At 42.8% G+C, this 72,089-nt stretch overlaps 1 long non-coding RNA gene across 3 annotated transcripts; it reads left to right on the top strand.

Annotated features, from left to right (window-relative positions):
• Positions 1-65,122: 65,122 nt before the first annotated feature.
• Positions 65,123-67,957, top strand: LOC117847410 (uncharacterized). Of its 3 annotated transcripts, none has more exons than XR_004638626.2 (6): positions 65,123-65,473; positions 65,560-65,706; positions 65,791-65,908; positions 66,786-66,851; positions 67,387-67,617; positions 67,738-67,957. It is a non-coding gene; the product is annotated as an uncharacterized lncRNA (long non-coding RNA). The 3 variants fall into 3 exon arrangements; XR_004638625.2 differs by having other exon boundaries at positions 65,123-65,500; positions 65,570-65,706; XR_004638624.2 differs by having other exon boundaries at positions 65,125-65,473; positions 65,570-65,706.
• The last annotated feature ends 4,132 nt before the right edge of the window (positions 67,958-72,089 follow it).

Genomic DNA, 72,089 nt, shown 5'->3' with positions numbered 1-72,089 from the left:
AACTTGTACGCAATGAGGGATTGTTGAAAATCAACCAATGCCAATGCCGGATTGATCGAGGTATTGAGGTTACCAAAAGCAGAATGCAAGTGACAGAGAAGAGGCAAGGGAGGTGAAGGTGGTTGTGGAGAGGAGCACTGCTGAGTTTCTTGGCTAGGAACAGGGTAGATAGACGCTGGGAAAGGCGATGGTGGTGCCATAGCAAACCAGGAAGGTGAAGGGGTGGCACCTGAGACTACGCTCGGGGGGAATTGATTCTGGGGACATTGCCAAAGAATCATTATTTCCGGGGAAGTTGGAGAGATACCCAAAAGGGAGCGACCTAGTTTTTGTAAAGTGCCAACCGTCGGCTCTTTTGCCTCTTTGGACCCACATGTCATAGACAGAGAGTTTCGAAACCAAGTGTTTGTGCCTGTTCAAGTAGCTGATTGAATAGTTGGGAATGACAAACACTCATTGGTAAGCCCCAGAAAACGGGGAGGAAATTGGCAGGAGTAAGCGTAATGGCCCAGCCGAAAACACAGCCCACATTGAATGGGCTGGATGCAATTGTCCCGAGTGTGAGTAGACGATAGGCATCGTGAACAGTAATTTCGGACCAACTTGACTCCATAATCAACTATCGACCTCAGTTTAGACACCAAAGGAGGAAATCTCTTGAGTAAATGCTCTTCTGTAAAAGATTGCTTTGATTTCCCCTAATTAAGCTCCAAATCAATGCCATTAACAGCCAAATATGAATTTGAAATACCATCTTTGTCAGAGCTCCTGTTCATCACCATAGAGGAAGATTTCCTAATCCATTTCTTGCCAATACAAGAGAACACAAAATATCGCTGATTATGAAGTACTGAAGTATGAGCTGAATTGGCCACAGGGATTGAATTAGCCCCTGTCAAAGGCGAACGAATTATCCCCTGTCTGGGCTTTTTAGGTGCCACTGAAACCCATGGAAAAAATTATCCTTGAGAAGAAGCAAGAACTGATCTTGCAAAATTCAGACCTCGATCATTCCATAAGTTGAAGGCCACTTTGAATATATCACATTGAAAAGATCCCAGCTGATAAACTAGTAATCCGACATCTTTAGAAGAGACACAAAACTTAAAGGTCCAATCATCAATCTTAGCACCTTAAAAATGAGGAGCAGAACCCACATTGTCCACTGATAACTTAACTCGAGATCTAGCAAAGGTGGCCAACAACCATAATTTCGAAGCAGAATTGAAGGTGGCAGGCGAAACTCGAGAACACAAGACAGATCTTACCTTGGCCGAGAAGTTGAGACCAGGGCGTAAATCTAAGTTTGAGATATCCATGAAATCCAGAAGGAAGGAGTCTCCAAAATCAAGGAAGAAACTGAACCAGAGGATCAGATGATCGCCGGCGAGGAAGAAGGTGGATTCCGGGATCGGGTGGTCACTGGTGGTGGGTGGTCATCTCACCAGGAGATTGTGCTGCGGTGCTGCCGAGACTTGTGAGCACCTCGATGATGAGTCATTTAGTGATAGTAGTCAGAGTAATTTTCCTAATGACCGTTGTTGCCAAAAACTTTGCGAAATTAATTACAAAAGTCTAACCAAGATAGGTGGCATAAGTCTCCTCACGTATAGCCTTTACCATTACATAATTCCAACTTGAGTACTAAAACTTTATTGGACTTGATAACTAACTTAAAACCATCTCGATACAAGAGAGAACTGCTGACAAGATTCTTATGATGGAGGGGACATGCTATATGTTCCTCAAACACATGATTTAGCATGGTGGCCCTTTGGACTTCGTTTACACCACAATACTGCCAACGACAACAAAGATAGACTTGTTTTTCTGGATGTTATTGCTTGTCCATTCGGCATATGGGTTTGCCAAAATAAGGGTTAGATGATATTTTGTGGCCAAGACAAAGCTGAAGCCACAATAAAATGAAAACTGAGCGGTAGTCCTGGTTGAATAGCCCCATATATCTTGAAAATCCAACCGGAACTAATCATTCAGGACTTGTTGACACTAATTTTTGACCAGAATCAACCGATGAAGATAAGGTTCTGATAGCCGATAAACTTGCAGAAGAAAAACCTGTTGACGCCCAATGTTGACCAAGGCATACCACGGACGACCGGGTTCTTGAAGCCGATAGAAGGCAGGAGGAATCCGATCCGAAGCGAAATTGACTCCACTAAGTAAGGGAAAGTGTGGAGATTTATCTTTTGTAGTTTTTAGATTCATTGTAAATGTTCATGTCGTAACTGACTAGAATTTTAGCTTGCTCCAGGGTATAAATATAAATGCATGAGCTTGGTATCGAATAATCATCTATCAATCAATACAACCTTTACTTTTTTGGCACCACACCGCCAAATCCTAGGAGTAGGAGTAGAGTAGAAACCAATGAGTTTCTTCTTGCGCACAGGGCTGCATCGGCTTCTTTCTCAGGTGAGCTTGCAAGTATCGTCACCCAGTCATTAAGTTATCTGTATTAGAACTTTCTAGGTTTTGTCCAATATTCAAATATTTTAGCATAAGGCTAGTTATCAAGTTGCTTAGAATCAAATATAACTTTGTAGGCTTTGTCCAATATTCTATCCTTAAAGTGCTCACAATTATCGAACGACTTAGATCTAATTAGGTTATTCTTAACAGCTCCCTTGTCATTCACTAGGTATCTGATTGTATCGGCTAGTTCGATCTTGCATGCTTTAATTGATGTACCTTTACTAGGTCCAATAGATCTTTACCCCTGCCCCTCGTATCACTAGCCTTTGGATCTTTAACATCAGACTACTACTATTGAGCCAATGCTATCTTGGTTGGGACCAATGCATCCCTCTCAGTAGTAGAATGACATCATCGAGCTGATGGCTATGCGTGCGAGGCCTTGTTGCCGCGTTCTAGTCTTTTAGGTTAATAGATCGAAGTTAATGTCCTCTCAGCCATACTGTCTTTGTTAAGTCCAATCTATCAGCTCATGACATCAATTAGATCAGTTAGTTTAATTGACGTGGGCGTGGTGAACAAGGAATCTTTTAATGACTGTTGTTTTATCTTCTATCTATCTTAACGCATCAGCTCATATAGCCGATGGCACATGCTATTAATGCTTTTGTTTTATTACACCATATGATTACATTGATAATACTGATTTTGATGGTGTTTATTCAAAGTAGCATGTGCTTATGAGCTCGAAGGCTTCACCGCCTATCGGGCTCTGGAATTTAACGTTTCCCTTGTCAATTGAAGGTCAAATTGACTAGCACGCCGCACACCTACGGGAGCTAATTTGGAGCCTGCACTAGAGTTAAGCAGACCTCCCAGGTCTTCACGTGTTTCCGATGCAAGAGACTAAAGCTCAAATTTTTCATCAACAAGACTAAAGGTCCCCTCTTTAGTTCTGGGTCTTTCACTCAGGACTAAAGACACCCTTATTACCAACCAGGACTAAAGGGCCGCCATGCAGGCGCATGCATGTGGCCCCATTAGTCCCGGTTGGTATTACCAACCCGAGACTGAAGACCTTTTTTATTTTTGCCCTAGATTCTTTTCCATATCAATACTAATTGTTGTTTCACTTATATACAATTATACACATATTTGTATACACATATATATGTACACATATTTGTTGGGCTACAAGGTAGGCTACGCTAGCACAAAATAAAATTTTTCTACCACGTAAACTAGGAAAACTGTCGTATTTGTATACACATGCAGAATCGCGTTGGGGCAGCGAAGTCAATCAGCGTAGTTGATCACGTCGACGTCGAGCAGCTTCTCAGCAGCTCGTCCATGTGCAGCAAGATCATCCTCATGCCGCGGCTCGTCGTCAGCTCATCGTGGCTCGTCGATGCTCGTCCAAGTGCTGCAGGTGCAACACCTCCAAGGTATCCAGACGTGCAGGGAGGAAGCATTGCAAGCTGGACTGCTAGATCCGCGAGTTGCAACAGGCGAGGGCATAGGAGGCGCAGCAGATGTGTTTCGCCAAAAAGGTGTAAACCCTAGGGCGCCCCCACCCCTCTATTTATAGAGGTTCCTGACGGGCCTCTGGGTCTGAGGCCCATTAGTACTTCTAAACCTGATCCAACTCGGATCATATCCGAATTGGTCTTCCAGCCCCTTAAGTGTGTGACCCTATGGGTTCGGATACGTATAGACATGGCCCGAGTACTCCTACTCGGTCCAATAGTCAGTAGCGGCCTCTAGCAAGACGTGCCAACTCCTATACGCACACGAAGATCATATCAGACAAACCATCACAACATTAGGTACATGCTATTCCCTTTGCCTCACGATATTTGGTCTAGCTTCAAGCCGACCACTCTTTCTCAATCCTATGATTCGGAATCCCTTTGTAGGTTAACTCTTAACCGACGTAGTATGGCCATGCATTTTCGGATCCGATCACTCGAGGGGCCTAGAGATATCTCTTTCAATCAAAGAGGGGCAAATCCCATCTTGATTGACCATGCCTCATAGCATGCTTCCTGACAAACCCGAAAGCTACCTTTTTAACTACCCTGTCACGGTGTAGCGTTTGATAGCCCCTGAGTAAGTCGATCCACATCTTGAGTACATGAGACAATCTCAGGTCCAAGGACAAAGCGTACATGTTGTGTAAAGAGAGAACTACTTCTCGCGTTGGGTCAGTCCTAGCACATATCTCCACATGTGCATACATTATTAGTTTGACATCTCCATGTCCATGACTTGTGAAACATAGTCATCAACTAATACATGTACTAGTCTAATATTCATGTGTGTCCACACATGAAGTCCGACTAGGGACAACTTTTAGAATAACCATACAAGTAAAGAGTTCCACATACAATTCACATAATTGCAGATCAATTCAAGTAGCCTTTAATGGATATTCAATGAACACAATATACAAATCATGAATACAATCAGATATCATCATCTCTATGATTGCCTCTAGGGCATACCTCCAACAATATTTGTATACATCCTTAGCACACACTACTAATACATATACGCTTGTATTGTATGCATGTCATATATATATTTCATGATAGTATATGCATAATATTAATTATAACTACTATATATACAATTCTTAGTATATTATACACATGAAACTAGTATTTATACAATTACTATATATATAATAATTTGTCCCGTTAATTCTTAGGATTAGCGACGAGCCAGTGACCAATTATGTGTAGAGGTTCAGAGAGGTCAGAAACAAATGCTACACCCTAGTCCTGACAGACGCGCAGTTGGCCGATATCACCTTCCAAGGTCTCCTGCCACACATCAAAGAGAAGTACACTTCCCAGGAGTTCGAGAGCTTAAATCAGATCATTCACCGATTGGCCCGTCAAGAAGTACGCCCTTTTGATCAGCGGAGAAATTTTCAGAAAATATATGGCATACTTGGAGGGATCTGAATCTGAGGAGGAAGTGGAAATCGGCCTAGCATAATGGGTCAAAGGGAAGAAGCTGATATCATGTCCTTTCGGGAAGAAAGAGCCAGAAGTGTTTGGTTTTGACACGTCCAAGGCTGACAAAATTTTCGACTTGCTTCTCCAAGAGGGGCAGATCAAGCTCTCACCTTACCATACCATTCCATTGGCCGAACAACTCAAAAAGATGAAATACTGCAAGTGGCACAACACCACATCTCACGACACGAACGAGTGCAAAATCTTCCATCAGCAGATACAGTCGACCATTGAGCAAGGCAGACTCAAATTCGAAGTCCCGGCGAAGCCAGTAAAGCCGATGAACATCGATCAGCATCCTTTCCCCACTAACATGGTTGATACCAGAAGGAACGCGCTTCAGACCAAAGTGCGGATGTCGGAATCGGCCAAGAAATGTGGCGCTGTGGACCCTAGAAATCAGGCTATGGTCAAAGATGTTAAAAGGAAGAGACGGGTCAAAGATGAGGGTGAAGGATCGGAGAGACAACGTAGACCTATCACCTCCCAATTCTTTCTCAACAAGTATTAGCGGTAGCAGGAAAGTTCGAGGCACCGCGAAGAGATGATGCGCCGACACGAAGATCATTGGCGATGTCCGTTCTTCATCCATTGCTGGGAAAATAACCTTAGGTTACCATCGGCCGATAACTGCCCTGAGTGCAGTGGTTCGTATCGCGAAAATCGCCCATTCAAGAGATCTCGCTCCAGGGATAGAGGATCAGAGCCAATCAGCAGAAACTGGCATGAGCAAGAGGATCGGTGCCTTTCAGTGCGTGATCAGCTGGGGGGCAGAGTTGACCGATATGATCAGCTAAGGGGCAGACTTGAACTGTATGATCGGTCGGGGGGCAGGATTGACCAACACAAGAGGTTGGGGGGCAAGATTGACCAACACAAGCGGCTGGGGGGCAGAGTCAGTGCACACGATCGGCTAGAGGAGATGGCCAACGCTAAGGTATTAGATGAAAATCCCCTAGGGAAAGAACCAGACTGGGAGCGCGCCAAACCGCCGGCTAAACCGGTGAACCCCAGGTGGTGCCCTGACGGGTTGACCAAATCTCAAAAACGAAGGATCCAACATCTGCGCCAATGGAAACAACAAAAAGAAGAGCAGAGACAGATGGTGGATAAGAAAGATGACAGGTCTCGAGTCTGGCACCCCAAAAGAAACAACAATGAAGAAGGCGACAATCAGGAATCGGTAGCTGACGTCATCATGGTGTTCATCTTGCCGATGGAGTTCATGGCTCCCGCCGATCGGAACGACACGACAAAGATGGAGGAGCAGATGGCGCAATTGGCTTTGGAGCCAATGACAGCCACTTTTGAGAAACCAGAGGATGAGAAATGACAACATCTCAAGGCTCTGTTCCTCAAGGGACACGTCAATGGGCGACCTGTCATTAGGCTACTGGTAGATGGAGGCGCCACAGTCAACATCATGCCGTATGCCATGTTCCGAAAACTGGGCAAAAGCAACGAAGATCTGACCAAGACAGACATGATGCTCAAAGACTTCGAAGGAAACGTGTCTCCCGTCCGCGGGGCACTCTGCGTCGACCTCACCATCGGCAGTAAGACCCTGCCCACTACTTTCTTTATTATTAATGGCAAAGGGTCCTATAATATGTTGCTCGGTCGTGATTGGATACACGCGAATTGCTGCGTCCCGTCTACAATGCACCAATGCCTCGTACAATGGGTCGGCGACAACATCGAGATAGTCACCGCCGATTCCGCCTACAGTGTTGCAGCGGCCGACGCACAACAGTGGAGCTGCGAACACGTCAAGTGCATATCAGGTAGAACTTGGGACACCGATTTCCTAAAAGTGTCTGATTTTGGCCTACAGTCGATCCGAGCAGTCGGCTCTGAAGATTCAGATTAAATGGATCAGTTCGTCCGAGAAGACGGTGAGCTGGGACATGGGTTTACGTCAACCGATTCATTGGAGATGGTGGATTTAGGAGATGGTAGCAAGCCAAGGCCGACGTACATTAGTGCTAGCCTGGATCCCGAGTACAAATGTAAATTGACAAGTTTATTAAAAGAATTTAAAGACTATTTTGCTTGGGAATACCATGAGATGCCTGGTCTAGACCAGTCCATTGTCGAAGACCGGTTGCCTATAAAACCAGGATATCGGCCGTATCAGCAGCTTGCACGATGATGCAACCCTAAAATTCTACCTGATATAAAGGCCGAGATTACAAGATTGATTGAAGCAAAATTTATTCGGCAGTGCCATTATGCCGAGTGGATCTCTAATATTGTACCCGTATACAAGAAAAACGGAAAGCTGCGTGTGTGCATTGACTTCAGGAACCTTAATCAGGCTACGCCGATGGATGGGTATCCAATGCCAATGGCCGATGTTTTGATAGATGCCGCCGCAGGACATAAAATCATCAGTTTCATGGACGGTAATGCTGGGTACAATCAAATATTAATGGCCAAAGAAGATATTTCAAAGATGGCTTTCAGATGCCCGGGCCACCTCGGTTTATTCGAGTGGGTAGTAATGACCTTTGGATTAAAAAACACCAGTGCCATGTATCAACGGGCTATGAATTATATTTTTCATAGGCTTATTGGTGCATTGGTAGAAATCTACATCGATGACGTCGTAGTCAAGTCAAAAGGACATCAGGAACATCTAGCCGATTTGCGAGAAGTGTTGGGGTGCACGAGGAAGCATGGTTTGAAAATGAACCCGATCAAGTGTGCATTTGGTGTGTCGGCTGGACAATTCCTAGGATTCATGGTCCACGAGCGCGGGATAGAAGTCAACCGGAAGATCATAGCTTCCATCAACAAGGTTGTAGCCATCAAGATTTATATCCAATTTGTCTGAGCGTATTCAAGCTTTCACTCCGTTGTTGAAGCTGAAACCCGATAAGCTTGATAATTACCATTCTTTACAAACGCAGCTCTAGCAGAAATGGCATTGCATAGGGCACTCTGAAAGGAACACACACATGAATTTTATACACTAGGTCCAAGAAATCACATCAATTTTGCAACTATCCATATGCACATATAGTTCCAAGAATTGCTGGTGTCAATAGAATTGCACAATGATCGGACAATGCTATCTTCTTAATTCTAAGAGCAACTTACTGAATTCTCACAGGCTGGTCTTCTCAGATAAGAATACTCAAACTGTATGTGAAATCACTACCAAATTGTCTTATGTTCTACTTGAAACAATTACTTCCAGTCCTTTCTCATATATATACGTCTATACATGAAGGTTTAAAACTCTTAGGGTCATGCATAATTTATCAACACTCTCACGATTCTTCCAGGTTTCATTTCTGTAGGTGTTAATTTTGTTGATGTAGGTATTCTACCCATCTTACTATTCTCCATCTGTGTTGCTATTTGTTTTGGTTCGAGGCCGTGAATTTATCTAAGGGTATAACCTGAATTTTCTTTTCCATTAGATGCCATGAGAGAACACTATGCTAGAAAATGATTTTTTCCCATTTGATGAAATATAGTCTGATTAATGTGTCACTGATACATGGAGTACATCAGAAACTAAATTTCCAATGTGTTCAATTTAAACACTGAAGAACAAGGCCATTAATAACTGTTCTTACAGTGGTTGTTTCATGCTTTCTTTTGATTCCATACCCGTGGCATTTTTTTATCAGTGCACTCAAGCATGTTAGTTTAAGAGAATAACTCATAGGAGAATCCATATGGACTTGCTGAAACCTATCACTTTGTGTTTATTTCGAGTGAATCTTTAGCATCCCGTCTATTTCTTGACCCAACATCTTATATATGTTTGCTACCAGATCTGGGTCTTTGCCAGCAAAACTGTTGAATAACTTGTGGGATATTCAGTTTAACTTAATTTGTGTCAATGTTTTCTTCATGATAGCGCATCACATGCAAAGAAATAGGATAGATGGGGTGGCCTGTATTCGTACTTGTTCCACATGATTATGTGAATCCAATGTAAAGATTGTTCAAGTCGCCGTTAGAGCTTGCTAGAAACGAATACATCGAATACGATGTAAAGATGATTAACTGTCATATATTGTTTGAGAATTGGTCACATGATTATTCTTTTGCAAGTTGAGATAAATATTATCCAAGCGTACTTATGCTTATGTTATTACTCATTGGAAAGTCATTTTTTGTTTTTCATTTGGGGCATTTCGCATGTGTTTGAGTTCGTAGAAGTAAATATTTCACACGATAATCTTGATGCTTATAAACGAAATTTGTTTTGCCCGTAGCAACGCACGGGCACGATCCTAGTGCTAGTAAAAAAAATGACATGCTCTTATTATTTTGAGGTATTTTCAGGTATTTTCTCTAGCAACTCTCCATTTGGTGACATGCTCTTGCCACTTGCTTTCTTTTGGTTAGACCATCCATGTTCTTTTCAGTAATTATTCTTGCTCAACGTATCGTGTGCGAGTTCTTCAAGGTTGGCCAGTGCTAGAAGGGTTTTAAGTGCAATTTCTCACATGACCTGAATTTTCAGAGGAAGGGTGAGAAGATTGATATCTACACAGACAAGCATGATGTAGGTATTGGACAAACATTGATTGGACTATCACCTTCTTCTGTTCAAATTGTTTTGTATAAATTCATTGCTATTTGTTATTGCCAGAAACTGTGGAGGACCGGGATCAGGAAACTCTGGAGAAGGTTGTTGAATCAAAAAAGACAGATAGAAGGGCTCAAGAGATAGTAGGCTGGGGAGCAGGTGGTGTGATTATGGATAGTGTAATTGTTTGAGAGTTGCCTGAAGCTGCTACTCCTAAAGAACGGCTCAAGAGGCTAGAGGAGTACACCAGGAATCATATGCCACTGAGGTGCACTACCATCATGAGCGAGGTGATTAGAACACAACAGAATACTTCTTGCCAGCGTAAAACTGTACGTAAAATACTTGCAGCTAGCGTAAAGATATAAAATAGAATTTGTTGGACTAGGATGATCAGATTGTACCTAGATTTATTTACTTAAAAAAACTATATTCTTGAATTAACTATGTTTTTGTGTGCTAGGTTCATGTAATGATCTTGAATCCAGGTGAAGTTTGATTTGCAATTGGGTTACGTGTAATTGCATTTTCCATGAAATCTGTGTCATGGTTTCTGGATTAAAACTACCTATAGAGGGAGGGTATAATTGTTTTGGAGACTATACATAGATTTTATGAGACCCATGCGGACAAACTTTTTTTTCGAAGACATTGTACATTTGATCATAAGGTGCTTTTCAAAAATATATGTAGCCTATGCCTTCACTGGACCAGCTGGTGAATATTTGACAAGTGAATAATCTCTTACCTTCAGTTAACATCCATCTTATCATTTCTCTTTTTTGCAGTTAGTTTATAATTGAATAATAAATTTGGAAGAAAGCATCTACATAGGCTACAACCCTATCCCTCTGTAGACTGCAGGTCATTTAGGTTTGTTCAGTTTTAAGTTTCTATTTCAAATAAGAGGTTTCTTCAGTTTTCAGTAATGATTTTTGTCTAGTGTTTAGTTACAGAAGGTATCATCTATGGCATACTATATGCTAGCTTTTTTTTCTTTAGTTAACACTTTTTATTTGTTAACACCTGAGATAAGAACATTTTTTCCAATCCTGCAGAGATGATACCTGAAGCAAACAATAAGTTTATTAGTCAATCTTAACTTCTAAATTCTCTAGTCACTTACCGAGGGTGACTTTTACTGATCCCGATGCCTATTCAATTTGTTGTTGTCTCTCTGATACATTTTCCATGCAAATTCTTAGCTCTATTGGCTTCATATTTCATATACTTCGCTTATATATTTGTTTTGTGCAGAGACTCAAGTCATGTGGAAAAAAGGAGTACTTATCTTTAATTCCCTTGCATTTTTGCTAACAGGTAACCACTGGCATGAGTCATTTACAGTCATGAGTCATTTATAGTTCATATGGTTAATCTAAAATTGTATACCATGCTACACCATTCGGTGTGATATAATTAAATTAACATAACATGCGTGTTTATTCATAGGTGATTACTAATCAGTACTAAAACATAAGCATATGTGTGCCTCTGAATTCTATGTGTTCATGAATTGCAGGAAAGCGTGGACAGCCAAAATATTAAGAGAAAGCTTTATGCCTATATGCTGGTAATGGACTGCTAGAAGAATGAAGAATTACAGAAAGGTTTATTGGTGATTGCTGGTGCCAATGGGGAATGAATAGATCAATAAGAGAAGTCATATTTAACATAGTTGCACTTGTAGTCAGAGATGATGTTTTTATTGTCATTGTGTTATTACTTTGGTTGAGACATATATTTGAAGTTAATGAAGGTTTGAGTTCTTATATGTGATGATGAAATACATACTTATGGCACAATTATTTTGTAACAATAATTAAATTTCTAGCTACAAAACGAAATTAAAAAGGTGCTGGCCAAAATGCCCTTGTTGCAACAAACCACTACGCAACCACCGTTTGTTGTTGCAATATACATTATTGCCACAAACCTTATGTGTTGCTATAGGACGTGTCTACCACCAACAACGATTCGTTGCATTTTCCATCTATTACCATCAACAATGATTCTTTGCATTAGTTTTTATTGCTACCAGCAAGTGAACGTTGCAATTGTGACTCTAGCCACCAAATTTGTTACGTTGCAATATTTATTTGATGCAATGGAGCATATTGCATGGCAATATGGCCATATTCCCATGTAACTACGGGGTGGCAATAAACCTATTTTACGACAAATTTGTTCATAGCAATACTGTCATATTGCAACCATGTATTTCATTGCAACAATAATTCATGCAACCATTCTGTTGGTCGCAATATCCGTGCTTGCAACCAAATCATAGTTGCGTTAGTTTTTTTATGTGCATTGCAAAACCACCATATTGCAACACCACTCCAAAAGGATGCAAAAACCTATTGCACCATTCCAAATACAACCACCTGTCAATGACCATACATAGATGTAATTGATCCTTATTGCAACCAAAATAGCCATATTGCAACCCAATATAGGCGTCATGATAGGGATGGATCCTAGTAGTGCGGGTTCTTTTTGGTTATCTGTCGCAGTCTGACGGTGAGGAGGTAGTTGTGGTTGATACTGATGATGAGCCTTCTCCTCCTGTGAAACGGCGAGTAGTTCGAAAGAATGCTGGTGTGCAGCCTATTGCGTCGTCGAGTTTGACCCCTGAAGGGTCGTAAAGTACCAAGGTACGTAGTCATTGTACTTGTTAATTTTTGTAAAGTCGTCTTGGAATCCTTGATGATTTTAATTGATTGGGAAGGCCATCGACTCTGCTCCTGGTGGGGACGAGGCTACTTCCACTGAGGTAGTCGCTATCGCCAAGGATGCTATTGTCAGTGTTGCGACTTTTGAAGAGTTGCCGGTAGGGGTGCCGCTTGTAGACTCGGGAGCAGCCCCCGAGCCTGCAGCTCCAGCACCATCAATTACCAAGTTGCCAAGCCTCGAACAGGCTATTGTGGGTGCATCTTCAGAGGTGACAGATGTTGTGAAGTCACCGGTGATTGCTGCTGGTGCTTTGTTATCCGATGTTATCGCTAGTGGTGAGTTTTTCTGACTATTTTGGTAGTCTGAAGTTTTTGTAGTCTTTATCCTTGATTTTTTTTAGGTCTTGGTGAGAATAACGTACCTCCGACTGAGTGTGGTGCCGAGTACTCGACGGACAGTCACTGAGAAGAAATGTGTGCGACTGTCGCCGTGGTCATCTCGGTGAGTTTTGGATAAATCTTCCTTTGTATTTTTGAACTTCTAAAGGACGTGTGATGACTTTGTGTTTTGATCCAGGGACACGGAGGATACTATCGCTGTGGACACAGGAGTGGATTGTGGTCCTTCGACTACACTCTCTGGTCTCTTGGTTGATTTGATGATTGATGACGCACCTGAGGTTGACACATACCGTCTCGGTGCCACTATCTCCATGCTTCAAGAAGTTATCCACTCGGTGGAGAGCCCTGTGGTCCCTTCAAGTTCTAGGGGTGTGCCGTCTTCAATGACTATTGGTGGTACCCTGGCTTTAGTTGATACGACTAAAGCGGATGAGGCTGGTGCATCGGGTATGTAGTCAGAGTACAGGTGCTTTTTTTTGAAGCCGATGTGTTGTATCTGTAATGATTAATGAGTTTCAATTTTCAGGTGCTGTTTTGGGTGGAGCTCCGGAGCATCAGATTGCTAAAAATACCGAGGGTCTAGTACTTGAGCTGCCGTCGGAGTCGGAGTTTTGGAGAGCTATCCAGAGCTTTCAGGTGTGTGATCTTTGTTGACTAACTGTTTTTTGCTGAAACTTGATGACTTGCTTTTGGTTGCAGGATCTTTATGACAGAGCCCAAAGGAATGCTCGGGCCCTCCGGGAGCGAAATGATTCTGTACAACGACTGGCGCAACTGGAGCAAGAATGCAGTCGTCGTACAGAGTCTTTGAAGGTTCATGAGGAGGCTTCAAAGTCTTTTGCCGTAGAGCGGAGGGACCATGAAGTGTTGCAAGAGAAGTTGGAGAATCATTATAAATCTTTGAACAGGAAGTATCAAGGTGAGTACTTGTAATTTTGAGTATTTTTGACTATAGTCGAGGGTTCTGATCTATTCTTTTGTTGTAGAGCTCAAGAGAAAAGAGGCTATTGTGAGTAGCCAGCTTCTTGACTAGAGGAATGCTTATGACCGGATAGCTGATGAGGCTGACCGTCTCCAGGCATCACTGGCTGAAGCTTAGGCTGCGTGTGAGCATCAGAGGGATAGAAAAAATCAAAATGGAGTTATGCTTGCTATGGCCATGGTGGCCTGTAGAGATCATGGTAGGACCATAGGAAGGCTTTGAGGCGAGCTCCAAGAATTGACTGTTGCTGTGCAGGATGTGGTTAAGGCCATTGCTCCTCTTAAGGACGATGTTGAGCCTCGCTCACTAGTCGAGCGGTTAAAGACTGCTCCGAGTAAGGTTGTTGGCCTCTGCAAGGCTGTTTGCAAACAAGTCCTTGCGGTGGTCAAGTCATATTACCTGAGGGCATATTTGACAGTGGCTGGTGACAGTGTTGCTCGGAACTGCACAGAGGATGCTTATGTGAAATATCTCAAGGAGGCTAAGTCGATTGCTTCGAAGATGTCCGATTTTGTATCTTTGGAAGAACCTTAGGCTTGTCTAGCTCTCGAGTTGTCACTTGCCGAGTATTTTGTTGGAGTACTCGAGATTATTTATGTTTATGAATTTTATTTGAAGTCTGATGAATGATCTTGTCCTTGCTAATCTTTGTAACCTGAGGGAACAAATCCGAGTTTAGCCGAGTAGTCATATTATCTGTCGCGGACGCCAATTATTGTTGTTGCTGTCGAAAGTACTCTGTCCTTCTCTGCAATTTTGAAGAGAGGTGCACGGGTGAAGTGTACATTTTTGTCCGTTATGGTTGTGTCTTCATGTGAGTGGAGTCATAAAGGTGCCCGTTTAACCTGTGTGAGTGCTTTGGGCTAAACGTCACGAGTGAGCAGTAACTTCTGAGTAGTTGGCGGTTGTGGCCTTTGGCTATAAATAGGCCCCTGGGTACTCGACCAAGGTCATGCCCTTTAGTATAGTGATAGCTTGCTTCAGATTGTTGCTGTTTGATAGTAAAGAGATTTCTATGAGTGCTCCGGTGCTAGAAGATTCCTTGTAGATTAGAGCCACCTTCCCTCCACAGACTCTAGCGCTCGTAGGGATAGACGCGATGCTAGAAGAATCCTTGTAGGAGGATTTGTCGCGTGCCTCATCTTCCAACTCATGATCCAGCTAAGTCCGCGCTGGAAGTCGCGAGTGATGGGTGATGAGTGCCGTGGTCTTTATCCAGCTCTCTAATTAGAGGTGGAGGTGTGGCATGCAGTGTGGGACAGCGCGTCGAAGCTAGCAAGGGAGCAGTCTTGGTTCTTTTTCTCCTTTATGCTGCGTCGGGGATTCATTATTGCCGTTGTCGAGGTAGAGGTGGTGAAGGAGTTCCTGGTGTTGTTTTCGGAGGAGGACTTGGATATGGCTGCGTACTTCACAGCTTCCTTGCGTGCGGGTCCTACCTTTTGATACTGCTTACACCTTGTTGTTTTAGTAGTCGTCAGGCCTGTGTATCCTTATGATATAGTAAAAGCTTGAGGCTTATTTGCAGACTACCAGTAGGAAGTTGCTTGTAGTCGTTGTTGTGTCATCATGTTTGTATTTTTTATTCCCTGATTTCATTGGGTAGTCCGATGTGACTGAAGATAATGCAGAAAATGCGATCTTGAGTGATTGTTCGACAACTGCAAGTTTTGTGTTTTGAATATAACGATGTAGTCATGGCTCTGTGAAGCCGCTTTAGTTTTTTGAGACGAGTTGAGAACTTGATCTGGAGTAGCTGTGGGCAGCTGACAAGTTGTGGTAACTCGGAGAGACTTTATGAAATCAAGTTGAACTGAGCGGAGCACTGGGGCTACACAGAGCTGGAGAGCTCGAGTGGCCGTGAGTAGCCGTTGAGTTGTAATAACTCAGAGAGACGTTGATGAAATCATGTCGACTTGAGAGCAGAGCACAGGGGCTCGCAGAGCTGGAGAGTTTGAGTGGCCATGAGTAGCCGGATAGAGGCAGTGTTTGCCGGAGGACTCGTTTGAAGTAGATTGGGGATGAAGGCCCGAGCACATGTTCTGTAGTCTGCTATGGGTAGTAGTGGCACAGATGTTCTATATTCCAGGAATTTGGTATTTCTTCGCCTAAGAGTTCCTATAGTCGGTACTATCCTAGTCCTGTAACCTTGCATACGACGTGGGGACCTTCCCATGGTGAGTTGAGCTTGTGCAGCCCCGATTCATCTTGCTTCTTCCAGACTATCCAGATCCAGTTGTCTTGTTTCTTCTGCTATTCCTTCATCATATTGTTCGACTGCAGGAGACTGCCACATTACATTTTGCTGGGAGGATAGCTTCTGACCCATATACAAGGAAATAAGGGGGAGAACCCGGTAAACTTGCATGGTTGGGTTCGTAGTCCCCACAAGACATTAGGTAGTTCTTTGAGCCATTTGCCTCCTCTTGTGTTGCCGATGTCGTGTAACCTTTTCTTGAGTGCTTCGAGTATCATGCCGTTGGCACGCTCGACTTGTCCATTGGCTCGAGGGTGAGCCACTGAGACGTATCGGACATCAATTCCACTATTCTCGCAATATTCCTAGAAATCATGATTGTTGAAGTTGATCCTAGGTCGGTGATTATTCTATTCGGGAAACCGTAACGATGTACAATTTCGTCCAAGAAGTCGAGGACTCAGTCTGCCTTGGGGCAAGTGACAGGGTTTGATGGGAGATCGCTGGTGCACAGGCCGACTGCGGCCACTGCAACCACAAGGGCGCCATTGCCGCTTGGGATGGAAGATCGCCACCAAGAATACACTCACGTGAGTCCCTGTTTCTTTTAGCTTCTTGAAAAGTTCTTGGTGTGAATGCTCGTCTACTTGCTTACTTCAGATTTAAACAATATATAATAGATGCAACCTGATTTGTTTCAGTATTAAGCATTGCAAAACGCTAGCCATGGCTAACATATATAGTTTAGTGATCTTGCTTTTTCTATTGAGATATATGCGTAGTAGTTAAAACTATCCGTTTGGAGTGAGAACCTGACCAGGAGATAGGAGTAAGAGCATGCCCTAAACTTCCATTATCATTAGTGTGGAAGAAGTATTTCTACAGTTTAATTGAAATGATGCCTCTTTATATTTATATATAGATCGGTAAACAGCTCCTTTGATTTCCCTTGCTACTGGACCATATTTGTTAGTGTCTGTGACTTAGTGTGCTAGGCTACAGCATGATCTGAACTTTTTTGTTTTGTCAATTTTTTTACAGGACGGTCTTATGGAAACAGAAGATGATCTTGATAACAGCATTGAACACTCAAGTGCTAACGAGTACTCTCCATCAAATGATGTGCAGGTATTAGAGGACCTACTGAAGGGTTAGAAAAGCGACTAGAGGGGGGTGAATGAGAGCCAATTCAAATTTTCTCCAAGAACTTCGGCTAAAAACCCACAAGCCTCTCTTCTAGCAAAATCAAGTCCACTTAACTATGCACAAGCTAATGGACCTAGGAATGATGCTAGGAACCCAATTTGAGAATAGCGGAAGCCAAAAAGACTCCAAACAAGCTTCGGAAGACAAACTTTGAAAACCAACATCTCTGTGCGGAAAAATCTGGAAGAACCTTTAGAAAATTCCGGATGTGCGGAGATTTCCGAAGAAACCTTCGGAATTTTCCGAGGTCCGGAGATTTTCGGAATTCCAAAACAGCCTGCGCGAAGATGGTAGAAAAATTTGAACCATAGCTTCACAACATAGTAAAGAAGCTTCTCCTAAGAAATCATCCCTAAGAAATTTGTGAATCAAAGGGAATTTTAAATTTTGTGAATAACTCTATTTTCTCAACGCCAAAACTTGAATCGACCCGATCTATGAACTCGTGAGGTTTCAATCAAATCCCTTCGGTGGAAAGGTTCAACTCACGTCCTAGTTCATTTCCAAAAAACCGGATTGACTCATAACTCCCCACAAAACACGAATTGACCAAAAACGTGAGAGTGAAGAAAAGGGAGGAAACAAGAACGCGAAGAACACAAGCAAAAATTGCACATCCAAATGGGATGGAACAAGATGGCATGAATAGATCTTTGGATTACTTCACTATGTCTGGTTACAACCCACTCCTTAGCACAGTCAAAGCTAGGATGGTGAAAAGATCACACAAAGATCCCTCATCTCTCCCCTATCCTCTCTCTCAAAGCTCTCACAAACAAATGAATAGCAACCACCAAAACAAGTCTAAGGGGGATGGCTACCCCAAACAACCCTCCTATACAGATATAGGTATTTGGCAAATGTCCAAAATACCCTTACATTAAGCACACAACCCAAATACCCCCAAGAGGTAAAGTCGTCCAACTTTTTCTTCGTTCATCGGACACACCCGGCGCCTTCACAACTTTGCTTTGCCTCGACGCAAGCTTCGCGATGGTGCCACGCGTCCTCCGACTCGATGCCATCCGGCAGCACCGAACTTGCCCCTAGTTTTGAGACCCAAACCGGCAAACCTGCCTGCGCAGTAGTTTTGAGGTCCAAACCACCAACCCTCTGCACACCCACCTGGTGTGACTCACCCCCGGTTTTGAGGTCAAACCGGTCAAACCCTCTGCACACCCTCTTGGCGTGACTCACCCCTAGTTTCGAGGTCAAACCGGTCAAACCCTCTTGGATGCCACACACGACGTGACTCACCGATGTTGATGCGTGTCCGGCCTCCGCCAAGCCTTTGACGCCTCCAAGTCTTTTACTCCCGGCTCCTAGGCTGCCTACTCGACTCGACCGACACCATCTCTATCCCATCCGTGTACTCTTGCTCTTCCGTGCACCATGTGGATCGCCCATGACTCCACCTGGACTCCTCGGGTCCCTCGATCTAAGCCTACTCGTGTCCACCCTTCATAGCCCTAGTTCATCGGCATGGACCTTTCATGCTTGACCTTCACCTCATACCATCGACCGCCATGTCGCATTCTACACCTGCACATCACAAGCCAACAGACACAATACACAAGATATGTCTTGTACGAACACCGGAACACAACACATCCGGTTAGCCGTTAGCATAATCATGCACATATGAAATATTGACTCAACCGGTGAAGCCGCAAATCATCTTGTCAATCACTCATCACACATAGACCAAGGCACATCTCAACTTGGTCTCTCAATCTCCCCCTTGATAAGTGCATTGACAAAACATGATTTGAAAGCAAAAGAGAACTCATTCAAGTGCCCCAAAAGCCAAGTGAAAGCAAACACAAGGACACTTGAAATGAGAAGGGATCATGCAAGCTCCAAACAAAAATTCTAGGTTGCATCAAAGCCATTTCTCAATCTCCCGCTTAATGAATCCCACAAGACAACTAAAGGGTCAAGCGAAAGACACAAGAGCTTCATGAATCCCAAAATACCATCAAAGCCATTTCAACATTTCTCAAACGCTCATCACTATAAATCAAGGTTCATATCAACTTGATTTTCTCAATCTCCCCCTTGATGAGTGTGTTGACAACACTCAATCACAAAAAAATAGTTTGAGAGGCAAAAGTTTAAAATCTCATCCAAGTGACCGAAAGCTAAGTAAAAACTGAGATCAAAGTCACTTGAGATGAGAAGAACCATAAAAGCCAAGTTGTGAAACCAATTAGGTAAAACTCTCATCCAAGTGATCGAAAGCCATGTAAAGGTAAAGATTAAAGTCGCTTGGTATTGAGAAACATCACAAAGGGCAAATCAACTTGGAAAAGTCTCGGTCCCCAAAGACATGGGCAACGGCTTGACACAACCGAGACAAAGAACACATGATCCCTCAAGAAGAGGCAGAAAGTGCTCAACACCATTCATGTGAAGATCAAAAACACATGATCCCTCAAGAAGAAACGAAAAGGGCTCAACACCAATCATGTGACGATCGAAAGATCAAACCAAATGTCGGTTCCTCAAGAAGAGGTAAAAGCTCAACACAACCGGCAAAAGAGCAAAAGAGAGCACAAAATTCACAAGCTCCCCCTAAACACATGCACTCTCCCTGAAAACATGCCACAATAAAATGCATGCACAAGAGCAAAAGAATGCATGCTCCCCTCAAATGCAAAACTCCCCATTAAATGCAAGACTCCCCTTTAAATGCAAACACAAAGATTCACATGGGAGCACAAAATTCATGCCATGAGGTGTACAACCTACCAAACTTCTCAAATATATCACAAAGCACTTACAAAGGCTACAAGTGAGATAATGAACAAGCAAGTAGATCATAAAGAGCAATTGCATTGCCATCAAAAGGATATTATGATATAAGCAAAAGATGAAGCAAGTTGACTAGTTTTGCAGTTTATAAAAGTATCACCATATGAGCGAGCACCTAGTCATGAATCACTCAGGCATGAAGTAAAGTAGGCCATCAGAGCTCATACATGGAAGATACATTCTCAACAAGAGATCATTGCAAACACCCACATAGCCCTGTTAATTGGGTTGTAACCCATGTTGTAACCACACCAATCTATTCTCATAAGAAAATAAATATAACCCACCCTAAACCAAACCTCCACTATCACACACCACACCACCCCAAACTTACCATTGCATAAGTTATACAAATTACTTGTCAAATATGGTTACAACCCAATAAGAACCCATTAGGTACCCAATAAAAACCCATTAGTTAACTTTTTTTTTGAGTTTGTATGTGACTCTCAACGTGGGGCCCACATGTAAGTCTAGCCATACTACTTTGCACAAAGTAGCGGACTGTCAAGCTAATTCATCTGCAACAAGTTTCGGTCAATTCATCCAAAATTTTAAGGTGTGAACACGAGGTTTTAGTTTTAGGGTCCGACTCTTGACGCGGGCCCCACATGTAAGTCTAGCCATACTACTTTGCATACAATAGCGGACTGTTAAACTAATTCATCTGTAACAAGTTTCGATCAATTTATCCAAAATTTTAAGGTGTGAACGTGAGGTTTTATTTTTAGGGTCCGACTCTTGATAGATGAGGCTCCAGGCTTTTGGGTTCTTAATGGGTCTCAACCCACGGGTTGAGAGTCTTTTAGATCCAAAAATAATACCACACACCCCAAACACCTTCCAAACTATTTATTTGTAAAACCCAAACCAAACTAAACCATCTAGCAGGCCAACTCATTATAAACCAATTCAAATGAACTTATTATATAAACCAAACCATTAAAACCAATAAACCCAACCCAATTAACAGGGCTACACCCACATATGCATCACAAGTCATGTCAAGGCTTGTTGAAACCATGTGCCTACTTCTTTTGGCAAACATCATGTAACAACTAAGCAAACAAAGATATGAACATTAAGCATTAACATTTTGTGAATTACAGAATTTTTCTTTTCATAATTTTTCATTATTCACACAAAACAAGGTACATGAAGTGCCTTTGCGGCACAAAGAAGCCATGCTTCCCCAAGGAATGCATCATGGACTAAACAATTGGAATGATACCTAGATCTTTGACCCAATTGAAAAGAATATAAATTCCAAGTAGAAGCTAAAATGAAACTAGCATTCAAGCAGATGCAATCCATAACCAAGCATCTACTCATGGGTGATAAGAAAGTCACATTCATATAGTAGAATTAGCATTGGATTTCAAAATCAGTTATCTCAACATGTTTATAAGACAATATCATCAAGAGCATAACTGCACATTGCATCAAAATCACCAACCAATGCACTAGCTCACAAATAGCATAAGGAAATTCTAAGGATATATAGGAGAAGCTCATCTAGTGCAAGGTGTACATGGTGCAATATGATACAAATGCAATGCAGTCTTTAAAGAGATGGGGTTCGACTCAAAATGAAGAAAGCTCATGAGGGGTCAACCAAATCTAGGAAAAGCTCCATGGCAAAAGAAGAACCGCCAAGGATCCCCATTGAGTACCATAGAAAAGATACTAAATGAAGGATCAAAAATTGATATCACATGAAGAAAATGAAATCCAATTGCAACATCAAATGTGATACCAATTAAAAGATCAAAAGTGGATATAAAAAACCAAAGAAAGTCTTGGTCCAAACTCCCCCTTGAATGAAGCCGAACTCCCCCTCAATCAAAGACGCCTTAGAAAAAGAAAAGCTAGAAAAAGAAGGGGCAAAAGAAAAGCTCTAATTCCAATAAAAAAAAGAGAAGATGCAACCCAAAGACAAGGCAAGCCCAAAAGCAAGATAAAGCTCAATTCATGTCACACAATGCAATGATGATAGAAATGATAGGAATTAAAGCATTGCAACATGATTCTACATTTATGAATAAAACATTGGGCAAGAAGAAATGTCAACAAGCTTCAAAGGATTATACAAAGATACTAAGCTAAAATGATACCAAATGAACAATATGCCAGACCCAATACTAAGATTAAGCTAAAGTATGGCACGATGTTCATGTGGATCATCCACCAAGATATATTACAAAGCTAGCATGACAAGACATACATGAAGATCACACATGCTAACATGAAAAGGTGGCTAGCCTACCATATTATATTCATAGCATGGAAAAAAGGATAAAACATGCAAATAAGTCCACAAGTGAGTAGTATACACAAAGAAAAACTTACTATACAAGTGTACAAAGGCCTCTTGAGGGCCATCCAAACAGTGTGGAGAACCATCAAGTCTTGATCACCTCAGGCAAAAGATCAAGTCACTTCGAGCTCATGTTCTCCACCCGCATCCCCGTACCTACACATGAGGGGACAAAGAAGATCAAGTCTTGGATCCCAAAGGGTTAGCAAGCATATACTTGGGAATCCAAAACTTTGTCACACGGGTAAAAGATGTACTCAACTTATCATGTGAGTTAGCATGATGCAAATGTCGGTTCAAATGTGTGGACATTGAAACACCCTTGGAAACATGCCTCAAAGGAGCAACTCGAGAAGAAGAATGAGTGCTACCACTAGCAAAAGGGCAATGATCCCCCGAGGTCTTAAGAGGAGAACCAACACAAGCACCATGAGAACCATGTCGTGGACCAATATAAGAAGAACTAGAAGCATGTCCACATGCATGACCTAACTCACTAGAAAAGGAGTCATAAAACCCATCAATGAAATGTGGCTTCTTACTAGGCTCACAAGTGTTCATGCCATGAGTAGGGCTATGAACAACCAAAGGCCTAAAAGCACGAGCTTGCCACATTTGTCTTGCACGATGATAACAAAAGCTCTCTTGATGCCCATCTTTCTCACAATAAGAGTAATGGTACAAAGGTCATTTTGGAGCCACGGTCCGAGAGGACGAATCACCATTCTCATTCAACTGAGAAGTCCCTTGGGACTTAGAGCAAGAAGCATCAACATTACCATTTAACTTGGTGCCCACATTAGGTTCACACGTGCCATGGGAAAGGCTACGTGGCTTCCTAAAAGCTTTGGCACGCACACATCGCTCGTGCTTGACACATCGAAAGCAAAACTCAACAGTATGCCCATCTTTCTTACAAAAGGTGCAATGGAACTTCGGTTTGGGAGTATGAGTTTCAAAAATGTGAGAAGCAACCTTGCCACTTGAATTTTCTTGGGCAATACCGAAAGAAGGAACAAGCTTAGGAGTAGCTATAAAAGAGCTATCCAAAGAACTAGCACAAGTACTGCCGTCCAAAGACACACGCTCAACAGAAGAAGCCAACTCCAGTTGAGAAGAAGCAATTTTTGAAACACCAACATTGGAGTGACAAGAATTGCGAGAATCAAAAGACTGAGCACAAAGATTCTTGCATCTTGTGGCCAAAACCTCATTTTCATGTTTGAGGCGATCACAAGTACCACATGGAGCATTTGTCAAATTATCCATCTCCTTTTCAATGCACTTAGCATATATGGTATGCAAGTGTTCATTTTCTTTCTCAAGGTTGGCACTCATCTCATTGTGCTCAACCAACTGGGCACTCATATCATCGCACATTTGCTTCAAAGCCAAAACTTCACTTTCCAATTGAATGCATGATGTGCAAATGAGACCGCATGAAGAAACATCATCATTCACATCAAGAAGCATCATGATTATCACAAGAAGTAAGGCAAGTATCATCATCAAGAACCAAAGAGCACATGCTATAGGGCATAGACTTCATTTCACAAATTTCAGCTCTAGCATGCTCAAGTTCATCTACACATGTGATGTGAGTCAATTTTAGTTCGTTAATTTCAGCAAGCAAAGACTCACATGAAACACAAGGCAAAGAAGCATTAGACTTCAATAGAGCAATTTCATCTCTAACCTTATGAATATCATTATTTAAAGCTACACAAGAATTGCAAGGCATAGAGGCATTGAATTTCAAGAAGTCATTTTCAGATTTCAAGCAATCAAGAGAAGAGTTTAATTCATCATTCTTTCTAAGCAAGGCATCATAAGAATTGCAAGGATTTAAAGCATGTGACTTCCAATGAGCAATTCCAAATCTCAACCTAGCAAGAGAACATTTCATCTTCTCATTCTTCCTACGCAAAGCATCACAAAGTTCTATGTTCATCTCATTTTCATCTTCACAATCATCAACACGATTGCATTAAACCATGATGCATTTGGTAAGCGTACCTTGGCTCATGTCTCTTAGCCCATGGTAGAACTCACCCTTCATGAGATCACCATCCTGGTAGTTCTCGAGGAGATCCATCACCGCATCCACATCTAGTTCCAACTCAATCTCCGAACTCCTCCTACGTGAGGACAATAAAACACAAGAAGAAGAGCTTGGTGCCATAGCTCAAAGCACCGGTTAGGATCAGTCAAAAGTAAGCTTGAATCTCGAAAATAAAATCCGCAAATAAAAATGCCCTTAACCTTGTTGCCCCATGGTTCACAAAACCGATTAAGGTTGTGTGATCTTTAACCAAACTCTGATACTAATTGAAGGACCGCAAAGGAGATTAGATGGGGGGTGAATGGGAGCCGATTCAAATTTTCCCGAAGAACTTCGGCTAAAAACCCACAAGCCTCTCTTCTAGCAAAATCTAATGGACCTAGGAATGATGCTAGGAACCCAATTTGAGAATAGCGGATGCTAGAAAGACTCCAAAAAAGCTACAGAAGACAAACTTTGAAAACCAACACCTCTATGCCGTAAAATCCGGAAGAACCTTCGGAAAATTCTAGACGTGCGCAGATTTCTGGAGAAACCTTCGGAAATTTCCGGATGTCCGGAGATTTTCGGAATTCCAAAACAGCCAGCGTGAAGATGGTAGAAAAATTCGAAATGGGGTCAAATGACCTCCAAAAATGACAAAATTTGAATCATAAATTCACAACATAGTAAAGAAGCTTCTCCTAAGAAATAATCCCTAAAAGATTTGTAAATCAAAGGGAATTTCAAATCTTTTGAAGAACTCTATTTTCTCAACGTGAAAACTTGAATCGACCCGATCTATGAACTCGTGAGGTTTCAATCAAATCTCTTTGGTGGAAAGGTTAAACTCACATCCTAGTTCATTTCCAAACAACCGGATTGACTCAAAACTCCCCACAAAACACGAATCGACCAAAAATGTGAGAGCGAAGAAAAGGGAGAAAACAAGAACGTGAAGAACACAAACGGAAATTGCATATCCAAATGGGATGGAACAAGATGGCATGAAATATATCTTTGGATTACTTCACCATGTATAGTTACAAGCCACTCCTTAGCACAATCAAAGCTAGGATGGCGAAAAGATCAAACAAAGATCCCTCCTCTCTCCGCTCTCCTCTCTCTCAAAGCTCTCACAAACAAATGAGTAGCAACCACCAAAACAAACCTAAGGGGGATGGCTGCCCCAAATAGCCCTCCTATACATATATAGGCATTTGGCAAATGTCCAAAATGCCCTTACATTAAGCACACAACCCAAATACCCCCCAGGGGTAAAGTCATCATCCTTTTTCTTCGTTTATCGGACGGACCTGGTGCCTTCATGACTTCGCTTCACCTCGACGCAAGCTTCGCGATGGTGCCACGCGTCCTCCGACTCGACACCGTCCGACCGCATCTAACACTCCCCTAGTTTTGAGGCCCAAACCGGCAAACCTGCCTGCGCAGTGGTTTTGAGGCCCAAACCACCCAAACCCTCTGCACACCCACCTAGTGTGACTCACGCCCGGTTTTGAGGTCAAACCGGTCAAACCCTCAGCACACCCTCCAGGCGTGACTCACCCCCAATTTTGAGGTCAAACCGTTCAAACCCTCTTGCACGTCGCACACGATGTGACTCACCGATGTTGACGTGTGTACGGCCTCCACCAAGCCTTCGACGCCTCCAAGTCTTTCGCTCCCGGCTCCTGAGCCGCCTACTCGACTCGCCTCCATCCCGCTTGACTCGACCGACACCGTCTCCATCCCGTCCATGTACTCTTGCTCTTCCGTGCACCAAGTGGATCGCCCATGACTCTGCCCGGACTCCTCGGGTCCCTCGAAGCCTACTCGTGTCTACCCTTCACATCCCTAGTTCATCGGCATGGACCTTTCGCACTTGACCTTCACCTCATGCCGTCGACCGCCATGTCGCATCCTACACCTGCACATCACAAGCCAAGAGACACAACACACAAGATATGTCTTGTATGAATACCGGAACACAAAACATCCGGTTAGCCGTTCGCATAATCCTGCACATATGAAACATTGACTCAACCGGTAAAGCCTCAAATCATCTTGTCAATCACTCATCACACATAGACCAAGGCACATCTCAACTTGGTCTCTCACCTACTTTATTTCTAATATACTTAGTACCATAATAATATTTAATTTCTAATATCTTAGATAACATGGTTGACAACACTTTGCAACTTACATGTCCAAATAAATACTGGTTCCACTGAAAACCAATCATCTTTACCAAGTGAGTAAACAATTGCAAAGATATGCTTGTGTTATTTAGAAAACCATAAACAAGTAGACAGCCTCCTACTCTTACCTTATACCTGCTATGTTTTCCTCTCTACTTTCAATGCAAATGGCATTAAAAAAAACTCAGATCAACAGGCAAGTTTAGAAAAAATATGGTGCTGTTTTTCATGGCTGCACAGCACAGGGAATTGTGTTGCTGGCTGGCTGCCAAGAGCTGCTGTATGGGCTACTACAGCAGTACAGCTCCTGTAGTATTTTATTTTTATTAACACCAAAGTAAGCTACCCTAGGCTATGGCTGCAGGAGGCACATCTTCAGAGTTCTGCTCATGCAGATAAGGATCATGCAAACATCTATTTGCCATGTGATAGAATACTGACCAACATGGTATGAATAAGCTGTCATTGCAATATTATTTCATATATGTATTTGTTGGAGGTATGCCCTAGAGGCAATCATAGAGATGATGATATTCCATTTGTATCCATGATTTGTATGTTGTGTTCATTGAATATCCATTGAAGGCTACTTGAATTGATTTGCAATTATGTGAATTGTATGTGAAACTCTTTACTTGTATGGTTATTCTAAAGTTGTCCCTAGTCGGAGTTTATGTGAGGACACACATGAATATTAGACTAGCACATGTATTAGTTGATGACTATGTTTCACAAGTCATAGACATGGAGATGTTGAACTAATAATGTGGACACATGTGGAGACATGTGCTAGGACTGACCCAACACGAGAAGTAGTTCTCTCTTTAAACAACATATACGCTTTGTCCTTAGACCTGAGATTGTCGCATGGATTCTAGATGTGGATCGACCTACTTAGGGGCTATCAAACGCTACGCCGTAACAGGGTAGTTATAAAGGTAGCTTTCGGGTTTGTCAAGAAGCATGCTATGAGACATGGTCAATCAAGATAGGATTTGCCCCTCTCTGATTGAGAGTGATATCTCTGGGCCCCTCGAGTGATCGGATCCGAAAATGCATGGCCATGCTGCGTACGGTTAAGAGTTAACCTACACAGGAATTTCGAATCACAGGATCGAGAAAGAGCAGTCGGCTTGAAGCTAGATCAAATATCGTGAGGCAAAGGGAATAGCATGTATATTATGTTGTGATGGTTCGTCTGATATGATCTTCGTGTGCGTATAGGAGTTGGCACGTCTTGCTAGAGGCCGCTACCGACTATTGGGCCGAGTAGGAGTACTCGGGCCATGTCTATACGTATCCGAACCCATAGGGTCACACACTTAAGGGGCTGGAAGCCCAATTCGGATCTGATCCGAGTTGGATTAGGTTTAGAAGTACTAATGGACCTCGAACCCAGAGGCCCGTCAGGAACCTCTATAAATAGAGGGGTGGGGGCGCCGACGAGCCGCCGACGAGCCGCGGCACCGGAGGCGATCTTACTGCACGTGGACGAGCTGCTGAGGAGCTGCTTGACGTGATCGACTACGTACGACTACGTTGATCGACTACGTACGACTATGTGATCGTCTTCACTGCATCGACGCATATCTACATCTTCCGCAACAGTAGTGCGTCGAGTGGTAATCCCGTGATCCTTATATGGCAGTTCTTCCTGATTTTACGCGGTAGAATTTTTGATTTGCGCTAGTGTAGCCTACCTCGTATCCCAACAGTGGTATCAGAGCCGTAGCTGCTTAGTTTTGGATTCGGGATGTGTGCATATGGAGATATGCGAGTTTTCCGTTTGATCTATGTCCTGTTTTCATGCCCTTGCTGCAATGGTAGTGTAACGACATACTCCTACCGGTCGGTTTCCGCCATCGGAGTTAAGTGATACACGTAAATCCAGTTGCAGAGCGAAGATCAATATGATTGGTCGAATCGAAATTCAGGGTCATACGCCAGGCGCATTAGATGTGCAATAGTAGATGAGATCTACTGCCGGGGTCGGGATTTTTGCCGTATGCGTATGCTTCGGTAAATCAGCCGTAACTTTTTGGTACGATCTCGGATCGGGGCGAATTTTATATGAAAATTGATCTACAGAAAAAGTTACACATGAAATTCAACTGCTTCGCCATTTTTGGCGAAATTAGATTTCCCAAATTTGGCTTGGAAGATGGAGTTTCGGGCCTCCGAAGTTTGGAACGTTAGGGCGCCTAACTCTGTTTTGCAGGATGTATGTATGTATCTTGTGATCAATATGGCCCCCTTGTGTATGTGATGCATGTGTGTAACTCATTCGTGACCTGCGTGTCACGCGTACAGCAACATGGCAGGAGCCATATGTGTTGTCACTTTATTGTATTTAATGGTCTGCGTACCAATCTGTGATGATCCAAGCAACTATGTAATCTTCATTACTAGCTTCTTTACTAACTATTAGGCGTAATAGCATGTTCTAGTTCTTGGAGGACTCATCACCCGGAGGATGGCGCATATGGAATATGGAGATGGAGATCACCATGGTGAACAGGTTCTATGGAGATGGAGATCACCATATGAAAATGGGCCATACTGTGTCACAACTGTGTGAATGCTATTCTGTTTATGTTTTACTTTCTGCATGTTGTGATGTTAGAAGTAGAATGATCCCTCACAAAGTTTAAGTTAGTATGCCCTCCCAACTAAAACTTGCACCATCCCATGTCTTGTACAATTAGTGGTGGGTCTATGAAATTAGGGTACCACTAGTTTTCCTTGACTAGACGGGTTTGTGTTGGACACTTACACGCATAAGGGTTGGTTTGCTTAACAAGGTTATCTTAACGGTTAAGGACCTTGGGGCATAAAGGTTGGGCGCCGAGACATAGAGATGTCACCCAACAACAGGAGTCATATGTGGTATGATTAGCAAAAGTTGCTTACCGATCTACCTTGTTTGCTAGCGGTGATGCTAAAGCTCACTAGTAGACTTGTTAGTTGTGGATCCTGAATCACTAAGTTTCAATAGAGGGATATTGATTTTAGTGGGAGTAGATTCTGTTAAAATAGTTTAATGTGATTTCCTCTATCATGGATACGTTTGTCTTAGTGTATTTTGCATTACTTTGTTGTAGATTAAATGGCACCTAGCAGCACTACACCGTTTGCTTTGCGTTCGGTCCTTGAGAAGGACAAGTTGAATGGAACAAATTACTCGGATTGGATCCGTAACCTAAGAATTGTTCTCAGGGCTGAGAAAAAGGAAGATGTTCTAGACAACCCACTACCAGAAGAACCTGTTGATGATGCACCCGCTGCTGCTAAGAATGCTTACAAGAAAGCATGTGATGCTAACCTCGAAGTAAGCTGCCTTATGCTTGCTTGCATGGAACCCGAGTTGCAGATGCAGTTCGAAACAAACCATGAGGTGCACGATATGATCATGGCGCTTAGAGACATGTTCCAAACACAGGCCAGGACTGAAAGGTTCAATGTGTCTAAGGCCTTTGTTGAGAGCAAGCTAGCAGAAGGCGTAGTAGTAGGACCACACGTAATCAAGATGGTTGGTTACACTCAACGGTTGGAGAAGCTAGGCTTCCCACTGGGCCAAGAGTTGGCCACTGATTTCATTCTTTCGTCTCTTCTGCCTAGCTATGGGAACTTCATCTCGAACTACCATATGCATGGGACGGAGAAGGGTCTGAATGAGCTGTGTGGCATGCTTAAAACAGCAGAGGCTGACATCAAGAAAAGCGCTAGTACCAGCCATGTGATGGCTATATAGAACAAGCCTAGCTTTAAGAAGAAGGGCAATTCTTGGAAGAAGAAGGGCAAGGCTGGAACGTCCAAGCCAAACCCAGCGCCCAAGGTTAAAGCTGGACCTGGACCTGCTCCAGACAAGGAGTGCTTTTACTGTCATGAACTTGGTCGCTGGAAGAGAAACTACAAGCAGTACCTAGCTTCCTTGAAGAATGGTGGAAGTAAGAGTACTTTTACCTCAGGTACGCTTGTTGTTAATGTTATAGACAACATATTTCTCGCTGATACAATTATTAATTCTTGGGTATTTGATACCGGATCGGTTGCTCATATTTGCAATTCGATGCAGGGAATGATAAGAAGTAGAAGCGTGGAAAGAGGAGAAGTTGATTTCCGTGTGGGCAATAATGTAAGAGTTGCTGCGTTGACCGTCGGGACGATGCAACTCCACCTCCCGTCAGGATTTATTATGGAGTTGAATAATTGTTATTTTGTTCCTAGTTTAAGTCGAAACATTTTGTCTCCTTCATGCTTGATGAAGGATGGTTATTCATTTGCAAGTGAAAACAATGGTTGTGTGATCTCTAAGAATAATATGTTTATGGCTTTTGCACCCATTGTGAATGGATTATTTGTTTTAAATCTTGATGGTTCACCTGTCTATAATGTAAGTGCTAAAAGGCCTCGGCCTAATGATTTGAGTCCAACCTACTTGTGGCATTGTCGTTTGGATCATATAAGAGAAAAGCGCATGAAGAAGCTCCATTCTGATGGATTTCTAACTTCGTTTGATTTTGAATCATACGAGACATGTGAGGCTTGCTTGCTAGGCAAGATGACCAAGATGCCTTTCACAGGATTTCCTGAGAGAGCAGTAGACTTGTTGGAACTCGTACATAGTGATGTATGCGGACCAATGAGCACGACGGCTAGAGGAGGATTCCAATACTTCATAACTTTCACTGATGATTTTAGTAGATATGGCTATGTCTACTTGATGAGGCACAAGTCTGAAACCTTTGAAAAGTTCAAGGAATTTCAGAATGAAGATGAAAATCAGCGTGGCAAGAAAATTAAGGCCTTACGATCTGATCGTGGAGGCGAGTATTTGAGCCACGAATTCAGCAATCATCTAAAGAGTTGCGGAATTGTTCCACAACTTACGCCGCCTGGAACACCTCAGAGAAATGGTGTGTCCAAGCGACGTAATCGAACTTTCTTAGACATGGTTCGATCAATGATGAGCCAGTCGGACCTACCGTTGTCATTTTGGGGATACGCTCTAGAAACAGCAGCTTTCACACTTAATAGGGTACCATCTAAATCCGTAGTTAAGACACCATATGAGATATGGACTGGAAAGGTTCCTAGTTTATCTTTTCTAAAGATTTGGGGATGTGAAGTGTTTGTCAAGCGACTTCAGTCGGACAAGATCACACCCAAGTCGGATAAGTGCATTTTCGTGGGATATCCAAAGGAAACTTTGGGATATTATTTCTACAACCGATCAGAAGGCAAAGTGTTTGTCGCTCGGAACGGGGTTTTCCTAGAGAAAGAGTTTCTCAAAGAAGAAAAGAGTGGAAAGACAGTGCATCTTGAAGAAGTTCAAGATGAGCCGATCGGGCAAGAATCAATGAATGATGCTAACGTAGCAGAACAAGTTGAGATACCCATGGCAAGAGAAGCACCGCCACAACCATGAAGGTCGGCAAGGCTCCGCGAAATATGGGAAATATTATTGTTGGACAATGATGAGCCCGCGACATATGCAGAAGCAATGATGGACCCAGACTCCGAAAAATGGCAGAGTGCCATGCAATCCGAAATAGAGTCCATGGGATTCAATCAAGTTTGGAACTTGGTTGACCCGCCTGATGGTGTTAAAGCCATAGAGTGCAAGTGGATCTATAAGAAGAAAAAGGATATGGATGGAAATGTTCACATCTATAAAGCACGACTTGTCGCAAAAGGTTTTCGACAAGTTCAAGGAGTTGACTATGACGAGACCTTCTCGCCCGTAGTGATGCTTAAGTCCATTCGGATTATTCTAGCTATAGCTGCATATTTCGATTATGAGATATGGCAGATGGATGTCAAGACAGCTTTCTTGAATGGAAACCTAGCTGAGGACGTGTATATGATACAGCCCGAGGGTTTTGTCGATCCGAAAAATGCTGGAAAGGTATGCAAGCTTCAGAGATCCATTTATGGATTGAAGCAAGCATCTAGGAGTTGGAACATTCGTTTTGATGAAGTGGTCAAAGGGTTTGACTTCACCAAGAACGAAGAAGAGTCTTGTGTTTACAAGAAGGTTAGTGGGAGCTCTGTAGTATTTCTAATCTTATATGTGGATGACATATTACTGATTGGAAATAACATTCCTATGCTTGAGTCCGTAAAGACTTCACTGAAAAATAGTTTTTCGATGAAGGACTTAGGGGAAGCGGCATATATTCTGGGCATTAAGATCTATAGAGATAGATCGAGAAGGCTTATAGGTTTAAGCCAAGATACTTACATTGACAAAGTGTTGAAGCGGTTCAGCATGGAAGAGGCAAAGAAAGGGTTCTTGCCTATGTCACATGGCATACATCTCAGCAAGACTCAGTGTCCTTCGACTGCTGATGAGCGGGATCACATGAGTAGAGTGCCATATGCCTCGGCTATTGGATCTATCATGTATACAATGATAAGTACTCGCCCAGATGTTTCATATGCGCTAAGTATGACAAGCAGAGACCAATCTGATCCAGGTGAGAGTCACTGGACAGCGGTGAAAAACATTCTTAAGTACTTGAGAAGGACTAAAGATATGTTCCTCGTCTATGGAGGTGAGGAGGAGCTCGTTGTAACAGGTTACACCGATGCTAGTTTCCAAACCGACAGAGATGATTCAAAGTCACAATCAGGATTTGTGTTCACGCTAAATGGTGGTGCTGTTAGTTGGAAGAGTTCCAAGCAGGAGACGGTAGCCGATTCTACGATAGAAGCCGAGTACATCGTGGCTTCGGAAGCCACGAAGGAAGGTGTTTGGATAAGGAATTTCCTCATTGAGCTTGGTGTGTTCCCGAATGCGTCCAGCCCATTGAATCTCTACTGTGATAACAATGGGGCAATTGCGCAAGCAAAGGAGCCAAGGAACCACTAGAAGAACAAACACGTAATGCGGCGATTTCATCTCATTCGAGACTTCGTTAACCGGGGTGAGATCAAGATATGCAAAATACACACGGATCTGAACATTTCTGATCCGTTGACAAAACCACTCCCGCAGGCTAAGCATGATGCGCATGTAAGAGCTATGGGTATTAGGTACCTTCTAGATTGACTCTAGTGCAAGTGGGAGACTGTTGGAGGTATGCCCTAGAGGCAATCATAGAGATGATGATATTCCATTTGTATCCATGATTTGTATGTTGTGTTCATTGAATATCCATTGAAGGCTACTTGAATTGATTTGCAATTATGTGAATTGTATGTGAAACTCTTTACTTGTATGGTTATTCTAAAGTTGTCCCTAGTCGGAGTTCATGTGAGGACACACATGAATATTAGACCAGCACATGTATTAGTTGATGACTATGTTTCACAAGTCATAGACATGGAGATGTTGAACTAATAATGTGGACACATGTGGAGACATGTGCTAGGACTAACCCAACACGAGAAGTAGTTCTCTCTTTAAACAACATATACGCTTTGTCCTTAGACCTGAGATTGTCGCATGGATTCTAGATGTGGATCGACCTACTTAGGGGCTATCAAACGCTACGCCGTAACAGGGTAGTTATAAAGGTAGCTTTCGGGTTTGTCAAGAAGCATGCTATGAGATATGGTCAATCAAGATAGGATTTGCCCCTCTCTGATTGAGAGTGATATCTCTGGGCCCCTCGAGTGATCGGATCCGAAAATGCATGGCCATGCTACGTATGGTTAAGAGTTAACCTACAAAGGGATTCCGAATCACAGGATCGAGAAAGAGCGGTCAGCTTAAAGCTAGACCAAATATCGTGAGGCAAAGGGAATAGCATGTATATTATGTTGTGATGGTTCATCTGATATGATCTTCGTGCGCGTATAGGAGTTGGCACGTCTTGCTAGAGGCCGCTACCGACTATTGGGCCGAGTAGGAGTACTCGAGCCATGTCTATACGTATCCGAACCCATAGGGTCACACACTTAAGGGGCTGGAAGCCCAATTCGGATCTGATCCGAGTTGGATTAGGTTTAGAAGTACTAATGGGCCTCGGACCCAGAGGCCCGTCAGGAACCTCTATAAATAGAGGGGGGGGGCACCCTAGGGTTCACACCTTCTTGCGAAACACACCTGCCGCGCCTCCCACGCCCTCGCCTCTTGCAACTCGTGGATCTAGCAGTCCGGCTTGCAACGCTTCCTCCCTACACGTGTGGATACCTTGGAGGTGTTGCACCTGCAGCACTTGGATGAGCCGCCGACGAGCCGCCGACGAGCCACGACGAGCCGCGGCACCGTAGGCGATCTTGCTGCATGTGGACGAGCTGCTGAGGAGCTGCTGGACGTGATCGACTACGTACGACTACGTTGATCGACTACGTACGACTACGTGATCGTCTTCACTGCATCGACGCATATCTACATCTTCCGCACCAGTAGTGCGTCGAGTGGTAATCCCGTGATCCTTATACGGCAGTTCTTCCTGGTTTTACGCGGTAGAATTTTTGATTTGTGCTAGTGTAGCCTACCTCGTATCCCAAAAGTATTATGTGTGAACTTGCTTGAGCGATGCTACGTTTTCATTATCAAAATGATGTCTACTGTACATCTCAAATAGTTAAAGCCCCCAGTTTGAACTGAAGAGTACTCTACAATACTGCAATATCTTCAAATTGTGTTATTAATCTAGCTCCATGCCCTATCGCAGGTGAAGAAAGCTACGAGTTAAATTCAAACCTGAAACAACTTAGTCTGTTTCTTTATTAATAAATTATTTCATATATATTTGGTCAACATGCATTTCCTTCTTGCATCATTAACCAAGCAAAAAAATTTAGTCTTGCTGTACATTTTCCATATGAGCTGCAATGACTTGGGAGCTTGACACGAGACAAAACTGTGTGCATAGAATTTGTTTGCTGCAATTGTGTTAGTGCCAAAAATGTAGGTCCAGATATCTTGCTGATCAGAGATTGGTCAAATTCAGCAATGGTATTTGGCCCCAGCTATCCTAGTGCATCCAGGTCAAATTTTAGTACAAGACAAACTCTGCTTTGTGTCTCAACAATGCATGTAATTTTAGTTGAAGACAAACCATAGCTGTCCCAGTATATATACTTTCTCTAATCTGTAAAGTATCTTTTTAGTTTATTATCTAAGCACAAAGTGCTACTGAAGCAGAAAACCCTTCATCTTAGGTTGGTTAGCAATGCACCTTGTTGTTGCATATTAATTTGTACTTAGATCAGATACAGTCATATAAATGGATTTGTGCATGGCTTCTTTTAGCCCTTTTCCAGCCATTAGCTGGACTTTCATGAACTTATTGTACTCTTCTTAGTTGCATTGGCTGATGACTAGTGCTCTTATATGTATAATGTACAATCTGCTGGAAGCAATACCTAAACTAACATGGGGCTGGCTGCTTAGGTCTGCTCACTACTACATTAACAAAAAATCATGTTTATGCCATTCTTGTACGCAATGATTTGTCTCATCATTTTTTTGGTAACAAGTGCAATTTGCTAAGACTACTTATTCATGTTCCTTTATGTATACAAAACATTAAAGTCTTGTAATAGGATAGTCTCATATACTATACTTATTGATTGCTTTTCACTCCAGTTATTTCAGCCATTTGATTTAGATTTTACTTTTCAGGGGAGGTTGAGATGTGAAGTTGTGCGTGGAAAGATAGGAAAGAACTGGCAATGGAGCTTAGGTTCTAGTTGTTACATAAAAATATTAGAAATATTTGTATGATAATGCTACTTTGTCTAAGTTTCTTTATAAAGACAATTAAGTTCATTGTACTTCAATTAATGGATATGTTGGTTTTACATGCTCAGATTCTTTTTCTTGGTGAAGGATGAGAAAATGCAAATAAAATAATCATTTACGTTACTACAAACAGAATATAAATATATGTACAAAATCATTTCTACATTTCTTAAAACACAACATGATGTTACTATAAAACGTGTCTATGTATCTATAGACACGAAATAAAAATGTACCTATGATATTGTTTCTACATTTGTTAAAACGCAGTTAGGTGTTACCACATCACCTGACAATTCAGCTACCACATTACTTGCCACGTAACATGTCATGACATGTCACCTGCCACGTCACTTGCCATATCACCTGCCACGTAGGTTGCCCGGTTGTCCAGCATGTAAAATGAGTAATATAGATGTATCTACTTACTACGCAACTAGGCGTCACTATAAAACATGTCTATATTAGTAGGCATGTTTTATAAATGTATCTACAATATCGTCTCTACATTTCTTAGCACGCAATGTAGCGTTACTATACTACGTACCTAGAGCAATAGACACATTTTATACGTGTGTCTACAAAATTGTGCCAATATGTGTAGATATGCTTCTAACATGTCTATGAAATGTCTCTTTTTTTCATAGAAATGATTGTAGAATTTGTCTCTATGAAGCCTGACACGATCCATACGAAGACGCTTCTAACACGCTTTATGAAAGCGTGCCAACATTGATATAGAGATGAAATAAAGCGTGTCTAACTCTAAATATGGCATACCTAAAGGGGGGTATTCTAGTAGTGACAAACCCTGTTCGAACTCTATTCAGTCATCTTGTATTCCATAAATGAGTTCTAGTGATGTTTTAACTTTGTCTAGTCATCAAAATTTGGAGTTTGGCCCTGCTTGATAAAGTTGGTATCTAGGTTTTCTTGAAGGTCTGAAATTGGGTTGCCATCTTGTTAAGAGTTTAGTCTTTCACAATTTCTTCATCAACGCTTTCAAAAAGTGTGAAGTGTTTCTTAACATCTACCCACAACATATCTTTATGTGCCCACAGGAGCATGTATAGCTCATCTTTTTTATTACCCTTCCATTGTCAAATGTTGATGGGCACGTTGTCCCTTACAATAACCCCACATTGATTGATGAATTTCTTAGCCACATTAGGCGGAGCAATTGGCTAGCCCTCTTCTATCACTTCAGTGATCTGACGCCTTCTCTCCATTATCTTTGTACGACCTCGTGGTTTTTTTCGCTTCATCGATCAAGAGGGCTAAAAGTTCAAGGTTCATTAATTAGTACATAGGAAAAACTAATATGAAGTTTTAGATGGGGTAAATTAAAAAAAATGATATATACCTCACTGGAACCTTCCATTTCGGCAATGTCTTGTTTTGCATTGTCATCAACGCCGTGCTCGTGCTCATCATTGACATCATCGAACATGTTGAGGTACATGTCCGCCTGGCTACCCTCATCCTCGATGTTGGTCCTTGGATTGTTTGAGCCACTACCGCTAGCAATAATTTGCTCCATTATATACCTTTCATCCTCTTCAGCTCCCATCTCAACTAATAATGGCATTAGTTATACACACATGTAATCATAGATACATTAAATTAAATATTGTCTTAAGTAGTACAATAAATGTATATACATGAAATCATACAACAACCATGAAATAAAAGAAACTTATACATGGCATTGAATGAAATATACACATGATTGAAATATACACATAAATGAAATATACACATGATTGAAATATACACATGAAACCATACATTAAATTATACACATGAATTGAAATATACAATAAATTGACAATCTACTAAATATACGCATGATTGAAATATACACATGATCTAAATATACTAATTTTTTAAGCATTTATAACAATATTCCTAGGCACTTATACTAATTTTTACGAATTTCATAAGCATTTATACTAATTCGTATTAATTTCCTAAGCATTTATACTAATTTTTTTCTAATTTCCTAAGGATTTATACTAATTTGCTAAGCATTTATGAGGTTCCACATATTTCTATAATTATAAAGTGAGCATCTGCACTAATTTTAATTCTAGTTCATTGAGCATTTTTCTATGCACTTATACTTATTTGATAATAATTTTCTACGGATTATTCTAATTTATACAATTTTTCTAAGTATTTAAAATAATTAATAAAAAATTTCTAATGATTTAAACTAATTCATAAAAATTTTCTAAATATTTATTCTAATTTATAGAATTTTTCTAAGTATTCTAATTTATTGTAATTTATACACATGGAACTGACTAAAAAACGCGGCTTGGGTGAGCAAGCCGCGGTTAGGGGGGAGGGGGCGCATACCTCGTGGCCGGGTAGAGGGGCGCTAGGGTAGAGCGGCGTGCGGCGGCGAACAGTGGGGCAACGGGCCAGTGCGTGGGCCTAGGGGATGATGGGGCGGCACCGTGAGATGGAGATCGATGATGGAGGCCAGCGGCAGCGCACGAGCACGCGTCTAGGCTGGTGCTCTGCGCACGGTGCCATGCGGCGGCGGAGAAGCCAGTGGGCCGAGAGAGAAGGAGGGCGCCGGGCCGGGAGGGTGCTGTTGGGGAGCTATGGCGCGGAGGTGAAGGACCGGTCAAGCCACGCGTGCGCAATGCGGCGGTGGCTAGTAGGGGTGCAGCAGTGGGTCGCACTCCAGGGGATGGCGCCGGGGAGCCAGGGCGCGGAGAAGACGGTGGTGGTGCGGTGGCCGAGGAGCATCAATGACATCGATGGGATGCCCGCAGAGGTGATGGCGGCGGTGCTAGTGGTGATGCGGGGGCGACGGAGGTGACGAGGATCAAGAAAGAGCGCGGGGTAAAAATGGTTATGTCCCAAGCAGGGACGAGTCCGTGGATATTTATAGTCCCCATTTAGTCCCAGTTGGTAATGCCACCTGGCACTAAAAGGCCTTTAGTCCCAGGTGGTATTACCAACCGGGACTAGAGGGTCCCTCCCCTTTGCCTTCCCCGCACAAACTATTATTCCACCCTTTTATCTCAACAAATAGTTTAATTAAAATGCTATAAATTTTATAAATGCGTAATAAATATAGTAGAGTAGATGAGATGTTGAAATATTTTTTTTAGATTACTTTTTTTAAGATGTACTCAAAAATAGTACTAAACTATAATTCTTAATATATTTTAAGTTGATTTAATACAAGAAAAAATGAAAAAAATCAATGTTTTGAACATGCAAAAATATATCCTATTAGCTTATGTGATTAAGTTAATTTTTTGAACATGTAATATTTTTTAATCTTTTAATGTTGTTTATATTGATCGAATAACCATGTGATGAGCCAAAAACTCTCATAAAGGATGATCATATATAGTCCATTACATAAATGAGTTTTACACATCACTAAAATATAATAGAAAGGTTCTAATGACCATAGAGCATTACAATGTAACATTAAAAAACTTCTTCTTGATGAAAGTTCCTTGATCATGGTCTCGACGTAAGTACAGAGCCTCTTCTTTGGCTAGCATGATACTTGGGTCAACTTTGACAGTGAATGGAGGTATGCCACCAAACTGATCACAATCATCTAACTGGTCTGTTTTGTCCTCAACTCCCATGATTTTTCTTTCACCTGGAAGAACTATGTGGAACTTTGGCTCCCATGGTTTTTTGTTATCTTCTGAATTATTCTTAGATTTGCTAACATGTCCTTCACACAGAAAACCTGATCCATATCATTGGCAAGAACGAAGGGTTCATCTCTGTATCTAGTCTTGGTCAGGTCCACTATTATCATTCCATACTGATCTTTCGTTACACCACCTCCAGTCAGCTTCACCCATTGGCAACAAAATAGAGGGATGTTCAATGGTTCATAGTTGAGTTCCCAGATCTCCTCTATGAAACCATAATACGAGTCTTTGATTGCTGTCTATGGTATCTATATGGACACCACTATTTTGGTTGGTGCTTTTTTGGTTTTCGGCTCTCGTGTAAAATGTATAACCATTTATCTCGTAACCTTGAAATTTCACGATTGTGCTAGAAGGTCCTCTAGCTAACTAAGCGAGTTGTTGGTGAATCATGGAGTTACCCATAAGGTGTTGACGCAACCAAGAGGGAAAAATATCCATGTGATGACGTATAATCCATGCATCGGATTTCATCGGGTATAGGGAAAGAATCTGCTTGTGTTCCTCGATATACTAAGCCACCAAGGATGATTGTTGCAGAACCATGAAGTGTGCATTATTGAACAAATCACTATCGGTGCTCAAACTTGATTTCCTTCCAAGGGTGCCCTTTCCCCATAGCCTCCCTTTGTGGCATGATACTGAAACCCCAATCGAATTAATTGAGTAAATAAAATCAAGACAAAGCTCAATGACCTCCTATGTTCGATATACCTTGGCGATGCTTCCTTCTTGACAGGCACGATTAATAACATAGTTTTTTATACTTACATGAACATCTCTAAAGGCCCAATATTGTGCAGGAATACTGAACTAAGAATAGTAATCTCTTTGACTAGGTGAACCAGGAGGTGCATCATAATATTGAAGAAGGATGGTGGAAATACTAACTCAAAGCTGACAAGACATTGCACCACATCATTTTGTAGCTTTAGTACCTTAGTTGGATCGATTGCCTTCTGCGAAATCGCATGGAGAAACGCGCATAGCTTTATGAGTGCTAATTGTACATTTTCTAGTAGAATACCCCTCAATGCAACCGGAAGCAACTGTGTCATCAACATGTGAAAGTCATGGGCCGTTAGATTTGTGAACTTCTTTTCTTTCATATTTATTATTCCCTTTATATTCGAGGAGTACCCAGGTGGAACCTTGATAGTATTCATGCAATCAAACATGTTATCCTTCTCTTCCTTGCTGAGAGTGTAACTGGAAGGACGTAAGTGGTGTTGTTCTTTATCTCCCTTTTCCGGATGTAGGTCATCTCGTTGCTCCATACGTTTTAGGTCCTGTCGTGCTTCCAATGTATCTTTTGAGTTCCCATAACAACCTAGGAAGCCTAGCATATACACGCAAAGATTCTTCGTCAGGTGCATCATGTCATTTGCATTGCGAACCTCTAGGATTTCTGAATAAGTACCTCCCAAAATATTGACTTCTTTTTCCACATGGTGCACGTCAGTTATCGTTGTTTGTTTGTTCTAAAAGGTTACTCAGCATAGGCCAATCATTGATAGTTACAAACAACAAAGCTCGTAGGTCAAAGCTCACTTGTTTATCCTCATCCCACACACGTACACCTTTTTTCATTCCAGAGCAGTAAAAGTTCTTCAACCAACGGTCTTAGATACACATCAATTATCGTACATACATCTATGGGCCCACTAGAAGGATTGGATAGTCCTAGATACGGGGCTGGACACCGAGACATGTCAGATATGGAGGCTACGATGGAGGACAGCATAGTCTACGTGGCAGGACAAGAACTAGTCAAGGATTAGAAAACTACTCGTAGAAATTAGCGTAGAACTCACCTAGTTGAATCCGACTAGTATTCTTGTAAACAATCAACTTATAACTTGTCTAAATCGTGTGTTCGAGTCCACCTCCAAAGCAATTCAATCCAAAGCACACAGGACGTAGGGTATTACACAATCCAGCGATCCGAACCTGTCTAAATCGTGTGTTGGAGTTCACCTTCGAGTTTCTGATCTTGGCGAGATCCACACACTAAACACTACCTCGGGCACCCCCCTTGATAAGTTGCCGGGTCTAAACACCAACAACTGGTGTGCCAGGTTGGGGCTCTCGCTGAGAATCCACTGGCGAACTGGCCCAAGTCATCATCAAGCCAATCATCGCATTCGATGCGGGCGCAACATTTATCATCAGCTCTTGGGATTGCGCCACATTGCGCCGGCCCCAGAGAAGAAGCAGCACACCATGAAGCTCTATCATCAAGCTCTGGAGGATCTTATCAAGAAATTCGGCGAATTTTCAATTTCTGACTTAGTTAGAGGCTGGGGGGACGAGTCCGAGTGCAACTCGACTTCTCCCACTAGTCGAACTGGTTCTCACGAGCCGGTGCTTAAGCCATCATGCAAATCGGACTACGACCCAAGTCGATTCCCGTTTGGACTCCACACCATAGGTGCTATTTACCAACATACTCTGTCCAGATCATAATCTGACGTGGAACCTTCTGGAACTAAAGACAAGGGCAAGGCCAAGGAAGACGAAGATGATGGTGACAACGACAAATTCCAGAACCCTTCAAACACCATCAACGTCATCTTTGGCAGCACACCGGGTACTGCCACTAAGCGGTCCAGAAGCTTGCCCTGCGAGAGATCATTTCCATTGAACCAGCAACACCAACGTTCCTCAAATGGTCCAAGGTGTCAATTACCTTCTCCAGGAAGGACCAATGAACTAGTTTCTCAGACCTGGGACGATATCCTCTCGCCCCAAACTCACCAAATTACTCATTGATGGCCGTAGCGGTCTCAACATACTCTTCGCCAAGACTCTGAGGAAGATGGGTCTCGACATTTCTGACATGCTCACCCCCAACAAAATCTCCGTTCTACGGGATTGTCCCAATCAACGCGGCTGTACCCCTTGGTCATGTGGTTTTGCCAGTTGCCTTCGGAACCAAAGAACACTACCGGACAGACCTGCATTGGCCAAATTCATGGCCATCCCGCACTACGTGTACCTAGTACTCAAGATGTCGGGACACAAGGGAGTACTCTCCCTGCGCGAAACTTGAAGAGATCATACGAATGCGACACGGAAGCGTGGAGCTAGCAGCGACTACTCAAGTGCCAAATTTGATGATGCAAGTCTTCGCCACTTCTAAGACTATCCCCGTCAGAACTCGAGATCCCAAAAAAGAAGTCGACGGGAACCAAAGTCAAGCCAGCAAGTGAAGTAGACATCAAAGCTATTGACCTTGAAACTGGTGATAGCTCCAAGATAGCCCTGATTGGCTTAGGGTTGGATCCTAAATAGGAAAGCGCGCTCATCAGCTTTCTCGGGGCCAACTGTGACATCTTCATGTGGAAGCCATCGGATATGCTGGGGGTGCCTAGGGAGTTGATCGAGCACTCACTGAACGTGGATCCAAAAGCTACACCAAAAAGACAATGCTTACGCCGTTTCGCCCAAGAAAGAAGGGAAGCCATCAAGAAAGAGCTGTCCAAACTACTCGCGGTAGGCTTTATAAAAGAAGTCTATCATCCAGAGTGGCTCCCTAATCCCATCCTAGTGCGAAAGAAAAATAACATCAAGTGGAGGATGTGTGTTGACTACACGGACCTCAACAAGCACTATCCAAAGGATCCCTTCAGGCTCCCTAGGATTGATCAAGTCATCGACTCGACAGCTAGATGCAACCTACTCTGCTTCCTCGATTACTACTTAGGATATCACCAGATAACTCTCAAGGAAGAAAACCAAATCAAGACTGCGTTCATCACCCCATACGGAGCTTTCTGCTACACTACAATGCCCTTCGGCTTGAAGAATGCAGGAGTGCTTCAAAAAGTAACTACACCGCAATGTCAAGGCGTACGTGGACGACATGGTCGTAAAGACCAGAAATCCTGATGACTTGATTGTGAATTTGGAAGAAACCTTTGCAAGATTGTGAGAATTCTGGTGGAAGCTAAACCCAAGAAAGTGCATTTTCGGCGTACCCTTCGGAAAATTACTCGGGTTCATCATCAGTCATCGAGGAATTGAAGCCAACTCCAAGAAGATCTCTGCCATCATCGATATGCATGCTCCATCATGCATCAAGGCATCCAGAAGCTGACTAGATGCATGGCGGCCCTCAACAGATTCATCTCAAGGATTGCAGAACGGGGACTACCCTTCTTCAAACTACTCAAGCGGCAAGACAAGTTCCAGTGGACCAAGGAGGCAAATCAAGCCCTGCAATAGTTGAAGGACTTGCTATCAAAGCCACCGCTCCTCACGGCACCTAATCCTAATGAAGACTTGCTGCTCTACATCGCCATGACTACTAATGTCGTCAGCACGACGATCGTGGTTAAAAGACCAGAACCAGGCCATGTATACAAGGTGCAGAGGCTCATCAACTTTATCAGCGAGGCGTTGTCAGATTCCAAGGCCAGGTACCTGCCAGTCCAAAAACTGCTATACACAATACTACTCACCTTGCGGAAGCTATGACACTACCTCGAGGAACACAACATCTTCTTCGTCACAGACTTCCCCTTAGGAGAAATCCTCCACAATTGAGATGCAACACGAAGAATATCCAGATGGGCAGTAGAACTCAGAGCATTGTCCCTGAAGTTCAAGTCGAGGATTGCCATTAAATCCCAGCCACTAGTCGATTTCATGGTAGAATTGTGGGAAATCAAGTATCAACGCTAGCAGAGCACCTAGAGCATTGGGTTATGTACTTTGACGGATCACTCAAGCTCGAGGGTGCTGGAGTACTCTTAATATCTTCAAAAGGTGAACAACTCAAATATGTCTTGCAAATCTTCTAGGAGGTATCCAACAATGAAGGTGAATACGAGGCGCTTCTGCATGGGCTCCTCCTGGCAGTTTCGTTGGGAATCAAGTGATTGCTAGCCTACGCCAACTTCACTGGTGGTAATCAATCAAGTCAATGATGAGTGGGATCACCACAAGGAAAACATGGATGCGTACTGCCTAGAAGTACACAAGCTATAGAACAAGTTCTTAGGTCTGGAATTCCATCATGTAGCTCACGACAACAACATGCTGCGGATGTCCTATCAAAGCTCAAATCTACTCGTGCTCAAGTTCTAGCTAGGGTCTTCGTCCATGAGCTGCACAAGCCATCCAAAATGGAGCCGGTGCCATCAGTAACCACCGATCGAGGTCACGACGCACCAGACTAATTAGAAGTAGAGCAAGTCTCACGACATGGCAAGAACTATGTTTTAGTCGGAGACAAGCTCTAAAGAAGACGTGCATCATCAGGAGTACTCATGAAGTGTGTCTCGCGACAAGATGGCAAGGAATACTGGAGGAAATTCACAAAGGCATCTGCGGCAATCACGCATCCTCACGTACAATCATGGGCAAAGCTTTCAAAGCAGGGTTCTATTGGCCTACAGCTCTCACTAACACCGAGGAACTAGTCTTTCGATGCCAAGGATATCAATTCTTTGCCAAGCAACAACACGTCCCTGCCTGCAAGCTAATCAATATACCACCCTCTTGGCCCTTTGCATGCTGGGGGCTTGACATGATTGGCCCACTGCCTACAGCGCCTGGAGGATTCAACCAAGTACAGGTGGCGATCAACAAGTTTACTAAGTGGATCAAGGTGAAGCCATAACCTGCCCCAAGGTAGACAGAGTACTCGACTTCCTCGACAAAATTGTCCACTACTATGGCTTTCCAAATCTTAGTGTCACAGACATGGGCTCCAATTTCAACAACCACAAGTTCTGGGACTATTGCGAGAACAACAGGATTGACGTACAGTATGTCTTTGTCACACATCCACGAGCCAACAGCCAGGTTGAGCGCTCCAACAGGATGCAATTGGAAGCTCTCAAGAAGAGACTACATGATATCGAAAACACAAAAGGGGGCAAGTGGCTCAAAGAACTACCCAATATCCTCTGAGGGCTTCGTACTCAACTGTGCAAGCATATAGGACAATCATCCTACTTCTTGCTCTACAGATTAGAAGTTGTCCTCCCCGCCAATGTCATGTGGAAATCTCTAGTAGTTGAGTAGTATGAGGAGGGCGCAGCAGAAAAAACAAGGCGTCCTGACTTAGACAGCCTCGAAGAAGCTCGCTGTGCAGCACTCGTCCAATCTGCATGGTAACTTGAAGGAATCCACCGCTATCATGAACGCAAGGTCAAAGAATGTTTGTTCAATACAAGCGATATGGTCCTTAAGCATATCCAAGATACCAAGGGACTACACAAGCTGAATTCACCATGGGAGGGTCCTTTCATCGTCTCCAAGGTCACTGGACCTGGGTCGTATAGGCTCCAACACCTCTCTGGCGAAGACGTCTACAACTCATGGAACATTGATCAACTTTGTCAAATTTATCCTTAGTTTACATATTTATGTAAATTGGCCATCGACCTTAGTTGTATAATTACAATTTAATAAATCAGATTTATTTCTCATCGTAAAACAACTACCTATTTCTGCTTAATTACGACGTGCAAAAGGAAGTTCGCAGAGCTATTCAGCTCCTCGGGTACTATAGCCCAACTCACATCTTGTAATAACAAGTCTGTACAAAGCTATTTAGCTTCCAGGGGCAAAAATACCCACATGCGGCTTGTAATAACAAGTCTGCAAAGTATTTTTTGAGTTATTCACCTCATTGGACAAAATCATCCAAAAGTGGTTTGCAAAGACAAGTCCGCAGCCAAATTCGTGGGTTAATCAACTCCTTGCACAAGTCTGTCCATTGGCGGCCTACAGAAAAGAAGTCATCAGCAATCTCGGTGTTAATTAAACTACCTGAGTTCTCTGCTAGGCAAGTCTGTCTAGTCACAGCTTGTGATAACAAGTTCGAAGTTCTAGATTTTGAAGAGCACAACATATGAACAACCTAGAGAGGTTGCAAAGATAGTCTCCATTCAGAGAAATCCTGAAGAGTCTACTCGCCTAAGAAGTATGACTACCCAGATGCCCTGAGTACTCATACTCTGCAGAAAGGAGTCGCATCCTAAAGTACTCTACACCATGTATCTGAAGAGGCTCATCAGAGTAGCCTTGTGCGCAGACACTTACGATTACTGTATGAGTAGTTATTAGGGTAGTTCATAAGATGCACTAAAACAACAAGTGGATAGCAATAAAAATTGCAACAAGACTTCAAATAATTTTCATTTCATTAATATCATGTTTATATTACAAAGGACTGATGTTCACTTTTTACAAAGACTACTCAAGGTCTAACTGACTAGCTACTTCATTTGCGATAGGGCCCATCCCTTGTAGGTACTGTTGGAACTGCTCATCAGAACAGTCCTCCGCGATCCCTTCCGAACAGGAGCTAGGTTTGCCTATGAGTAAAAGGACTTCACAAAGACCAGCAGCTGCTTGGAGACTGACTCCGATACCTTCTTGACGTAGCCAGTGAACTTCACTAGCACCTCCTTGAGTATCTCAAACAAAGGGTTGGGCTCCACACCTTCAACTGGGGGCTCCACCATGTCTGCAATAGGTTGAGCTGCTTTAGTTAGCTCTTGCAGAGTAAGCTTCGTAGCTTCCAGCTAAGCCTAACGCGCCTGGAGGGTCTTCATGGTGTTGACCAAGTTGACCTCCCTGTCTGCCTGCATCTTCTTCTCCTTTTCCAAGTGATGTTCCAAGTTCTTGTACAGCACAGACAACTTGTCATGTTGGTCCATCACCTGGTAGTAGGAGTCCTGCTAGTCAACAGCTTGGCCTTGGAGATCTTCCGTTGTTTTCTCGAGCACAGCAGGAATAACACAAAAGGAATTTAGTATAACCAAGTCGAATCAATACTCGAAGACTAAAGGGAGAAGACTAATTACCTTTCAGCTACTGCTTTAGAGATTTGTTGCACTTCCAGAGGTGATCCTTCTCCTCCTTGAACTGCTAAATGATGTTTCGGTACTCAGCGGCTTGACCGTCATACTTCATCAGTAGCCGGGAAGAGTACTCCCGCTCCTTGGCAAGCTCCGGGGCGAGTGCCTTAGCCTAGATTGTTGTGTCTCCGTAGCCTTGGAGCATCTGAGACTTCTGGTGGGAGTGCTTGATTACATCCTGCAAAATAGAGCAAGTATTCATGTCAAGATACGAGTACCAATATCAAAGTTAAGGACTCAATGGGATCAAGAGCTTATATCAAAGTTAAGGACTCAATGGGATCAAGAGCTTACCTCTGCATATTTGCCTACACGGCGATACATCTCCATCATCCGACTTCCATCTCTGTGTTGAGCAGCAGATCGTCGATTAGTTGAATACATTCAAGATTAACCCCTGCTGCCAGTGTCTCCCTGTTCGCTTCAGCCTCTGCTGCGCCGAGTGGGGCCAAGGCACGGCTGGTCGACCAGCCTGGCTCGAAAGGTGGGATGGTTGCCACAACTTCCAGCCCCTCCATGGCTTCAGCCTCTACCTTCGGCTCGGGGGCTACAAGAGTAGCCACGAAGCTAGAGGTAGTCGCCACTGTGGCTTCGGTCTCTACCTCCGGGTCGAGGGCTACAAGAGTAGCCACAGTGCCAGAGGTAGTCGCCACCTTGGCTTCAGGTACCGGTTGCTCGGGGGCTAGCACTACAACACCAGTTAATGAAGAAATTATGTCTTGCATCAATGCAGCTACAAGTGATATGACACCTGGATTTGTTGTTGGTGCAAGTTGTTCCTCTAGCGGCAGACTTGTTGGAGCCGGGACAATGTCCTGGACCGAGTCACTACTGCCATCGGCCACAGGCTTCGGGCTTGGACCTCCAAGCTCCATGCTACAGGATTTCCTACAAAATACAAGTTGTCCCAAGACCTACTACAAGTCAATAACAAGCTACAATTAATACTCGAATGGAGTACCAATACTTACTATGAGGATCTCCTCAGCTTCAGAGGGCTCCCTTGACAAGCGCATTGGCTTGATGGTCGGAGATGGCTTCTTTGGCGATGCTTTTTGGGTTGCACAATCCTTGAAGCCTTCGTTGCCACCTGTGTCTCTCAGGTAGTCCCTGCGCTAGTAGGGTTCGCCCTAGCAACGAGGGGTTCTGGTAGTTGTTGTTGCACGACTTTAGTAGTCGTCCTCTTCGCCTCAACCACCTCCCCAACTACCTGCAATCCACCATTGCCATATTGAGTAGACATGGTGGTAACTTAGGATCTTGTCCTTCTTTAAAGGTTATTACCGGCGGAGGCACGTCTTCGGTAGTGAGAGGCTTCTTCACCGAACACTTCCCAGCGACGGTCCATTTCTTCTTTGGCGGCGGTGCCAGTCCAGCCTCCAGATCATCTTTAGCTACGTGCTTTGATGACCCGGAGGATGACCCAACCTTGTCAAATGGCTGGGCATTGAGCACAAATTCCTCCGCAGCTTTAGAGTAAGAGCTGCTGAAGGACTCAGCTCCATCTTATTCCTCCTCCTTGGCTTCACTATGTACGCTCGCAGCCGTATGTATGCGAGGAGCAGCTTCAGAGTCTTCCGATCTGGGAGGAGGAGGGGAGGAGCCATACAAGTGTACATCTTCCTGCACAAGCAGACAAGTTAGTATATCAAAAACTACCAAAATGAGTACTCGGGGGCTGTGGCCATGGGTACGCACAATGCTTGGCGGGTTGGTGGCACAGAATTCCTGCACAATCATCAGGATCTCACTTGTACTCTTAAACAGGCACCTCAACCATGCCATGACTTCATCCACGCTGAGCTCTTCCAGTGACGTTCTGGATGGGTCGTTGGGGCTAGAGTAATCGTAGCCCTAGGTACACCGCAATTGTAGGGGTTCAATTCGCCTCTTCATGAAGGTGAAGGCTACCCCAACTCCTATTAGCCCTTATTGCTTCAGTCTAGCTATCTTGTCCAGGAGCTCAAGTGGCTGCAAGCAATCTCCGTGGGAAGGCTCAGCCAGCCACCTATTGTTCCAAGTCGGGTGGTGACCTGTCAACTTCGGGAGCTTGGGCTCGTGGTTGCCGATGTAGCACCACTTCTCCTTCCACCCAGAATGCGAGTCAATCAACTCGTAGTACAAGTATAGGCCTTTCACTTTCTCTGTCATTTGGATCCCAGCCCCTCCGACTACTTCCGTGTGTTCTCTCTTGGGCTGAGGCTTGACACGAAAAAACTTACGGAAAAGCTAGAAGTGTGGTTGAATCCCCAAGATTGCTTTGCATAGATGCACAAATATTGCGGCATGGAAAGTGCTGTTCAGGTTGAGGTGCACAAGCTCAATTTTGTAGTAGTCCAGGAGGCTGCAAAAAAAGTTGGAAGCAGGCAAAGCAAGTCCGTGCTCAACAAAATGCGAGAAGATTACCGTTTCATCCACATATGTCTCTAGCGGCCACGGGTTGCTGAATGCACATCTCCAGTTGATGACATCTTTCTCTTGAAGGAGGTTGGCCACCACCAGTGCCTTGATGTCCTCTTCCTTCAGCGATGATCGCTTCCAGGCACAAGCAGGGAATGGCGGGGTAGTCTAGTCAGTCTTTCCATACTTGGGAGCTACCAGTTGGATCTCCTTCTTCTTGTCCGCCTTCTTCTTCCCACCTTCCACCACCTTGGATGCAGTTGCCTTCTTCCCCATCCTTGGTGCCATGAGGGTCTTCCTTCACATACACTTGGGGCTAAGTGGTGGGGGACGGCGGTGCTAGAGCTTGAGGATCGAGCGGCGGTGGCGCTAGGGCTACAGTGCGGAAGTTGAAAGAGCAGATGGCATAGGTAAAATGAAAGGGAGGTTTTTCTCCTTTATTTATAACTACAGCGCAGTAACAGCAGCGGGATTAAAGGGAATACTCCGATTTAATGGCCCGAAGATTTCGCACCTGGTTGACAGTTTCCATTATTTCTAGAAGAGATAAGATTACTGTTGATGAATGGTCATGTTGACCAGACGTTGACCCTTATACCTACCAAACTAGTCGTGTAATGGCTCAGGGGCTGTGTCCCACGTGCCCATTAGCTAAAATATTTTTTCTTTGGGTTTTAAGTAAAAATAGATGCTAATTACAGATTGACACTCAACCTGACTCTTCAATTCAACCTAAGGCTTAGGGGCTACTCCATATGGAGTGCGACTTTTGTCGCACTTCCATATAAAAAATTCAAAATTGAAGATTCAACACCAAGTTAAATGAGGCTTGAGCACATAATAGCCGCATGGCAATGCTCAAGTATGTTTGAAGACTCAATCCGATGGAGTACTCGAAGAGCACCAAAACTAGTCGGAGAAGCCTACCAAAGTACTCGGAACTGCTGGATTTGACTAAAAAGTACTCAGAGGCTTGTTGTACATACATTTATGGACCCACCAGAAGGTTTGGATAGTTCTAGATATGGGGCTGGACACCGAGATGTGTCAGACATGGAGGCTACATTGTAGGAAGTTGTAGTCTACGTGGTAGGATAGGAACTAGTCGAGGATTAGGAAACTGCTCATAGCAATTAGAGTAGGACTCACCTAGTCGAATCTGACTAGTATTCTTGTAAACAACCGACCTATAACCCTACCCCCAGCAATATAAGGTGAGGCAGGGACCCCCTCCAAAGCAATTCAATCCAACCAACACACAGGACGTAGGGTATTACACAATCTAGTTCCTAATCTCGGCGAGCTCACCGCACTAAACACTACCTTGGGCACTCCCCTCGGTAGGTTGATGGGTCTAAACACCAACATCAATGTTGTTGCCGGGTTGTTTTGGGCCTTGGATAAGCACCGGCATCAAAATGAAGTTCCACTTCATGCGCAACCAAGGAGGAAGGTTGAACATACATAGGGTCACAGTCCAAGTACTATGACTACTACTCAACTCACCGAATGAATTGAATCCATCCGTACTTAAACCAAACCTTATGTTCCTTACATCCCTTTCAAAGTCTGGGAATTCTCTATCAACTGATCTCCACTAGGCCTCATCAGCTCGGTGTCTCAGCATGTCATCTTGCTTACATTCTTCTTTGTGATATCGCATCAACTTAGCATTTGCCTTGTTTCTGAACAGATGCTTCAAACATGGTATTATAGGGAAAAACCACATCACTTTCACGGGAACTCTTTTCTTGGGAGGCTGCCCCTCGACATCACCAGGACCTTCTCACATGATCTTATACCACATCGCGCCACACACAGGACAAGCATCTAATTTCGCATATTCATCGCCACGATAGAGGATACAATCATTAGGACATACGTGTATCTTCTTAACCTCCAATCTCAGAGGGCAAACAACTTGTTTTTCTTCATATTATGTGGACGGCAATTCATTATTCTTGGGAAACATGTTCTTTACAATTTTTAATATCCCCTGAAATGACTTATCGGACATACCATTTTTTGCCTTCCATTGTAACATTTCCAGTGTGCTACTCAGCTTTTTATGCACCTGTTTGCAATCTGGGTACAATAATTTTTTGTGATCATCTATCATACGCTGCAACTTTTTTGATTCCTTCTCAGTTTCACAGTATTTCTGCGCATCCCGTAGCACCTGACCAAGATCATCAATACGGCCGTCTTCTCCAAACCCTTCTTCGTCAGCCTCGCCCATTGTAGTATATGCAAAGGCTTGGCCTACAGCCCATTCTGAAATGTTGTTATCATCCCCTTCTTCTTCACCATCTTCCATTATAACTCCTATTTCACCATGCTTGGTCCAAATCAAATAGTTAGGCATGAAACTGTAACTAAACAAGTGGCTGTGAAGAGTCCGCTAGAAAGAGTAGTCCTTCTTGTTACTGCATTGGAAGCATGGACAACATATGAATCCCTTTTCTAGCTTGTTGGCTTTGGCCACTTCGAGAAAATAATGCAAGCCATCAAAGAACTCCTTGGTCTGTCTGTCCGCATTGTACATCTATTGCCGGTCCGTCTACATCGTGTTACGTGAAAAATGGACATAGGGCTTCGTATTAGATAAACAACTTGATCAATATTAGGTAGGGAGAAAATAGAGTAAATGTGTTTATAATATTTAGTCCTTGCAATAAACATGACATAAATAAATTATTGGTTAAAGAAATAGAATTATTGTAAAATTAGAGTGACATGAAAATTACACCAGTCAACATTCATATCATTCACTAGTTCCATAAAAAGAAAAATGCTAGAATTTTGAAACAAGACAACAATGATACACTAAAGACTACAAACGCTCCATATATAGTGGACTTCACGGAGTCAAGAATCCTAAAATAATGGTAGACTAGAGCGGAATGCTCAACCTCCAAGCCATCTCTGTGGTCATGGTTGCTCCCAGCCAGATTGTTCAATGGACTGCCCCCAATAACCAGATCAAAACCACCAATAATTCTAATATATGACTCAATCTTCCCCCAAATCAGTTTTTGCACATCACTAATCTCAATGAGTGTGCCCGTTTCCATCTGATCCCACCAACTCTTTAGAATGGTCCTGTTCACCTCAGATTTCTCGACTGAAATCACATTGTTCGTACGAATACCAAGTCTATGGAGAGCTACCTCACTCCTCCAATACTAGAGAACAAGAACAACACATTCATGCCATGTGGAAATACTTAAGAAGTACACATGGCATGAACAAGCACAACGCATTCATGCCAGGTACAACATTATTTCCAAACGGCATGAATGTGCTTACACTATTTTCTGGTATTGGAGGAGCTGTCGGGGATAGATACCCAGTACCCGCAAGGAAGGAAGAAGACAGACTCCTATTAGGATTCCCCTGTAATCCTACTAGGACTCATACCGTGTACTCCTACTAGGACTCCTCCTGGAGTATATAAAGGAGGTGAGAGTACCTAGATCGGCAGAAAACTAGAACCACCAACAATAGCCAACAACTAGGCTACTCAACAGCTAAGCGTAGGGTGCAATATACAACACCCAAACAAGACGTAGGGTATTACGCTACTCTGGCGGCCCGAACCTGTATAAATTCGTGTATTGTGTCCTTGCTTTTACCTTCAAGTTCCATATCCGACAATCCCCCACCGACAAATCGACTACCTCGGGTACTCCCTCGTTAGGTTGCCGGTATAAAATACTAACATCTGGTGCGTCAGGTAGGGGTGATCGTTGAGATCATCGGGCGACCTTGAAAGACCTCATCTTCAAAATCAATCTACTCGGCGAGAAACAAGTCGCCGAGTTACAATTCGAAGTAGAGTCGAGAATTTTGGGAAAACAATTTGATCACGGGCGATTCCATCCGCAGAAGCTGCGAGTCCCTGTCCAAGATTGAATCCGACAAGGCAACCTCGACATGTTGTTGCGATTAGTTAAGGCGGACGGACTCAAATTCCGTGTTCTCGTTTGGTTTCTTTCGCAAGCTACTATGCATCTATTCCAAGTCGGATTCGTCAAGATAGAATTCAAAGCGGAGAATTAATATCCATCACCACCGAGTTGGAGTCCGGAGTGGACAATTCGCGGTCGCCGTCAACAAAAATTACCGCCATCATCAATCGTCTGCACGGAGGATTGGCGGAGGGTCTACCAGCTACAGGTCTTTACAAAGATTCCATGCGGGTCACGGTGGCAGGAGGCGCTGCAGCGCTGCTATTCATCGAAAGATTGCCAGGAAACAAAACACTGTTTGTGGTACGGGCAGAGGCAAGCTTCAACAACCTACGCATGGATTGGTGCAAGGGACAAGCAATCTGGTGTGCTGCCGTTCTGACCGCACGAATCAATTTTGTGGACTTGTGCTATGCGCACATAATGAAGCTACCAGGAGGCTTCTAGCATCCCATTGTTACAAGTAACAATCGCGCGATCCACCACTACATATGCGACAACAACTACTTCCACTACTCTGCTCGACTACTTCGACTACGCCGTGACGCTTGCCGCTGATACTTGTCTCGACTAGAAAACTAGTCGGGGCAAACTTCGCACGGTCGACAACTAGTCGGAAGTGACTCCGACTATCTCCGACTAATCAGCTTCACCAACAACCGTTGTGGCTTGGTCGACGACAACTTCAACTACTCATCTGAACTAGAAAACTAGTTGAGGATGGTCTACTTCAACAACTCGTCTCGACTACTCGTCAACAACAAAGTCACCGACTACTACTTTAATTACTCTTCTCGACTACTTCGATGGGCGACTCACCGATGACTACTCCGACTATGTCGTGACGCTCGCCGATGACTACCTTGACTACTCGTCTCGACTAGAAAACTAGTCGAGGACGGTCTACATTGACAAGACCGATCCACTGACTCTCCGATGACTACTTCAGCCTCACGAGGGCGCTCGGCATGAAAATGTGATTTCAGTCGAGAAATTTGAGGTGACCAGAACCATTCTAAAGAGCTAGTAGGATTAGACGCAAACGAGCACTCATTGAGATTAGTGATGTGCAAACACTAATTTCGAAGAAGATTGAGTCATATATTAGAACTATTGGTGGTTTTGATTTGGTTATTGGGGGTAGTCCATGCAACAACCTGGCTAGGAGCAACCGTCACCGCAGAGATGGCTTCGAGAGCGAACATTCTTCTCTAGTCTAAAATTATTTTAGGATTCTTGACTCCATGAAGTAAGTGGACTTCTGTAGTCTTTAGCGTATCTTTGTTGTCTTGTTCCAAAATTCTAGCATTTTGCTTTTTTATCGAACTATTGAATGATATGAAGGTTGACTGGTGTTATTTTCATGTCACTCTAATTTAACATGCAAACTCTCAAAAAATTGTAGAAAGGATCAAATTCTATTCTTTTACCTATAATTTATTTATCTCATGTTTATTGCAAGGACTAAATTAAATGTTATAAACATATTTACTCTATTTTTCCCTACCTAATATTGATCAAATTCTTTATCTAATAGGAAGCATATAAAACAAGCAAGTTATATGTTGACGCAAAATCTGGATGTCAGGCTCTTGTGTCGGTCAACACGTGAGGACCTGAGAGATCTGTTTAACTCCGGTGCAGGCTCCAATTGACTTGCGTAGGTGCATGGTGTGCCAGTCAATTTTCTGCAATTGATAAGATGAACACTAAATTCTTGAGCCGATTGGTTGCAAAGCTTTCGAGCTCATAGGTGGGGTTACTTTGAATAAACACCATTAGAATATGCTTTTAATGTAATCATGTGGTGTATCAAAATAAGAATATTAATGGCATGTGCCATCGGCTATATGAGCCGATGGGCTAAGATAGAAGCAAGATTTAAACAACAACCATTAAAAACAACTTGTCTACCACTCTCGCGGTAATTAAATTAATAGATCTAATTAATGTCATAAGTCAATAGATCATACGTAATCGAGATAGTATGACTCATAGGGCGTTAACTTCAATCTATTAACTTGAAAGCCTAGATTATGGCAACAAGGCCTCGCACGCGTAGCCATCAGCTCAATGATGTCATCCTACTGCTGAGAGAGATGAATCAGACCCAACCGAGATAGCATCGGCTCAATAGCAATAGGTTGACCCTAAGGATCCAACGGCTAGTGATACAAGGGGCAGGACTAAAAGATCTATCGAACCTAGTAAAAATAGGCAATTAAAGCATGCAATGTTTAAAAAAGGACTAGGGAGATGATAAAAACAACCTAATCAAATCTAAGCAATTCGATAATTGTGGGCGTTTGATATAACTAAGAGATCGATACGATTCAACTTAATCAAACCAAACAAACTCGATAACTATGAGCACTCAAAGACAAGCAGGAGATCGGAATGATACAACCCTATTTGAATCTAAGCAACTCGATAACTAGCCTTACGCTAAAGGATCAGGGTATCATAATTAACTAAGAAATCCCTGATATAGATAACATAATGACCAGGGTGACGGCACTGACATGCTTGCCGGAGATCAAAGCCGATGCAGACCTACTTGCTAGAAGAAACTTGCCGGTTTCTACTCTCCTCCTAAAAACTAAAGGCCTAGTCGATTACGACACAACTGTTACAATTATGCCTAAAAACTACCTAAGATAACATCTCCACATTTTCCTTTATTTGGTGAAGGCGCCGCACTTGCATCGGACTCTCCCTCTCATGATTCCATCAGCTCCTGGAATCTTCTCGCCGTTAGTTGACTTTGGTCAAAAAACCGATGTCAACAGATGCCCCCCAATTTTGGAATATAATATTATGTTCCAAAATTACTTCTTTTGTCAGTACCTCCATAGATCCCAATCCGATGCACTTTCCTGGCAAAAGAGTTCTCGCTGCAATCATGACCCCTTTCTTCGGGTCACGCGATAGTGTTTCCTTGATTTTTGAGATTGAATCAACATAAACCATTATATAACCTTCACTCCTTCATCTTCTCCTCTAAGCCAAGAACTCCCGCTGCCATAAATCTTGAAAGCTCAAACATTCACCGCGACTAGACCACAAAGATTTCCTTCACCAGCTTTGACCCCAAGCGCCTAGAGCTTCGCAAGCTATAACATCAATGGTGACTTCAAAATCTATTCCGGAGGCACTGTACTTGATACTATTCTTTGGCTTTTATAGATCCAATTTGGTATGCAAATCCCTTCACCTAATTTCTTTCGTTCCCCAATTTTGATGCGTCGTAGGAACTTAGAAGCAATATCTTAATCCCAATTTTTGACCTTAATGGAGCCAACTTCTTGGGTCCAATGGGTAATGAAGATCCCCTAGAATTCATCAATGCCGAAACTCAAAAAATCCCTTATAAAACTTCATCCATGGATTTGTGTGCTTGGAAAGATGTCTTTTGTTCATGGCCAGGCAAAATCCAGGGGTGGAGGACATGGTATAACAGGGTATCTACTGTTAAAAAAGTGTATTGGGATGGATCCTATATTGGCCATTGCATTGAACTTTCTTTATAAGAAATAAAGGAAAATGAATCTCTCTTAGCTACTGCTTTATAGTTCTAGTCTGATGCGTTAAACGCTTTCATGTTTGGGGATGGTCCAATGGCTCCTTGTTTGTTGGATGTTTATATGCTTATTGGCCTTGACATTACATCCCTTGTCACCCCGTTCGACTTCAAGTGCACCACTCATCACAAACTGGAAACCAAGGGTGCAAGTGGCTGGAGCAAATACATCACCACTTATAGCAAGACTTCAAGGCAATTTGTTTTTGATGATAGGGAACACACAACATTCCTCGACCTCTAGCAAGAGAAATTTGTTTTTGGTGGATCAACTCTACGTCCAACAACAAACATGCAATGTTTGGCAAAAAAGCTAGCTGTCAAAGGAGCGATCCCGCTTGGAAAATATTTGCTAGGAGTTGTATACTCATTGATGCATCAGGTAACTGTTAAGTTATTAGCTAGCTCACCCATCAGCCCAATCGGTGGTCCCTGGTGGTTCATTCAACTGTGGCTCAGTGTCTACACCGCATCAGCTTTGGAGAGGGATCTTACAAAAAGTACTTTTCCTTCCTCCGATGTTGAAGGCGTGAAACCCACGCATCGCAGGTGTACATCTCACGGCGAAGCAACATCGGTTTTTCCTGGGGTTCTCTAGTAGCCGATCTGTTCGAGACTTTTTACCATGAATTTATGCAAGAGTTGTCTATTTGGTTTGTGTACGAAGATCAAGAAAGCAATTTTGAATTTTTAGTCGATCAGGATTTTGACCAAGTGGGTGTTGATGAAAGCAGCACGACTCTTCTCTTGACATCGATTTCGCCATGTATCCTCCTTGTTGGCTTTGATCAGGGCCGTACTCACAGTCCTTCTTAGGAATTCTATCATCCATCAGTCTTTGCTTGCTAGCTCGACTTTGGAATAGTCCCAATCGGCCTATTTTTTATTGACAAGGTAAAGGCAAGAGACCCCCTGGACCGAGCTCTTCAGTTCGATCGACTGCGAAATGTAACTTCCTTGGTGCCTCCTCTAGCTTTATTAGAATGGAAATGACTCATCGACTATGCCTCAAGACTCTTCGTCCGATGGTGGAAAGAACGAAGAGAGCACTTAGCGTGCCGACTATTTGTGCATTATCGCATTAGAAATTATCCTAAATACAAGTCGAATAATGAGTAAAGAATCTCGCTCATAACTTTTTCAACCTCTACTATTCCAAATTCTCACTCTTCATTCTGTTTAGGAAGAAGATGAAGAACAATCTCCAATCGTAAGTAACAATGGCCAATCAATTTCATATGGCCCACCTACCCCAAAACCAAATCTAGGAGCTAGTGCCCCCTCCCCCTAGTGACTGCACTGCTCAAAGGTCCTCCTCTCGCCAAACGCAAATTACCAGCCAAGACATCAAGCTCGAGAAAGAAAAAGACACCAGATGAAACTGTGCAAATTGGAACTTCATCGGTATCAATATTACGACACTTTCATGCATTTTCCAATGCCCCCCCCCACAAATGTCTCCCATTTGAATTTACCATTGCAAATACCTTCTCCCACTCCAGAAATCCTACCTCCACTGGTTGAAGAGCTCCTGGAAGAACAAAACCCAGTGACTGAACCAGCACGAGAAGATACTGATATCGTATCAGAGGAATGCGCAATGGTATGATTCTGATCAATTTAAACATGTCTTATGATTCATAACCTTCTCACCCAACATTATTGCAGGATGTACAACCAGTACTGCCACGCCATCAGCATCGGCATTGGCATCAACATCGGCATCGGCATCAGCATTGACATCTGAATCAGATGAAGAGGACTTGTAGGAAATACCAAACCCGCAACAACCACTGTCGCCAATCCCGGTAACACTTTATTTTAGAGAAAAAAACTAGCAATTATAGTTATCTATTCACACATTAACTCGCATCGTCTTTCAGGAACTTGCTGATCACTCGAATATCTCCTCGTCAGCTATGGAAATACCACATAACCTCATTACTTCCCCTCAGAAGACCATAGCCAATGGGGACAACACATGAACCGACATCCAGTAGCAACAAATTCAGGTAATGGAATTTTCCCCTTCTAATTTTGATGTATCCAATGATGCTTCAGTTTGAGTATCTCTGGCTTTTAACAGGCCGTTGATCCATCAGCATCGACACTTTCTTTCAGCATCGATGAGTATATTGATGATGAAGAAGTCAGCTCCAACCAACATGCGCCATCGACTCCATCAGACATCAAGGATCAACTCTCAACCATGCTACAATTGCTTCGACAAGAAACAGCCATACTTGTGGAAGACACCAAGCCAATTCAGAAGATATACAAACAGATCAGAACTCAACTAGCCTCAGAATTGGCGACAACCCTAACCCCCGCAGCCTTCATCGAATTGAGCTACCTTTGGGTTCAAACTACACAAAAATGTATAGCCGATCGGCGGGCCAACCAACAAGCTATGATGTAGATGGAGATCGATCGGCTACAAGCTAAGGAGCTAAAATAGTAAGTTGATGGACTCTTCGCCTCTGCCTCTGCTGCAGAACAAAACATGAAGAAACTAGAGACCCAACGGGATCAACTAATGTTGAAAGTGCATTTAGGCCCCTAAGTGAGTTTTTGTGAATTGAATGATAAAACGATTAAAGGACTAACTTGTTTGCTTAAGATTGTGTCCAGGGTTTTATTCTCATATTTATAATGTGATATTGTCTCATATGTTGAAAGTGTATCATATGGCTCACAATGAAGATAGCAAGCAAGTGTGTGATCCTATAATGCAAATGAAAGATGAATGACAAGCAAGGGTGAAGTGAAACTTGGGGATATGTTCTATGATGTTTCATCTATAAGTCCCCAAATCATGTGATAGCTTGATTGACAAGAGAAGGGATCATGAAGAAAAGAATAGTGATATTCACAATTGGACATTGCAAGACGTCATACGTATATGATAAAAGGACATGGGCTTATGTGTTTCATATTGGTCTTATTATTGGAAGCTTGCAATTCATGGGATATTCTATTATTAATCAAGAACAAGCATTTGAACAGGATTTCAAATGGAATTCATTGTTGATGTAAAAAACAAAGCTAAACGCAATGTGGTAAGAATAGGTGAAGAAATGAAGCGAGATGTTAGAGCGAGGGACTAATCAAGGATTGGTTAAGCGATGGCTTGGACCATGTGTGTTTTGCTAAGGTGAAGTGGCTAGTATCCGAGATGTTTTAAAGTATCATATCTAAGCCTTACCGAGGGAAGCAATGCAATGCATCTAATCTATTATGATTGATAAAATGGAGTGACTTAAGGATTCAAGTATATCTTATCATGAATGATGGAAAATCTTAAGTCACTAGCTCAAGTTGGATGTGCTCAAAATGATAGCAATGTTGAGAGCCCTCAAGTGAATATTGATCAAAGTATGGCATGGATGAAGACTTATAATCTCAAGCGGATAATATTGTGTTTATATTTATTCTTGAGTATAGGTATGTCGTACTATCAATAGGAATGCAACATTAGTTAATTGATAACACCGAAAGTGCTCTTAGTTGACCTATGTGAGATTAACCTTAAGGAAACCCTTGAGTGAGCTAACTCACCCGACTCAGCTGACTTAAGTCGGTTGAGCCAGTAGGTGGACCGAGAAGGTGTCTCTGGAGGTTTTGGAACTAACTCAGTCAAACTGGTCTCATCGGTTTGGCAGATCGGTCTGACCAGTCTGAGGGTTCAAGGTGCCAATGGCTAGTTTTTCAAACCAGATCAGTCTGGCAACCGATCTAACCGGTTGGAACAGGTCCAACGGCTAGTTTCTAGTGTGTGGGGTATTTATACCCTTAGCCCCCTCCTTGGTCAGCTAGTGGTTAGACACGCATTTGACATTATCTAGTGACTAGAGAAGCTCTCCCCAACCTCTCTTTATGAGACCTGAGTGATTCTTGTGAAATCTTTGAGTTGGGTTGAGAGAGTGATCTTGTGTGAGCATTAGAAAGCTGAAGAGCAATCCATAACTTGAGCACTTGTGTTTCGCGTCGAGAAAGACTTTGAAGCATTTGTTACTCTTGGAGGTGTGCCTCTTAGATGGCTAGGCATTACCGGCTAGCTCCCAAGGTGTGGTGAGCAGCGGCAAGTTTGTGAGGGCTGCGATCTTGCCTTCGCAAGGAAAAAGATCATCTAGTGGAGATGAGGAAAGTGGTTGAAAGAGACCTTGTTTGTTGGAAAGGAGTTGAAATAGACTCGTAATCCAATAGGCTCCTCAACGGAAACGTAGGATTCATTGTGGTGAATTTGAACTTCAGATAAACAAATTCTCGTGTCTACATTTGGTTTACCTCACTTGTTGATTTCTAGCAAATTACTTGTGCTTCCGCTTCAATCTACTTGGGTGTGCTTGTCGCATGTGCAGGGACTTCTTTATCCTGCTGGAAATCATCTACAGAAGCCACTCTTCAAGTTTGGTTGGTGCTAGAAGTCAAGAAGGGACTCGAGCAGCACTTAGTGTGCTCACTGTCTTGGACCGGTCTGGGAAACCGGTCTGACCGGCTGGCCCTGGCAGTGCTGCTGGGTGGAGTGGATTTTGAAGAATTAGTCAACTTGTCTATTCACCCCCCTCTAGATGACATCAAGGTCCTTTCAAATGCTCAAATTGGACCAGGTAAACTAGGAGATCATAGCAACCAAGAATCAAGCCAACGACTTTCCCACTGCAATCCAGGAGAAGAAGAAAGAGCAGGCTCACTTTGTCAAACAAGTTTGCCATCAGCACGAGAACATTATCAAAACCTCAAGATCCGACAAAGAAGACCTTCAGCTGATTGATGATGTCTATCAAATCCGCCTGCATGCGGTACATGCCATTGAAAAGGCCTTGTAAGAAGCAATATAAATCTCCTCCTATTAGTTTGCTTATGACTTTTATGCATCTACTTTATTCTGAAGGTGAAACATCAATATCGGCTACAGCTCCTTGATTTGACTCATCAATAGTCAACCTCATCCTCATCCAAACTCACTCTAGGCCAAACACGAGAGTACTGTTTCCTTCACAAATTGGGAAAGCTAAAGTATTCCTTTGTCGTAGTAGTTCACACCTTTCCCATGCCGTATTTTTGCAACACATATCCCTTTCTGCTCTAAATACACACTGAGAGCGTATGCCGTCCTCCATAATCCAAGAACATGGATCAAAGAATAGAGATTGTAGGATGGAAGTTTGTAGTGTTTGATACTTGTGGAGCACTCACACCCTCCCAATGGAATCCTCGTGAAATAGAATACAATGCTCCTTCCCTTCACAGCCTCTATCTAGGGACACACAAGTCATGATGCAAGAAGAACCCTTGTGATGTCCCCACGAGAACATAGTCTACCAGCTCCTTGATGGTGCCGTCGAGAAAGGATCTTGTATTTTTTTTCTTTTATTTTTTTCTCTAAAGGCAATATCAATAGATATCGGCTATCTAAAGTCGATGAGAACATCGGCTGTTAATCAAAGAATTGCACCTTATGTATCAACCCATATGCTAGGGTAATATTTCTTCAAATATCTTCCGTTCAATGCTTTAGCAAAAACTTTCCCCTCAAGAGTTTCTAGTATATAAGCATTTCCAGGGACGCATCGGTTCACACGATAAGGCCCTTCCCAATTTGGTGACCACTTGCCAAATTTATTATCTTTGGTCCTTGTTGACAGCAATTTGCGCGTCAATTTGTGATCCGCAAGCGCACGGATCATCATAGCTTTTCTCTTCGAGTATTCCATCCAAGGTTTATCCATCCGTGGGTCAGCAGCAAACTAACTTAGTGTTTTGTATTTAGCTCAACGGATCTAATCCTAACATAAAGCATAGATTGTATATGAAGGGTAATCTTGATATAAAGATGAATCATAAGAACACAGATTGATCACATCCACAAACGAGGCTAAAATGCACCCAGGTGCATTCTGTACATCAAATGCACAAACCCACCGCACATGCCACGCGCCATGCACCAAGGAGTTCCGTCACTCATGCATGCAAAATTAAATGGAGGCAACCAACCATATGAAACCACCTCACACCTCAACCCACCCACCAGGATGCATGCATGGAATCTTTTTTTGATTTGAAACGAAAAAATACAATATCTCCTAGACCGCAGATCCAATTTTAGATCCGTTTGAAGGAGGTTGTTGGAAAAAAATATGCTTAACAAAATGAGATCCATGAAGGCTATATTGATGAAGTTGTTTTTTCAAGTACGTAATTGCAATATATTGTACTGTGAGTTGTAAGCACTTCTACTACACAATTGCAACTTGGTTGTAGCATAATTTAGCACTAGTTGCAACTAGTTATAACCTAGTGTAACCTTATTACCTGTAATTAGTTATAACTCAGTTGCAACGCATTTACTACTCTAGTTGTAACATGGTATGGTTGCAACTTCTACTGGATAGAATTGCAATTGGTTATCATGGGTTGCAACCAGTTACAACCTAATTGTTTCTATTTATTACTAGTTGCAACAAGTTACTATCCGGTTGCAAGCCCAGTTAATACTAGTTGTAACTCAATACTACACAATCACTACTTGTTGCAACCAGTTACTACTACCCAATTGCAACCCCGTTACTACTTATTGCAACTAGTTAATACTCAATTGCAATACAATTGCTACTCTGGTTGCAACAAGATATAATTGCAACTTAAAATTGCAATTTGATGTGATTATAGTGACCACATGCAGATAATACAGAGTTATAACTAGTTGCAACTCTGTGGTAGAAAGAGTTACAATCGGTAGTACATACATATGCAACTCGCTTAAACGATAAAAAATATATCCATATTTGATCTAGTTTTGTTACGAATATTTTTTTGAGACGAATGCAACACCAGTTTATTAATCAGGGTTACAATTTAGAAGAAAATTTGTGTTAAATATTCAAACTAATAAAAGATTCCATGCATGCACGTAGTCTCGTGAAATTTGTATGCTAGATGACTTTACTTAGTAAATAGAAAAATATAAATTAACTTAGAAATCATACCAGCATGTTTTGCTCCGTTCCAGTACGCTGTGCATTTTACTTACGGGATGCACCCGTCCCTCGCACCAACACCCTTTAAATTCTCAAACCACACCCGCAGCCGTATTTTTGTTAGCCTCGAGCGTAAAACCTTCCTCCATTAAACTATATTTATTTCATAGCTTATTTGTAGAGCCCAACACAGCACCAGTTTTTGCTCCCACATTTAGCGTCGTAGTTTCGTGCGTACGCATTTCTTCGCCCCGCGCCTCCTACCAATTCCTAACTGCAGTGCGACGAATTGGCGGTGCAGATCCACGACGAGTCGACGATGCTGTCGAAGCACACAGATCCGGTGGCTGGCGAATAGCCACAAGCTCGTCGCCGTTCTCCTTCCATCCCTCCCGGCGAGCGCGACATTGGTACTATCTAGCTGGTGCGGCACCACAAACGGCTTCTGCAGGTTCTGAGATCCATAGTTTCGACCAGCTTCCTTTTTCCCGTGTTGCTGATTAAAATTAGTTTCTTGCAGCTCTAGAGGGCAGCGGAGAATGAGATCCGAATAGGATTTGAATACGTCGGGAAGAACTACAGGCATGAATTTGCAGGATGGAGTCGGCGTCAGATTAAATAAAGAAAAGAAAAGGCATTGGATAGGTGACTCGGAAGGTATATTCTTATATGCAGATTATTCTCATTCCCAATTTCTTTGTCGTATGGAGATCTACCATTAAGCGATTTCGATTTCTGTAGGTCGACATAGAGGATCTGCATTGCCATCGTAGATAAGCATGACCTCGCCGCCGCAGGGACCTGATCCGCTCAGGGATGTACGCGGACAAGGCTGATCCGCTCAGGGATGCACGCGGACGTAAGTAGCCGTGCTCTGGGATATCTTCATGTTTTCTATATTTGATTTTAATTTTCTCCCACATGCCTTTGTTCTGACGATTTTCCATGCCAGCAGTAGATAAATTTTGTTAGCCGGTTGGATGTCTAAAACATCACTGCATGAACCCATGGATATTCTCGGTGCTTACATTGCTTATTGTTATTACTATTCTTTTCTTTGTATAACCTTTGTGGTTTGTGCTGACTTTTTCTACACGATACAACCCAAGAGTACAACTATTTATTCTTATGGTGAGGTCTGATTTTTTTTAACAAAGTAACAAGGTAGTCAATTCTATCATTTGTCATACTAATCAGATGAGGCCATGCAAATCAATATGTGATGCCATTTGTATACAAATCTATGAGGGAGTTATTTCTTGTGTCATAATGAATTTCCATATGAGCCGGACATAGTGCGATTCATAAAATTCAGTACATATACTACATTTTAGAAAAAAGGAGTATAATTCTGCTTAGCGAGGAGTATATATGTAGCGTTATGAAAAATATTTCTTAATTTTATTGTGACAATTACTTCTTTGTGTCTGAAAATTACTTCTTTGAATAATAATAATTCGAGCTGATAATGCTTTGACATTTGAATATTACTACTCTCAACTCTTCCCCAAGTAGTGTAGTATTTTTTTTCATAATTCTTTCCCTCTGATCCAACACTGTGCACTGTTGAACAAAAGGATTCGACAACACTGACTGCTTCTTGATCTAGTAAAAATTATCCTATATCTCCAGTGAACCTGAACAAAGTAGGAAAGATGAATTATCTTCAGTGACACTGATTGATTCCTTCTGATCCTTTGTAAGGCTAAATATTTCTCATTGTGCTTGCTGAATAGGAAAGAAAGAAGCAGAGGAATTCTCAAAGGAAGTTCACTAGTGGAATCAGTGTAATCATCCTGCAGGTATTGACTCCTATATGAAGACTGGCAAGTCATTATAAAAAACTGCTCTAAATTTTTTAAATTACTTCTTCAACAACATTGCGGATATTACTTCTTCATGTTTGGAAAATACTTTGAATAATAACAATGCCAAACCATGATTAAGATTTGATGCAAAATTACTTGTTTAAGAATTGGAAAAATATGTCTAAAATGCTATTGAATACAGGAAAATAACTTGAATAAGGTTAGTATGAGTGAGCTAGAATTTTTGTACTACTCTCAATTCATTATAGAAATACTGCTATAAAATTTGAAAAATACTTCTTTAAGGTTATTATGAAAATTATTACTTCTTTAAACTCGCCGTGCTTCTGGTAGTACAAAATATGTGATATGACTGAATGTTTGTTACTTTATTATTATTATTATTATTTCAGCACAATATTCTAATATGCAGTATTCTCATTCAATAAATGGAGTGTGTTACTAACTTACTATTGACTGGATCCAACAAATATTCTCATTCAGATTTGTTTTCCACATCTATATGCAGGTATTACTCCGAGGATGCAGACACATTCTCTCAGGAGAGCCAAAGGTTCCTAAATGCTTCCAAATGCATATAACTGTTTCTCTAGAGAATCCGAGCTTGCCTGTGCAACGAACCTATTGTAAAGGCACTCGAGCTCCTGTGACAACATGAAGACGTGGTGGTTTCTTGGTGCACGGCGAATGGTGGGCAGTGCCATCATGATTGTGCATCGTGTGAGCTTGCATGTCACATGTTAGTTCGAATGTTTTGTTTAATTACTTTTGGAGATACCTAGTAGTAATTGTTACCTGCACATAGATTCTACTAATTTAATTGTGCTTGCTGGCATGTGTGCTTGCCGGCAATATGCAGAGCAGGGCGATATTCACAGCGGTCGTGGTGTGGAGGTGGGCAGCATCGACTAGCGGTAGGGCATGTCACGACGTCCACAGTGGCCAGTTGGAAGTTGATGGTGCTCCACTAAAGTTGCAAGCATATAAGACGATTGGCTATATGAGAACCGCCCAATTTAAACTCGAATTAAGTGAATTGACGGTCATGCCAATAGAACGAGAGTTGACACTTGTCTTGCGACGTGTCAAGTGACAACCCACATCTAGAGATGTAAGACTCGGTGCAATTCAACAAAAAGCGACAAATCTGGTAGTCCCGGTAGGTGTTTCACAACATGCCTAAGATCGAGCAATACCAACCGTACAAATCTCATATCACCATATGAACCATAAAGAGCAATTTTAAACATTACACAGGTTCGACAATTAAGATTACAAGTTCATTACCTACGTGGTTCAAATCTGAAATTTAATTAAATGAGCTCCAAAATACAAGTTTTGGACTCATGACTACAATAAAATGAAATTGAAAATTAAGGTTTAAGTTTTCCCAACACCTAACCTATGAAAAGAGCACTACTACGCAGTGGATATGTTAGATAAATGCAAAAGAAATGATGGTATAGTTGCCCAAGAACACCATCGAAGCAACAAATGACCGCTCTAGTCACTCATCACCCACCCTTGGATCGGCGGGGTAAAAGTGACTGAACACGGCCTCTAGTTCACCTGCAACTTTAGTCAACGATAGCAACATGAGTACAAAAAGGTACTCGCAAGTCTTGCGCAAATATATAACAAGGAGCATGCATAAAGGTGAACAAGGAGTAAGGCTTTAAGGTTAAGGAGAATTACAAAAGCCTATCCTTAATTTTTGACCATAAGCATGTGAATAACACCCTATGGATAGCTAGCAAGTTTTTATTAATCTTGCCCAAACCCACCACAAAATTTAGTTGAAAATAATTGCATCAATATGGTAACATAGAGCATAAATATATGAACAAGTAAGCATCCGATGACTCTACGATGAATTCATGGGACTTGAGCTTGCTCATAATCGAGAGCGCGGCAATTCGAATTGATTTAACCTTGCAAGGGTCTACTCTTTACCCACACGACTCGAACACCTTGCGGCTCGCACACCCGATCAATGGTGCACAAGGGGTACTCATGCCAACCCTTTCCCAACCGTCCCGAACTATGAGTAAAACACGCCTAGCTTGTGTGGAGGACGACCTAGGTCCACCAGGGACACTACTAGGCTCCTCTACATAGTCCAAGGACCACACATCTAGGATCGTGCCTCATAGAGCGAGTCAAGTAAGGTATTAGGCTTATTCATCCCATTCAGGAACATGTGGTAGCACGAAAAAGGGTGCTCAAACCAACGACAACAGTTGACGGTCTTTAATCGACTCGAGCGGCCTATGTTACCGAGACTCCATTCTCGTGACCCTACACACTGCTCAAATCTCATATACAATTAACTATCATGTTCATTTATTTAATAACATTAAAGAATCTTATTAGAATCGGTGTTGATTAACCTATAACCATTCCCTTACCAAAGTGATCATTATATGTCTAAGCATGGCTAACCAATTAACAAGATTAATTCATTATTACCCATACTACTCGAGCGACAAGGTATATGATAACAAAGCAAGGGAGGCCATAATAACAAAGACATAGGTCCTAATAATGCAATAAGGGTTCGTTTAGTTTTGGGACGAAGTGGGTTGGGTTGGAGCCGACCCACTTTTATGGGTTGGAGCCGACCCATCTCATGTTTGGATGGGTGGGTTGGAGCTGACCCAGTCTTTTGTTTGGTTGGAGAGGTTGAGGGTTGGGATGGATGTCCATTTAACACCGTTAGTTGTGGGCCCCACCGGTCAGCTTCAGGGCCTACCTGTCACCCTCTTTCTATTTTCCCCCTCCCTTCCATCATTCCCACCAAGCCATCCTCCTCTCTTATCCTCGTCGAGCCATCCTCCTCTCTTATCCTCGTCGAGCCATCCTCCCCACCGAGCTCGCCCGGCCGATGGCGGCGGGGCTCGAGCTTGCCCGCGCACCTCCCCGTTGGTACTAGTGGAGGGTGGCGGCGGAGGGCGGCGCCGGCGTCCGGTGGGCGAAGGGTGGCACCGATGTCGGGTGGGCGAAGGGCGGCGCCAGTGGAGGGCGATGGAGGGTCAGGCGGGCAGCGGCGGCAGCGCCAGTGGAGGGCAATGATGGTGTCGAGCGGGCGGGCGGACGCAGGCAGGGCGAACGGAGAAGAAACGGAGAAGAAGTGGGTTAGGATGATTCCATCTTTTTTGGGGGATCGGATGAACCCGGATCTATGAGGAATATTCCTCAACTGGGTTGGACCCAACCCCCACCCTCTCCAACCAAACATCGGTCGAAGTGGGTCGGCTCCAACCCAACCCACTTTGACCCCAGAACCAAACACACCCTAAGATAACCCACATGCAACCCATAGCGATACATAGTAACAATTTAACTTTGAAAAGTAGGAATAGTATGCATAGCTGTTTGCCTTGGTTTTCCTCGGGCTCAACCTCAACCTCTACTTCGGCCTGATGTTGATGCTTTTCTAGATGATTTACAAGCCTTTTAGGATTTCATGTGCTTAATGGTAGTTTGTCTTGTTTATTTTATATCTCCACATTAAAAATTGTTTTTGATGTGAATCCAATTCTCATGATTTTGTATTGTTGTTTTCTATCAGTGCAATTTATTTCATAATTGTTTCTCAACAAATGATCCTAAACTTGCAATTCCGTGCTTACTTTTGGCTTATCAAGCAAAATAGTTTCTCTCATCGTTCTTCCATAATTTTGTACTATTTTTAGGTAGATTGTTCTGATAACAATTTGTTTCTTACGGTTTCTATTATTTCCCATGCATTTCATGAGCATTTGCACTCAAAGAATCATCTCTAATGCATGCACACATTTTATTCATTTTAGAGAGTGATTTGCTGGAGAACCGGAGAACGTGGCCATTGAGCCCAGAGTTGCAATTTTCCAATTATCATGCAAATAACAAAATTAAGACAGAAAACAAGCATAAGATTTAAAACACCATGAATACCATAGATTCCACGAATACAAGTTCCATATCTGGAACATACATCATAAATGGAAGCTAACAAAATTAACCACATGATGTATAAAGAATTTAACAACTCTTAGAGCAAAATAAATCATAGAACCATATACAGAAAAGGAACATGCAAATAATCATTTTTTAAAATAAATTAGATATCATCAGGAACTCATTAAAACCAGTTTCACATTTTTAGCATTTTTCTACACATTTCTATGCATTTTCCAAGTTTGCAGCTATTTAAAACTAGGAAACAAAATAAAACCACGGTCATCTTGCATTTCAACCCTCAGATCTATTTAACTCTTGCACAAAGGTACCTGAAACTTCCCCATACCCCCTATCCTTCTTATTCTCTCACAGCACCCCCCACGCACACGTACAGAGGCACGGCGCGGCATGGCATGTCTGGCTGTGGCCCTGGCTGGTGGCGTCGGGGGAGACGGTGCGGCGTGGCGGGGAGAGCGGCGGGGCTTACTGGCGGCAGCCCAACGGCAAGGAGGAGGTGGTGTAGCGGCTCCAGGAGGTGGCGGTGGGCGGAGGACAGTGGTAGCCGGCGAGCGCCTTGCACGAGGAGAGGGAAGGGAAGTTGAGCGGCGGAATGGGTTCACGGGCTCGCGAGGAAGCTTTGGGTGCGAGGAATCGGCCGGTGGCTTATCGTCAGCGGTGAATCAGGTGGCAAAGGCGGCAGCGGCGCTTGGAGGTGGCGGCGGTACGGGTGGCGGATGGGATAGGGTTTGGGGGAGCCGGCACTCAGGCTTATAACGAAGGAGTGGGACGGAGCCATAGTGGCCAGTCCGGCCATGGTAGCGCGGCAGGTGCCATCAGCGCTACCCAATGGGCGGGCGCGCAGGTGCGGGAGAGGAGGAAGAGTAGGCTGATGTGTGGGCCCGGCTGAGTTCAAACCGTTCAACTTTCGCCACTCAAACGACCCAGCTACAGGCATCCAAAAATCTCACAAAAATACTTATTTGAAAGATAAAATCACAAAGAACACAATGACACAATAATCACCTCAAGAACTTCTTAGGTTTTCACACAATTGATAAAAGAAAACAGCCAAAACTAAAACTTAGGATGCTCATCATAAGTTAGGCCCGATCGAAGGTCAAGAATTTCCAAGTCCACATTTTCGGTTGGCACACGAAGACACTTCGTTAGTTGAGATACATGAAACATATTATGAATGGCAGAAAGTGATAGAGGAAGTTCCAATTGATAGGCCACGGTGCCGATTCTTTTGGTGATTTTGTAAGGTCC

Source organism: Setaria viridis, chromosome 3 (assembly GCF_005286985.2).
Source record: "Setaria viridis chromosome 3, Setaria_viridis_v4.0, whole genome shotgun sequence".
NCBI classification, from domain to species: domain Eukaryota; kingdom Viridiplantae; phylum Streptophyta; class Magnoliopsida; order Poales; family Poaceae; genus Setaria; species Setaria viridis.
Note: the sequence above shows the minus strand (reverse complement) of the source record. Positions and strands in the feature narration are given on the sequence as shown.